This window comes from Gymnodraco acuticeps, unplaced genomic scaffold, assembly GCF_902827175.1.
Source record: "Gymnodraco acuticeps unplaced genomic scaffold, fGymAcu1.1, whole genome shotgun sequence".
Lineage (NCBI taxonomy): Eukaryota > Metazoa > Chordata > Actinopteri > Perciformes > Bathydraconidae > Gymnodraco > Gymnodraco acuticeps.
This window is the reverse complement of record NW_022990226.1, coordinates 59266-131354: the sequence shown is the minus strand read 5'-3', so window position 1 is coordinate 131354 and position 72089 is coordinate 59266. Positions and strand designations below refer to the sequence as shown.

Genomic DNA, 72089 nt, shown 5'->3' with positions numbered 1-72089 from the left:
AAAACATATTTGTTTCTCCGAATCGAAGGGGAAAAATACAAAAGCATTGCACACAATTTAAACCAATCAATGTTGTGTAATTAACAAGGATAATCTGGTGTTTTTTAGTCGATGAGTAGTGCAGATATCACTGTAAAACCAATCGACAGTAAGGGGAATACTTACTTCCGGGTGTACAATTCTCCGTTATCCAATGAGAATGGACGCTCACATTGCCTTTAAGGGCAGCCGACACAAACGAATGCCGTGCTTCCATGAGCGTCTATAGAAGCATATGGACATCCCGGAAAGCTGAAAATGGACGCTAAGGGGCCCCCCCCTTACGTTGAAAATGGACGCTAAGGCCCCCCCCTTGCGTTGGAAAAAGCCGACAGGGGACTTGACATAACGTCAACATAGGCCGACCTGGGAGTGAGGATGTGTTGCATATACACATGTGAAACGCTCTCACACACACATGTGAAACGCTCTCACACACACATGTGAAACGCTCTCACACACACATGTGAAACGCTCTCACATACACATGTGAAACGCTCTCACATACACATGTGAAACGCTCTCACATACACATGTGAAACGATCTCATATACACATGTGAAACGCTCTCACACACACATGTGAAACGCTCTCATATACACATGTGAAACGCTCTCATATACACATGTGAAACGCTCTCATATACACATGTGAAACGCTCTCACACACACATGTGAAACGCTCTCACACACACATGTGAAACGCTCTCACACACACATGTGAAACGCTCTCACATACACATGTGAAACGCTCTCATATACACATGTGAAACGCTCTCATATACACATGTGAAACGCTCTCACACACACATGTGAAACGCTCTCATATACACATGTGAAACGCTCTCACACACACATGTGAAACGCTCTCACACACACATGTGAAACGCTCTCATATACACATGTGAAACGCTCTCACACACACATCTGAAACGCTCTCATATACACATGTGAAACGCTCTCACACACACATGTGAAACGCTTTCACACACACATGTGAAACGCTCTCATATACACATGTGAAACGCTCTCACACACATGTGAAACGCTCTCATATACACATGTGAAACGCTCTCATATACACATGTGAAACGCTCTCATATACACATGTGAAACGCTCTCACACACACATGTGAAACGCTCTCACACACACATGTGAAACGCTCTCACACACACATGTGAAACGCTCTCATATACACATGTGAAACGCTCTCATATACACATGTGAAACGCTCTCATATACACATGTGAAACGCTCTCATATACACATGTGAAACGCTCTCACACACACATGTGAAACGCTCTCACACACACATGTGAAACGCTCTCATATACACATGTGAAACGCTCTCACACACACATGTGAAACGCTCTCACACACACATGTGAAACGCTCTCATATACACATGTGAAACGCTCTCACACACACATGTGAAACGCTCTCATATACACATGTGAAACGCTCTCATATACACATGTGAAACGCTGAGTTCAGTATTGAATCAATTTGCTTTTCAGTTAAAAAAGGAAGGCCTTCCTGTCACATGAAGGAAACAGGAAGACTTCACTTTATGAATAGCATGACATTGCTAACATTTCAAAGAGCCCTTCTTAAACCAAAATGAATTTTCATCTGTTCCTCGTTCTCGTTGTGTTTCAAGTACAAACTTTATTTTTTGCGGTGGAAGGAAATGAAGAGGATGTTTTACGTTTTTTTACTAGTGCTTTGCAATGCATTGAGTCACTGCAAACAGAAGAATCCAACAACTTTGATCAGGAGAGGCTGTATAGAATGCTTGATGACCACACAAGGACTCTATCTGCATATCTTAATGTTTCGAGGTATGGTGAGGATAATACGGATGTCAGTAACCTTCTAGGATCCTTGTATAGATGTTTTCGCAACTTACTGCATGCACAGGAGACCAGACGGAGAACCACTGATGTGACAATCAATCGAATACCCCCAACGTCATTGCGGGGCCATGCAGGTCGACCCCAATACAGGATAACCGCTGAACAAATTTCCCACTGTGTTTCAATTGGTATGACATGGTCAAGAATTGCATCATGCTTTGGAATTAGTCGGAGAACCCTATTCAGACACAGGCAAACTCTGGGAGTTGAGCCATTAAGCTATGCAGTATTGTCAAATCAAGACCTGGATAGCATTGTGACAAACATACTACAGAACACTCCAAATGCAGGGGAAGCATATGTACTTGGAAGCCTGAGATCACGTGGCCTAAGAATTCAGCGCTGGCGGGTCAGACAAAGCCTGCATCAAGTGGATCCCATTGGGCGGTCTTTTAGACGTCGACATGCTATAAGACGAAGGGTCTACAGTGTTCAGGTCCCCAATCAATTGTGGTAAGTTGACTTGTAAACTGCTCAAATGTGCAGGTTTTAAGTACATGCTTACTTTAATGTATTGTATTTCTCCCAACAGGCATTTTGACGGCAACCACAAGCTGGTTAGGTGGCGGATGGTCTTTCATGGCTGTGTTGATGGCTTTAGCAGGACTATTGTGTACTTACGGTGCTTGTCTAAAAACATGGCTTCAAGTGTCTTGTCATTGTTTTTAGAAGCAGTAGAGAACTTTGGTTTGCCTTTAAGGGTCAGATGTGATCACGGTATGGAAAATATACGTGTTGCCTGTTTTATGTTGGAAAGAAGAGGATTAAACAGTCGTAGTGTTATTACAGGTGTTTCAGTACACAACCAAAGAATTGAGAGACTATGGGCAGAACTAAATAGAGTTGCATCAAGACACTATGCAAACATTTTTACCTTCATGGAGGACCAAGGTATACTGGATTCATTAAATGAACTTCATCTTTTTTGTCTACATTACGTCTATTTACCAAGACTCGAAAGGGCAGTAACAGAATTTGTCAACCAGTGGAACAACCATGGCCTTTCCACACAAGGGGGGCAGACACCTCTTCAGTTGTGGCATTCAGGTGTCATACACAATGTAGGAATTCATCCAGTTATAAATGACATTTTTGATGTCGACAACTTTTACGGTACTGATGAAGAGGGGCCATTACCTGAACTGCAAACAAATAACAACGTAATAATTCCAGACATCGATGTTACCTTAAATGAGACAATCATGAACAATATACAAGTTAATCCACTAGAAAATGATGGTAACCATGGCATTGATGTTTTCTGTTCACTTTTGCAATATTTTCAGTGAAGTCATTTTGTAGATATCTTGTTTTGAAACAATAAATTAACATAAATAAACATTTGTTCAAAACTATGAAAAGGAGTTCATATAATTTCTTTCTTTTTTTCCAAGTCATTTTGCAAGAAAAGTAAGTACTGAATTATTAATGTTTGGAAGGTTTTTATTTTTAAACATACCCACACATACACCAACTGTCTCCTGAGTGTTTCTTTTTATAGAAGCAAAACTTTATAACTTTCATCACTTTTAGGACAATTAACTCTCCTCATCCCATCCATTTGTTAAGGGACTTTCAATAATGTTACTACAGTAGTAATGTTTTTTCCCCTCAACAACACTAAACCAATTGCAGAGAAAACAAACAATCAAACCAACACCTTTCCTAACACAATCACCTGAATTCAAAATCAGCAACCTCTGATTTATTCATGACCTGCCAAACCCATATGTGTTCCCTAAAGCAAAATCAAACTTGTCTTTAAAGACTCCGTATGACTCATGTAGTGCCAATCTGATGCAGTTGACACATGTGTTGGCAATAGGAAACAATGGGGTTGAGGCAAAGTCATCCTCTCCATTGTGAATGAATTCGACCGAAGGTGTAGGGGAAAAGCCGATGGGTGGCACCACAGTTGCTCCTGTTGTGAAGGCCAATATTTTCTGTACTTTGGTTGGCCCTTCTTCTTCTATAAAACAAAGAAAACACTATTTAGGGACCAATTAATCTGCATATTAAACAATTTTAAAGTAATAATACTCAAATGTAAATACAGACAATATTTTACTTGTTGTATAAACTGATAGTTACCTTCTGCATCCTGGAGATAGTCTCTCCAGTAGGTTACAACCCTCTCTTCTGCAGTTCTCTTGTTGCTCCCTTCTGGAGAGAGTTGAATGATGAAGAGATTGTCCATCTGGTCAGCACTGAGAAGATGTTCCTCGTAGCAGAACAACGGCTTAAAGCTGTCAGGATGTTTTCTGACTGCATCAAGTACACCAAGTGTCTTCATGCCTTCACAGAATCTGTGCACATTGCATGGGAAACATTTTAGTAATTTTGCAGAATTTAAATAAGGTTTCTTTTTAACTTATTATTTGACAATGTGTGTCCTTAAAAGTTTTAGCGAATTTAATCCTACACCATGTTGGTCAATTATTCAAATCCCCTATTCTGAATAACCTGACTAAATAATCAACACTGAATACCTTTGAAATGGACCTTGGACCCTGTGGACAACCTGAAACATCACTATGTCCTTAACCAGCAGCTCCCTGTCACTGTCTGAATGCACTGGCCTTAGACATCCTGCATTTGCCAGGTAGTCAAGTAGAGGTGCCATCGACTCCTCAAGCTCCTCAGCTGTTGTACTTTCAGATACCTAGCATCACAAGGAGTATCACGGTGGCTTGTTATGGAGGCTACTTATTATTATTCTTATATTCTTATAATTTATTTGTAAAAAAAATAGACAGAGGTCTGCAAGATTACATGATGCTGTCGGATCCCTAAACAGCTCATAGCTATGCACAGTTTTTCTTTCACATTGTTTATAAATGTGATAGAAAATATAATTGGCTGATTACACTTGTCTGTTAAATTATGGAATTCCAACAACACATTGAAAGTGAACATTCAGCAAAAGACTAGAGAGGACCCAAACTCTTTAACTTGCAACTGACCTTTCTGACTTTCTTAAGGAGTTCTGGATCAGCAATTTCCTCAAGAGCTGGATTGGCTGAACCCTTAACAAGTAGTGAGAAGATGGTTGGTGATAGGAAGTTTGGTAGAGGACCGCCATGCACCAAACTTACTGCAATTGCTCTTCCAGCTAAGTAGTACCGGTCCTCTCGTAGAGCTGCAAAACAATAATTAAAAAGAAAAATGTATATTGATAAATAAGTAAAGAATCCCTGCTACATAAAATCTTGGATTTTATTGTTATTTTAACTAAATTGTCAATCAATTTGAAAGTTGAATGTAAAGTCACCATACAATATAATACTATGCACAAAAATGTTCCTTTATTAATAAAAAAAAAAACAAGTGATTACCAGTACTGTCAAGAGCCAGGCTTTTGCAGTTTTCCTTCCCCTCAAACATTGGAGATCTTGCGATGGTCTCCATCAGTAGCCGTAAGTACTCCCTCCTCGGCCCTCCTAAATCAATTCCTTCTTCCTGTCTCCCCATGTCATCAGAAAACTTGACATAAATGATCGAAGTGGGGTCATAGGATAGCCTTTGAAATCCCCGTGCGGCTCCCTCCCAGACAGCTGACCGATTAATATTAAATGTGCACTGTCGATTCGAATTAATTTTGCTTGAGAGTTCCAGCAGTATTTCTTTAGTAGGGACCTTTTCTGCACTATGAAGACAAAAAAATGATTAAAAACATGGTTATATCACAATAACCCACATTCTGCTAATGTAAGCACCTACAAATAATTAAATATGAATTGTTAACATCAACATTTTGATCACACCATGCATATAAATTCTCATGATCTCTCACTCAGATGCAGTGTATATGCTACTTACATTTGACACTCCATGCTGGCAATTAGTGTTGTCACGATACCAACATTTTGGTTTCGATACCATACCAAGTCAAGAATTGCGATTCCGATTCTTTTTCGATACTTTTCTTAAAAAAAGGGAAACAGTCTTAAATGTAATTATTGTGCTTTATTTCACACCAGAACCATAACACAAACTTTTAAACAATGAGAACAATAAACAAAATGAATGACAAGAATTCGTATTAAATAAAAATTAAGCATCATCTCAAACAACTTTTTTGTTTTATAAAATATAATTTTTTATATATATTATATTAACATGTAATAGTACAGTAATATAAATAATTATTGACAGAATGTATATTGCAGATGTTAGCCACATTGGTAAGTTAGCTAAAAATATAGCCATATTAGACAGTTATCATTGCCATTAATTGCCTCGTCAAACTATGAAAACGTTCGTTTGTCACAAAATAAATTACACTTGTTTGACTTAGATTTGAGGGCATGGGCTTGAGCATGATGTAATTATGTTATCTATCACATTCGCTAACCTGTCTGTCTTTAAATTCTTTAAACAGCTCTGGATTCCGGTCGGCGGGTGCTTAGCCAAGTTTGATGTGTTGGCTCCCTTGGTTTGCAGGGATCTAAAACATGTCTCACAGACAGGCCTCGTGGTGTCCGTAGGCTTGCCCTCACTGTCAGAGATATAGCTCAAATACTTCCACATTTCGCTTCTGGCGTCTTTTTTGTCAACAAGCCGAGGCGCAGCGGCAGTTGCACTCCCACTTGCAGCCATGCTTCTCGTTTTCTCACATGCTCTGGCAGCTGGCGCGTGGCTGCGTGCACGAGAGAGGGGAGGGACTTAGAGCGTGCTTGAGAGGGGAGGGACTGCAGGCACGGCTGCAGTGCAGGGAGTGGAAGCAGAGCGCTGAACACACACGGCTCTTATTAAAACGGCGCTTTCTCACCGGAGTACTTTTCCCCGTCATTCTTAAAGTACCGATACTAATGAAACGGAGGAATCGTACCGTTTTTAACGGCAGGGTATCGCGGTACCTTTCAAGTATCGGTACACCGTGCACAGTGGCGGCGGGTCATTAGGGGCAGGTGGGGCACAGCCCCACCTAGTGTCAGAAGAAAGTATTACAAATAATGATTACAAAAAAATACTAAAAAATAAATAAAAAAACATATAAAATATATTTTAAGGTCATGTTTAATAATCTGATTCATCTGTACATTTCTGTTTTAGTCTGTGTTCTTCTAATTAGTGTCTAGAGTGCCATTTTGAGCTGTTTAGAGCCATGTGGGACAAAACCCGATCCTGCCCCTCCCTCTCACAGTCTAAGTGAACGGTGATTGTAAAAACTACACTGCGCATGCTCAGAGTATTTTTCTATTTAATGTGTGTGGCAAAAAAATAATGACCGTAGGGGCATAGTGCTGCCATCCCCACCATACGTCATCTCACATAATTCAGAATTGATTGGCTGTAAGTACTCACGTGTGCAGTGCTGCGAAACGTCACGTGTAGTTTGAAGAGGAGACGAGAGAGCAGCATATAGCTAACATCACCAGCGATTAAAAGAAGTAAAAAACTGAAAGAAAATGAATGAAGTTGACCATTTACTGGAGCACACATTTGAGACACTTAGTCTCGGAGAGAAACTGGAGGTAAAGCGCCTCGGTGCCCACCATCCACCGGATTTCCAAATGGTCCAGACTGCGGGCAAAGTTAAACGTGGGTTTAACGCTGAGTGGTTTGCTAAAAAGAAATGGCTAACGGCGAGCATCCAGAAGAATTCCCTCTTTTGCTTTCCTTGCCTGCTTTTTGGTGAAGATCAAGGTACTTGGTCGAGGACAGGTTACAAGGACTTAAAGCATCTTTCGGAGAGGACAATGAAGCATGAGAGCAGCAACAGTCATTTGGAAAATGCCGTAAAATTGGGATTACTTGGAAGGGTGAATGTTGCAGCTCAGATTGACAGCGCCTACAGACGCGGTATTGATTCTCATAATAGGAAGGTGGAAGAAAACAGGTACGTGCTTGGTCGGATCATCACCTGTATTAAACTGTGTGGGAAATGTGAGACAGCACTGCGGGGCCACAACGAGTCGGCGGACTCTCTGAATCCAGGGATATTCAGGTCAATTTTCGAGACAATGTGTGAGGGCGATTCCAGGCTTCAACGGCACTACGAAGCTCAGCTTGTTTTCAAAGGGACATCAAGCACCATACAGAATGAACTCTTGGACTGCATGTATGATGTGTACAGGGAGGAAACAGCCAAGCAAGTGGACAACACATCATTTGTTGCCGTTCAGGCCGACGAGACAACCGATGTCTCCTGTAAATCGCAAATGGTGATTGTGCTGCGATACATTATGCCTGACCTCACAGTTACAGAGCGTTTTTTGGAGTTTGTGGAAGTAAAGGACAAAACTGGTGTAGGTCTCTCTAACAGCATCAAGGCTGTTCTGGAACCCCTGAAGCTGAAAGAAAAGCTAATCGCTCAGACCTATGACGGGGCGGCCGTCATGAGCGGTAACGTGCGCGGGGTACAGACGGTGATGAAGGAGACGTACCCAAACGCTCAGTTTGTTCACTGCTACGCCCACCAACTGAACCTGACCCTGCAGCAACTGTGTTCAGCAAGGATGAGCATCCTGAAGGTGTTTTTTGCAGATCTAACTGCTTTTTCCACTTTTTTCTCCGGTGCTCCAAAACGTGTTGCAGCTCTTGCAGAGGCAACACAGAGACGCATCCCACGGCCACCGGCTGTGAGATGGAACTTTAAAAGCAGAACTGTGAACGCGGTTTGGGAGACCCGAGATGCACTACTTCAGTGTATGAAGCATATACGCGCACAACCAGGATGGGATGCGGTCACCATAAGTGAGGCATACGGCCTGTCAAAGAAACTGCGGGACCAAGCATTTATGCAGCTCCTGGAGTTTTTTTCGTTGCTTATGCCAGAAGTGGATGTTTTATACAACACTCTGCAAAAACGAAGCATCGATGCACCTGGGATCAACAGCGCGCTCTGCCGTTTCAAGGAAAATGTTCAGAAAATGAGGCAGAAAACTGATGCATTGGCCGCCACTGCTCATGATGGAACAGACGAGCCAGGCCGACGAGTCAGCAGCACAGCGCCGGTGATGAAGGAGGCTTGTGACACAGTCATCTCACAGGTGGAACAGAGGTTCTCACAGAGTGACCATTTGATCGCTGCAAAGCTTGTTGACAGCTCATTCTTCCCACAGCACGTCCTGTCATTTCCTACACCTGAGCTTGACTGCGCCGTGAAACTGTGGCCTGCGTTGGGAAACAAGGAGAAGTTGAAGTCTGAGCTGACCACGCTCTACCGCCACAGTGAGCTTCACACTGGAAACACTGCCCTGTCTCTGTTGAAATCCATTCACGAGAACAACTTGGAGGAAACGTTTGCTGAGACTGTTATTTTGGTCAAAATAATAGTGACAACTCCGATGACGACATCTGAGTCAGAGAGGAACTTTTCCACCCTCAAAAGGATAAAGACTTTCACTCGCAACACCATGGGACAGCCGCGACTTAACGCATTGGCCATGCTTTCAATTGAAAGCCAGTTGATCCAGCAACTACAGGACTTCATCCCCAAAGTGATAGACACATTCTGTCAGAGGAAGGACCGCCGTGCCGCTTTTCTTTTCAAGTGAGCCTTCAGCTTTGGTAAGTTCATTTATGTCATATATTTTGTTGATCTTCTGTGTTTTGCCTCTGCTGGATCGATTGATATTGTGACCTCGATGATGAGTGTCTGTGTTTTCCTTATATTTACAGTCTATGGTTCTTTAATGCTAAAGCATTACGGTTGTTGTTATTGTTAAGAATGACTTTGTGATGGTGACCTTTACTCCATGTATTAAGGTGCTTTACTATGACATCCCCACGCTGTGTACGTAAATGTATGCGCTCACAGTGTTGCTCCTGTGGTCTTCAGTATGTAATTTGACACTCCCACCTCTCTCTCTCCTCCCCCCCTCTCTCTGTCCCCCCTCTCTCTCTCCTCCCTCTCTCTGTCCCCCCCTCTCTCTCTCTCTCTCTCTCCCCCGACCTCTTTCTGCCCCCCCAGTTTTGCACACCTAGAAACGCCACTGACCGTGCAACACTACTGGCAATAATGGCCTTGTTAAATTCCTCATCATCAGAGGACTCTTGAGACAGAGTAGAGACAAGGTTTAAATATGACGAGTAGTAGTCATAGCCACTGTAGTTTGACTGCTGGTGCCAGGGCTGCCATCCACTCCCTGACTCTCTCTACGCCTCTTTCTGCCACTGGTAGCTGGATCGTTGGTATCAGCGTCATCACTTCCAGTGCCAGGAATACCTTCACCATTATTGCTGCTTGGATAAGGGTCAGTAAAAGCGGCCCTGGTGGTGACACAGCTTCTTGTTACAGCAGGGATTACGGAGTGATCTTCATCGCTGTCCTTATCAGTGGATCCATCAGCGGTAGAAAGGTATTTTTCTTCCTCAGAGTCAGGCTTTGAAAGAGAAAGAAAACCAAAGATACCTAATTGATCAATTGTTTAATGGATTGAAATAAGAATACTTTGTTTAAACTCTTCTCAATTTCAATTGCAGTATTTGTATTTGAATATAAACTTTAGATTTCCATAAGCAGGTATTATGGAAAATATAATTATATTTAAAGGGCCCATGTCATGCTTTTCTGGTTATTACCCGTCCCCTTGTGTGTTATGAAGGTTTTTCTGCATGTAAACGGTGTGCAGAGTCACAAACCCTTAAAGTACACGCTGTAGGGAGTAAAACTCTAACACAGAGAAGACCTGTCTGTGCTGCCCCAGAACGCCTCGTTAGAGATTTCTGTTTTTCTTCCTGGTACTAAGTGACGTAACGACGACCCAAATGGACCCATTGGTCCAAATGGACCAATCCGTGGAGCTCCTCACAAAAACACACTCTTTTAGTGGCGAAAATGTGCTATATGAGAAACCAATGTGAGTTTGGAAAATTGCACAATGTAAATCTATTCTAGTAGACCTCAACAATGGAATTATGATCAGTATAAATGGCCATGACATGGGACCTTTAATATATAAGGTATTAATATAATTATAATGTTATCTATTGGGTACTAAAAAAAACAAAAATGCAAACTTACTAAAAGGGTCCTTGATGGTCTGAGATAGAGGGCTTTGGTTTTAAAAATCTTGTGGATAAGCATCCCATTCAGCTCCTGACCCTCTTGGATGTTAGGGATCACCAACTTATTGCCACAAGACATCACAAGCTGGAGGCTACAAAAAAGATAGGACATATTACAAATACAAAAAATACTTTCCTGCTATACCGGCTTAAAAATACGATGTATACTGGTGTTTAGTGTGTATGTGTTTCCCCTAAATAAATGTGATTATTTTATTAATTTACAAATCAAGAAGGAAGAAAATAGGTTTACCTGACATCTTCTGGTATGCGCTCACCAAAGCCATGTCTGATGTGCTCCATTACAGTTTTGTGGTCCCAGGCCTTTTGAAACTCGAATGCACTCAGAATGTGCCCATGTTGGTGTAGCCGTAATTTCGGTTTTTGTTTTACGACAACATCCACGGATGGATTAGGAAGTAGAACAACATCCTTATTAAAATGGCCATGCGGCTGTGCCTTAGTTCTGAAATAAGAGTGAACAATGCATTATCAGCATACAACTATACTACATGAAGGCAACAGATAAATCATACTGCCATAATAAATACCCAGATTACAGTAGACCAGAGTACTTAAAGAGCCTGTGACACGAGTTTCCCCCATTATCCAAACCCATCAATTTGAGTAAATATTGTCCCCTTGAAAACCGTTACTGAACTGATTTTGGATATTTGTACTTTGATAACCATTAATCTGCCCTTCAATGTTGACCATTTCCTGGATCTTCTCGGGGATTTGTCAAGTCCCGCCAAATTACGTGTGACGTCATTGCGGGCACAGCGCTCCAGCTGCACCGTTCAGGATCCCAGCATCTGCATGTAAACGCACGATGGCGCACACAGTAGCAAGCTCAGACAGCGATGACAGTTTAATTTTGAACGTGTCTGAGAGCTCATATGAGGCTGAAGGATCGGTTTATGTTGTATCTGTTAGAAGTTTAGGAATTAGGTGCGTCAATATGGGCGATCATACGGTCATGTAGCCAGTGGTGGAATGGGACTAAAAATCATCCCGGGACTCTCGACCGGCCCACTTCGGTACCGCTAGTAAATTGTCAACGGGGGGAGTGGGGGATGTCAGGGGCGGCGGGTGCTGTAGATAGTAAATGTAAATATGTAAATATTTGTGTCACTGCATCCTCGTAAAATACAAATATAATGCAATGTCTGTGTCTTTGACATTAGCGCTGCTAGCCACCTGTGCCCTGTACTACGAAGCCAGTTCAACAGACCCTGGATATGTTTGAGTAACAAACAAACTAACAACAACAAACTAACAAACGAGATCTCGCTAAGCGGTCCTACGACGCTGGTTATCAACTCGGTAAATCAAGCCAGGGTTTCTCTCAGGGGCGGGGCCAGGGGGGAGCTAGGGGGTGGATTGCCAAAGTACCCCCTAAGCACCCCCAAGAAATATGTGTTTTTTTTTTTTCCCCGAAAATTATTATTATTATTTTTATTAAATTAAATTAGAAATATTATTGATTACATCAATGCATATGTGAAACAAACACATTTTTGACCAAAAACATAAAGCCAACACAGGTGATATGATTAGGCCAATGGTCAGCACCCATTCGATTTTTGACCTACCCATAGGCTAAATTACTTTGTGACACTTGAGTGACTTCCTGTTAGCTAGAGCGCCAAATGATTTGCTAACAGCAAAGTGAAAAATTGATCGTTTTTTAGTCCTTAAACGACCACGTGTGGACACTCAATCAAAACCACCTGAAAGCGAGAGGGATTCTGCACATAATAGGCCTCGTGAGTACAAGTAGCTTACTTCTGGGTCTCTGTGTTTCATTCAAGCCCTGCTCTGTGTGTGTGTGTGGTACGAGCCATTTTGTGTGCGTGCGTGCGCGAGCGAGCGAGAGAGCTCGCCTCGCGCACCAGTGGGTATCTACCGGAGATCGTTGTGGTTAGCATCTGGTGCTAGCTAGCCAAGCTAATGGATATAAGGAGCTTTTTCAACAACAAGGTGGAGGGAGAACTCTCTCCTGTCAGACGGAGAGTCTCAGGTAACCTCAACTCAGGTGAAGTAAAGGACTCTCTCAGTGTTTAGATTGTTAACTTTAGTCTAGTTATCTCAGTGGGTCTCAAACGGTTTGTTTTAAAAGGGGAGTGATTTGTAAAATATCTATAAAGAAATAGAAAATCTGTTGACAGTTCTGTTTCGTATGGGTGTTGAGATGTATCCATAGATCTCTTAATGTTGCTCTCAAAGTGCACCAGATTGATGCTTTTAACTTAAATATGTAACAACAAATCTTCCCGGGGGAGCTAGCCCCCGGACCCCCCTAGAGGAGGTGAGGACCCTCCTAGAGGAGGTGAGGTCCGCTCCCCACTTGTAAAAATAGCACTTTACCCCTGCCTATATGCCGTGAGCTGATTACCGAGCCTTCATTGTTACAGTCGCGGGTACACTGTGTATGTGTGCGTGGGGAGTGTTGCAGTAGAAAGTTCAACTGTAGCGCTGGTGCATTAATGGGAAACCCTAAATGTTTGAGCACCCTCTATGAAACGTCAAGCTACCCCACAGCACCCCCTAGAGAAAATCTCTGGCGCCGCCACTGGTTTCTCTCACCAGCTGAGAGCGCGTTCACGTCTAAGACAAGAGTGGATCTGACTTTAATTACATTTGACTCGAGTGTTTCGTCAACATAATGTGTTGCTAAAAATAATACTTCTGCATACAGTATGTGACACTGTAAGTGTTGCACGGCCAGACACGGCAGATAAGGAAATATATGATATATTATTATATGATCGATGATCTGATTGATGATGTAATATGAATGATAAGTGCGACACGTCGGCGTCTTCTCTGCATACGGCAGTTTAAACTGTATTTCCTTTATCCTGTAATATGACTTGAGAGATTTAAACTCCGCACACTGAGTTGATCTCTTTTCTATAGACGCCGGAGGCGGGCAGCGTCAGGTAAAAAAAGTTATTTAGCCTTCCCAAACCTGAGCCTCACGCGCCGCCTATGGGGGATGTCAGAGCCCTAGAGAGATAAGGGCTCTGGGGGATGTGCTAGTGATTTATCCGACCGGCCCACTTCGGTACCGGCCCATCGGGATTCGTCCCGATGGCCAGTCCGCCAATGCACCCAGCCCAGCCCACGTAAACTGTCAACGGGGGGAGCCTCGCTGCGGGGAAACGGTGGACCTAGTGTCCCGATCGGAGTGGGAATAATAATCTGTGCATTTTATCCATTAATTTCCCCAACATTGTGGTGAAAAAAACACACGTTTAATCCATGTTGGTGTACTACAACTACAAAAAGCATCGGTTTGTTTTCTCATCAGGAAATGCAGACCGGCTCAAACAAACGATTTTTAATCATCATCCTCACGATCATTTAATGTATCATATGTTCGCCGAATTGACATGAAAGCACTAATAAATGTAGTTTCATCCACTTGAGTTTACAACTACAAAAATAATCGATTTGTTTTTATATCACATCCTACGGGAGGAAATTCAGCAGCTCTCACTACCGATTTGTAATCCTAATTTAATCATCATCTTCACCACGATCATTTATGTTTATGTTCGCCGAATTGACATGAAAGCACTGACAAATATGAATATTCTGTAGTCAACTTCATTAAAATGTTATTAACGTGCCTAAACTCAGTAATTCACCATTTATACGCATGACAACACACTTTGTCCGTGTTTGGCTCTCTTGCCGCACAGTGAAGCGTTCCCGGTATTTCTGAATAATGTCCCGTACGGCCCCTCATAGCTGCGGGCCGGGACTTCACAAATGTCAGTAGCCATAAGCAGACAGTGTTGCCAACTCCATAGTAAGGAAAGTAGCTATAGGCTGTCTGGAAAGTCGCCAGAAGTCGCTAAATGACGTCATCGCCTAATTTGCATATCATGTAATGGCGGCTGTAGGAGAGAGCATGGTAGAGGGGAGTACAAAAAACGTTCCCAACCCTTCAAGGATCAAATTCTGGACTTCTCCAGGAAAGCATCATGATGTTTAGCTTGTCACAGAGATGTTTAGCTTGTCACAGAGAGGCACACACACAGTGGACGAGGTGATTGAGTGACTGAGGCTGTGTGAGTCAAAGCAAAACAAAGGCAGTTATTTATTATAGTTTGAAAGTGAGTGAAGAAACATTTACATTTAAATCCCGCTCAAAACCAGGACGGCTAGGCAGTTGGCGCATGCGCAATTCATTTGCAGTCTCGACGCGGGGGAGTGTGGTTGTCTCCTCTCTGCTCTGACTGCAGCAGCAGCTCTGCTGCGGCCAGGCAACTGTCAGTCTGAGCGCCTGTGAGTACTATGGGAGGGAGGCGGGGCTCACGGCAGCACCCGCGGCTCGTTAACTGCAGAACAATGTGAGTCTCCAAACACCAGAAAAGTCGCTAATAACACCATTATAAATCGCTAGATTAGTCGTTAGTCGCTTTTGACACAAATAAGTCGCCGGAGGGTTTGGAAATCCGCCAAGTTTAACGAGAAAATCGCCAAGTTGGCAACACTGTAAGCAGAGCCATATAATAGAAAATAATGTAAAAATAGTGTTCTATTATATGGCTCTGGCCATAAGGAGCCGTACACATGCCGCAGTTTTTGCGTGGCTGTGTCTTTAGTTGAAAGCCCAGTGGCGATCTGTTCATCTGTCATACTGATCATACAGTCAATAGAGAGGCGAAGTCCCTCCCCTTCCGAAAGCCTCCATGGGACCCCGGAAGCGGAAAATTATACATTGAAGTCAATGGAGAGAGAAAGGTTATCTTTTGATCCCGTTTGAATTGTGCCACGAATGACACATATGATGTTTGTCAATTTAAAAGAACATTTTGCAAGTCAAAAAAATAAAAATGTGTCGTAAAACTGTGAAGTTACACATTTTTTCGTGTGAAACATACATATACATATTTCATCCTCCTGACAATATGGATTATGGACTCCTACCTCAACTCATCAATGAGGCAACATCACTTAGAGAAGGAGAGTAATGAAAGCGGGGATAAAATGAACCACAATGACTTTTACCTTCTCAACGGCTGGGAAAGGAAACACCTCGCTTTTGGAAGTGCAAGCATTCATGCATTATTAACTGCAAACCCGACGTGAAAGTACTTACCCCCGTCAGGCAAACTAGACCGAAGAAGTATGATCGTCTTGGTCTTATTGTTAGCGGGAGACATCCATCTGAATCCGGGCCCGGTGCAGACAAGAAGCCAGTCCTGCAGGCTCGAGGAGCTAGCATCTCAATTAGCATCAGAACTAGCATCTCTTCCGCTGCAACAACAACTACGCGACGACAACAGAGACCGTGGAGACAGCGGAGACCAAGGAATAAACGGAGACTTCGAGATTCCCCCGGGGATGCCTCGGCAGACAGACACGCATGAGGCAGTGACGAGAGGAAGAGAACCGAGATCCGAGGGAACAAATATCCGCCATGTTGTTAGCCACCCTGCTAGCATATCAACGGCTAAAGCTACAACGGAGCCTCCCTCCCACCACCACCACCACCACCACCACCACCCCACCACGACAAGCCGGTTGCTGTAACGGACAAAGACAAATATCTGCAAGCTGACGACATTGTGCATTTAAGCAACAAAAATGGACTACATATTTTTCATCTGAACACTAACAGCCTGAGACACAAACTGGCTGAACTCAGGCAGCTATTCATGAACGGTAAGGCAAGCATATTATGCTTTTCTGAGACCAAATTGGACAATTCCATTACAGATTCAGAGATTGAAATTGAAGATTATCTTGTAGTGAGAAGGGACAGGAATGTGAATGGAGGTGGTGTCTGCATGTACATACATAAAGACACCAATTTCAAAAACCGTACTGACCTGCATCATGAAAATATTGAATCTGTGTGGGTTGAAATTCTTTTTGACAATGCTAAATCTGTAATAGTCGGGACAATCTATAGACCACCGGAACAGAGTGACTTTTATGATACATTAGATGGGTGTTTGGCTGATGTGGGGGATGTAGAGACAATTATTATTGGAGACTGGAACACGGATATGCAACGTAAAGACACATCCGTCTTCAAGTCCTTCAGTAGGATTTGTGATCTGCACGGCTTCAGCCAGCTAATCACCCAACCCACCCGGGTATGTGAAACAACACAAACTACCATTGATCTCATTCTGACCTCTGACAAGTCCAGGATCTCCAGTAAAGGGGTTATAGCATGCGGGTTAAGTGATCATTATATGATATTCTGTACCCGCAAAAAGCTAAAACAAAGGGCCGGCTGTCACAAAACAGTCATATCTAGAGACCTCAAAAACTACTCTAGCGAGGCCTTTAACCTAGAACTGGAGAGCCTGGACTGGTCAGATGAGCTCAGTGGTACACAAGTTGAAGAAACATGGCTTGGTTTCAAAAACAAATTCTCTGCAATACTCAATGATTTGGCCCCCCTAAGAACAACCAGGGTAAAAAATCGCGCTGAGCCGTGGATGCACTCCGGCATACTGACCGCCATGAAAACCAGAGACAAAAAATGCTCTGAGTTTCATAAAAGTCAGTCAATGCTTTCCAAAAGCACGAGCAGTGAACTCCAGGCCCACGTGACTGAACTCAAAATTGAAAGAAACAGACTAAGAAATGACGTAAGCTCCATGATCAAAACTGCCAAAAAGAATTTCATCAATGTCAAAACTGAGGAAAACAAAAATAAACCCTGTGAACTTTGGAAATTACTCAATAACCAGCTTGGCTGCAGTAAAAAACTCAAACGAGATTTTCTAACTTAAACATAAAGACAGATAACAGGCTCATCACAGACAAACTGGATGTGGCCAAGTACTTGAACATTTTTTTCACAAACATAGCCACAACTCTTGTAAATAAATTACCCTCCCACTCAGGGCTTTTTGGAGTAGATCACATCATGACCTACTACAAAAACCTAGGGGTACGCAAAGATGATTTCAGTCTAGCAAGGGTAACAACAGCAGAGGTACTCATTAAACTGAGTGCCCTCCAACCTAACAAGGCCACTGGCCACGACAATATCCCCTCCAAATTCCTCAGAGACACAGCAACCGCCATCTCACCAGTCATAGCTCACATAATTAACCTCTCCATAAAACAGGGAAAAGTACCCAAAGACTTCAAAATTGCAAGAGTAACCCCCCTGCACAAAAAGGGCAGCAAATTGGACCCAGGCAACTACCGCCCTGTTTCTATACTTACCTCCATCTCGAAAGTCATGGAAAAAATAGTATATGAACAGGTCGAAAAGTACCTCGCGGAAAAGAAACTAATCTATGAATTTCAATCTGGCTTTAGAATATCCCACTCCACTGACACATGCCTTCTTTATTTGAGCGACCACATCAAACAAGAGGTGGACGAGGGCAAGTACTGCGGCATGGTGATGCTGGACCTACAAAAGGCTTTCGACACTGTCAATCACCCCATTCTGATTGACAAGCTAAAAGCAATTGGTTTTGATAAACTATCAGTGAGCTGGATGCAATCCTACCTGGAGGGGAGAGAACAGATGGTGGAGGTAAACGGTACTCTGTCCCCCCCCCCTCCCAGTGAGCTGTGGTGTTCCACAAGGAAGCATATTAGGTCCGTTACTGTTCCTAATTTATGTAAATGACATGTCATCAGCATGTGACTGCAACTTGTTCCTGTTCGCGGACGACTCAGCCCTGCTGGTCTCTGACAGGAACAGGTTGCAGGTTGAAAAAAAACCCTCAGCTCCGAGCTCGGCAGAATCTGCACCTGGCTCGCCGATAATAAATTATCATTACACCTGGGTAAAACAGAGTCCATTCACTTCGGTTCGAAACATAATCTCAGCAAATCCGACGACTTCTCAGTTGCAGTGGGTGACATTATTGTCACAAGTAAGAAGGAAATTACATACCTAGGATCTATTCTTGAGGCAAACCTCTCCTGTGACAAAATGGCATCCAATGTATAAAAAAAGTCAATCAAAGAACTAGATTCCTATACCGGATCTCCTCTCTGGTAAACAAAAACACCCTGAAAACTCTGGCAGGAGCACTCATTCAAGGGTACTATGACTATGCTTGCACGTCATGGTACCATAGCACCTCCAAGGCGCTAAAAATAAAACTTCAAACATCGCAAAATAAACTGGTCAGACTACTGCTTGACCTTTCATCTAGAACCCACCTCACCTCTGCCCACTTTGACAACCTAGGATGGCTTAGAGTAGATGACAGAGTACAGCTACTTGCAATGGGCCTGGTCTACAAGATCCACTACACCTCTATGGTACCCATGTACATGTCAAAATTCTTCCCAAAGGTCAAGGAATACCATGATCATAACACCAGAGGGAGCTCCACAAATCATGTGAAACCCAGATTTAGCACAAAAAAGGGGGAATACACGTTTCGCAATTATGCCACATCAAGGTGGAACGCTCTTCCCACAACTGTAAAGGAAAGTAAAACTATACTTACCTTCAAAACCTCTCTTAAAGAGCACCTTCGGGGGAGAGCATTGCAAAACTGGCCCCGGTAATGGTACAAATCTCAACCTGTCGTTCAATGGACAGCTTTCCCCCCCCCCCCCCCCCCATCTATGTATATACTCGCATTTTAGACTCTGTTACTAACTGTATATCTGTAGACTTGGTATGTCTTAAATGTCCGGTTAGGATGTATTAGAAAGAAATCTAAAATGAAAATATTAAACAAGCAATCTGTAAAAAAAACACCTGTATGTAAATTGTAAATAAGCCATCTGTATGTCAAATATGTCTTATATGTCTTAAATGACATGATGAATTGGAAATGGGGGACCCTGATGTAAACAAGACGAAAGTCTTTCTCTGGTCTGCATCCCCTTAACAATTGTATGTTTTGAGCTGTACTGTACTGTACCCAATATACAAGCTGTTAATAAACTTTTCAATCAATCAATCAATCAAACCGCTCAGTGAACTACAGGTCTCTCGTCTCGCACAATACGCGTCACCAACATAAAGATGGCCGTCACGTTAGCACATTTCACCACATTCTTTCAGAATGAGAATAAAAGTATTTTACAAGTTGAAAATCACTACAAGTCTGGGCACGTTGAGAGCTGTACCTATATGAAAGGGGAGTTAGTCGGTTCTGTAAGAGCCAGCATGCGGGACCGGCTTTACAAGGTTTCGGTGAGTAATATGAGTGCAATGTGTAACGTTAATGTCAGCTAGCTAACATTAGCTAACAAGGTAATCACTCGACCTTGAGAGCCTTGAAAGGCGCCTATATAAAATAAATGAATTATTATTATTATTAAGGTACACTAACGTGTTTTGTTTTAGCAACTAGTTTTCTCCTTAAGAACTTCGTGGTCTCTGTGTATGCTGTGGATAACATTAGTGTTCACAAGAACAAGGTACACTCCCGTGTTTTGTTTTAGTTGCTCTTCAGATTGAAGCGGACAGTTTTATATCGACTATACTGTATGTGTGATCTCCTTTGTGTCATTTGAGTTTATTTGCTGTGTGTAGATTCAAGGATTTTGGTTATCTTGTCAATTTGTTTGGTTATCTAGGCACAGCTGTGTGTGACTCCCTCTGGTACACTGGTGTGTGTGTTCCTAATGTAGAGAGCATTGATTAATTAATAAACTACACACTGAGTCTAGATCCTGATCAAATCCTTTTTTTTTGTTGATCAAATGTTTTTCAAAATGTATTCATACACATTTAAAAAAATTAGGGCTGTCAGTCGATTAAAATATTTAATCGCGATTAATCGCATGATTGTCCATAGTTAATCTCGATTAATCGGAAATTCATCGCACATTTTGTATCTGTTCTAAATGTACCTTAGAGGAATATTTGTCACGTTTTTAATACTCTTATCAACATATGAGTGGACAAATATGCTTTATGCAAATGTTTATTATCATTTGAACAATGACAAATATTCTCATGAATATTAAACACAACAACCTCATAGGTAATACAGAAAAATCAAACAATAACAACAATCAGACAAATATATGGAAAAATAAACCCTCCCACCCCCAGATCCTGACCATCCTTGTATTGCTCATTCAATCTATTATAGCATGCTAACAAATGGTACTTACTTTATTTTTACAGATCTGCATGGGAGACGATGGCGCGATGCAGAGCGCTGTCTGTGATTGTGCACGGGGGATGTACAAATGCAGCCACGCTGCAGCATTGGCAATATTTGCCATGTGGCAGATCAGCTCCACAGATGTTGAGTGCCAGGGGAGGAAGCCTGGCACTTCCAAAGTAGTCCAGCCGGTGTCTCAACTCTATCAACAGCAAGAGGAGACATACAACCCACTGGCCAGAGACATCGCCACTCAGGATGTAGACTGGTTCAGGTCTGCACTGAGGGGCACACAGTGTGGCATGACATGGCTTTTATCACCTGAGCCAGAGCCGCAGCCTCAACATCAGGCCATTGTCACCGTGCCGGAGCTGGTGAAGGAGCATGGGGGTCGGGGGCTTGAGGCAATTCTTGCCTCAATGCGACTGACGAGACCAGCAAGCTGCCATCCAGACAGCCACCGTAGGACAGCGGACAAATCCCCAGTGGCAGTTACACAGACAGGGCAGGTTGACAGCCAGCAATTTTGATGCTGTGCTGAGGTCGGGACTTTCATCCACTCCATGCGCGTCCCTCATGAAGAGGGTGCTTGGGGGTTACAATTTAGACGGAGTCATGGCTGTCAACTGGGGAGTTGTAAATGAGGCCGAAGGGGTGAAGGCTTTTGTGCAGGCCTATCGGGTGACAGTGATCGACGCTGGTCTCTTTGTGAGTGAGTCGGGTGTTTTGGGAGCATCACCCGATGGACTTGTGCAGCCATCTGCCCTGCTGGAGGTGAAGTGTCCACACAGCCAGAGGAACATGACCATCGCGGAGGCAGTCCAGTTACCATCCTTCTGTCTCTGTGAGGAGGGTGGGTCATATATTCTCAAGGAGAATCACCCATACTGGCACCAGGTCCAAGGGCAGCTGCACATCACAGACCGGAGTCTCTGCTACTTTGTTGTGTGGACCACGAAGGAGGCGATCATCATCCCCATCCCCAAAGACCCTGCATGGCATGGAAATCTCCTCCTCCTGGAAAAATTATACACCCAGCATATGCTCCCTGTTTTGGCCAGTAGAGAGGAGGACATTTAAATAAACATACTCTTAACACCCTCGGACTCTGCGTTGTGTTTGGTATGTGTGATGGGGTGTTATGCAGGGGGGAGGAAAACAGGACACAGCAGATTGGGATTGTGGTGGAGATGCTGAGCAGTTATTTAATTGTTGCATGTAATTATTATTATACTGCGTGCTTCTTAGTTATTCCATCTTTTGCTGTAACATGGATCTGTATGTAACTCTATATTTACTTGTTATCTACCACACTTCCTTCTACATCATACACCATCATTATACATGATGGTGTATATAGGATATATATATTTGTATACATATCTGTAAATTGTATAATTTTATTTAAACGTCTTTTTGATCTCTCTGTCTATAAACACAAACTGAGTAAGATTGACAATAAAGTTGACTTTGAAAAATATATATATTCTTTATGAAAATAGTTGACTGTTGTCAAATGAATCGTTGGACTGAACTACAACTACGCCTTTAAATCTCTACGGACTGTTTTTCAGTGGGATGGCAAGTTCCTATCTTTAAACATTTATTAGTTTTTTCTCAGAACAGATTTGATTTTCTGAAGTTAATTTAACTTTGCCGACCATGTAAGGTCATTATTAAAAGGTACAATCAATTTGTTTAGGGTTGACTAAAATAATGAAAAACATTCATTTGGATAATTTACTGACAGAATAAGAAACTCAATGATGCTCTACTTACCTGTTCCCTTTTTATAAAGTGAAACAGTTGAAACGATAGATTTTAGTAAACTTAAAAACAACCTTCTCCAAAAGCTATCAAGGAATATACCGAATACTTGTTTTAGAACTTTATTACATATTTTTATATAAATAGTTTGAATGATCCATAATTGACAGAAGCTTGTGTTTACACTGACCTGTTACTCATATATTAATGTCTTTGTAACTTCAGTAAACCACTACCTCACTAATTTATTTCATTCATCACGGTTCAGTAAACTAAGTGATACATGAACCAGTTTAATCATTATAATAACGTAGGATTGCAACTCTTTGAAACTGTAGGTGGCTCTTAAAAGAGCCGTTGTGTTTGGGTGTGCTGGTCTCAGGTCAGTCTAAGCCCTCTCTCCGCGGATGAGGCGGGCCAGCTGGATGTCCTTGGGCATGATGGTGACCCTCTTTGCTTGGTTCATCTTACTGGGGGGCAGCTACATGGATGTCGGTGCAGTCCACAATCATTGCGCAGTTGAAGGCAGAATGAATTTATTATTGACTCCGAATGAAGCACAACTTCATGTCATACAATACAATGACTTTATTTGTAATTGTGTAAAAAAATATGAGCATTGATTAGCAAGCAGGACCTGCAGGAACAGAGAATGGTGATGTATGGAGCTGGGAACAGAGAAGAATAAAGAAAACAGATCAACTTTATTATCGGATATTAAAAATTCAATTTCAAAACAAGTTGCCGCTCCTACAGTTTTCTAGTATGTAAAGATGATTTCACATGACCTATGCAACATATCACACTCAATACATGTGTGTCTCTGGGGGGTGAATTGTGCCTTTGATGTATATAAATAATATACCATAACCAAATACTATTACGTACAGTGGAAATCAGGTTGCCAGAGCAGGTCAGTGTGCATGTTCCTCAACGTCTCAGCAGTTACAGGTGAGGTAAAGAAAATAAAAGAGAAAAAGATCAGTAACAACACTTTAAAGTAACAACACTTTGAATAATTATCTCTTCTAACAATTTTCTCTCAATAAGCACACAACGACTGTCTTTCCAACAAACAGATTGTCATCACAATGAAACACGTCCAGAAGAATGTCATGCAAAGCTCCCTGCCTTCCTTCGACTCTCCCTGAACTGCTTCCTTAGCACCCGGTGGAGGGCGCAGTAGGCTACTCTTCAAAAGTTTCACGAAATACTTACCATCATGTTTGGTTACTGTTTAACATTTTGGTTTACTTCATGTAATAAAATAATAACTTCATGGTAAGGCTACTAAAAATGACAAGGCTAAGTAATGTAATGCTAACTAACGTGCTCGCTACTCGTCGCTACTAGCTAGGTAGCTAACTTGACTATGTTCCATGCACAACATGTATATTACCTATGATATTACCTGATATGTCTGATCCAGCGACTCCTGGTCCTTTCATCAGACGGGAAGCGATAGAACGAGCAAGTGGTATGATCACTTTGTGATTACAACCTGGTACAAAGCACACAGGCATCTTGTAAAAGTGAACCAACCACTTGGAGCATTATCGCCTGTGACATCACTTACGCGACCCAGAATGGGATTTGGGATTTGTAGTCTTTGTAGTAGCGTATTTTTCATAGTCTTATATTTCAGCAGTTTTACGACAAAATGTGACTTTTTTGACATGGAAATGATTGTTTAAGATTGACAAACATCATATGTGTAGTTCGTGGCACAATTCAAACGGGATCAAAAGATACGTGTTCTCTCTCCATTGAATTCAATGTAAATGTTTCGCTTCCGGGGTCCCATGGTCCGGAAGTAGATGGGCGTGACTTCGCCTCTCCATAACTGTGTTGTTATTAGCATCTGGTTAGCTAGCTATGCTAAGCTTTTTCTCCAACCAGTGAGGTAAAGGCACATCTTTATATGATCATTATAGTTATAAAAAAATAAGAGAATAAAGTAAACGGGTATAAAATACTATATGACAGTAAAAAAAAGTTGTTATTAATAAACAAGAATACAGTTTGAAAGGGGAGTGATTTGTAAAATATCCATAAAGAAAAAGAAAATCTGCTTCCAGTTCTGTTTCATATGGGTGTTGAGAGATGTATCAATAGATCTACTAATGTTGCTCTCAAAGTGCACCAGATTTATGCTTTTAACTTCAATATTTAAAAAAAAATCTTCCCGGGGGAACATGCCCCCGGATCCCCCTAGAGGAGGTTAGGTCCCGGTTATATAACAACAATCTCACTTACCACTATAGCCGTTCAGATAGCTACATTATAATGTTACCCGCTTGTGAGTTATCCATCTAGTTCTGCCTTAAAGGTCCCATGACATGCCCATTTCTACTGATCATAATTCCATTGTTGAGGTCTACTAGAATAGATTTACATTGTTCAATGTTCCAAACTCACATTGGTTTCTCATACAGCATCTCTGTATAGTATGTGTATTCACTCTCTGTCCTACACGGCTTGTTGGAGCTCCTACCCCCCCTCCCTATGAGCCCACTGTGCTCTGATTGGTCAGCTCACCCACTCTGTTCTGATGAGTCCACCACCGTTACAGCGGAACATCAGTGATTATGTGTTACAATGGCGTTTGTTAGCAACCAGAAAATGACACCAGTAATGACAAACAGATGAGAATGCTGCGTGGGGTCTGGGTGCCGTGTTGGCGGGACGTTGCAGGGCTCGCTGCTCCGCCCTTTGAGGCTCGAGGAGCGGACAGTGTGAGCTGGATTACTGGTGTCGTTTCCTGGTTGCTGCGTGGGGTCTGCGAGACAGCGAGACACAGCATAACTCAGCCTGAGCACACACACACACTCACAGCCTGAGAGCGGAGATCCGCGGAGCCGCGGCTGAGAAAAGATAAGGCTGAGTGAGTGTGTGTGTGTGTGTGTGTGTGTGTGTGTGTGTGTGTGTGTGTGTGTGTGTGTGTGTGTGTGTGTGTGGTGTGTGTGTGTGTGTGTGTGTGTGTGTGTGTGTGTGTGTGTGTGTGTGTGTGTGTGTGTGTGTGTTGTGTGTGTGTGTGTGTGTGAGGGACTAAACAGAGACATAACCTCACATTACAGTGTATAGTGCAGAACTACAATTATCTACCAGCAAAATGGCCAAAAGATATTCTGCTCAGAGCCTTGGAGCTAATAATGGATGAGAGTGTGTGGAATGCATTAGAAGAACACGGTGAAGTGGAACAGGAAGACATTTCTGAAGATGAGGATAATGTGGAGGTAAACTCAGAATTTGACAGCGAATTGGAAGATGAACTTGACTCAGAGCCAGCTGCTGGAAGACCCCCACAGCCAGCCGCAAGAAGACCCCCGCAGCCAGCCGCAAGAAGACCTCCACAGCCAGTCACAGTAGGAGAAGAGGTGAAGACATACATGTCAAAGAACGGCAAGATTGAATGGTGTTCATCCCCAATAAGTGAGTCCACTCGCTTGTCTGCAAATATAATAAGGATGGTACCCGGGCCGACACGAATGGCAGTGACGCATGTTCATGACATCAAGTTATCATTCGAGCTTTTGATGCCAGACTCAATACAAAACATCATATTGGACATGACCAATCTTGAGGGGAGACGGGTTTTTGGGAAGGAATGGAAAGAGTTGGATATTACGCATGTGCATGCATACTTTGGCATCCGTATTCTTGCAGGTGTGTATAGGTCAAGAGGGGAGCCCACTGAGAGTCTGTGTGATGCTGAAACAGGGAGAGCCATTTTCAGGGCAACAATGTCTCTTGAGACTTTTCATATTTTTTCAAGGATCATCAGGTTTGATGACAGGGAGACCAGACCTGATACGACGGAGGGACAAGTTGGCAGCAATCCGTACAGTGTGGGACAAGTGGGTGCAGCGGCTTCCATCCCTCTACAACCCTGGGCCAAATGTTACTGTGGATGAACGGCTTGTGGGTTTAGAGGCCGCTGCCCTTTCAGGCAGTATATTCCCTCCAAGCCAGCAAGGTATGGAATAAAAATCTGGGCTGCCTGCGATGCTGTATCATCCTATGCATGGTATATGCACATGTATACAGGGAAGCCAGAGGGAAGAGTGCCTGAGAAAAAACAGGGGGCAAGAGTGGTGCTTGACATGGTGCAGGGCCTCAGTGGCCACAATGTCACCTGCGATCATTTGTTCACATCGCACAGCCTGGGACAAGAACTTCTCAGAAGAAAAGTCACAATGATTGGAACAGTACGAAAAAACAAGACAGAGCTTCCCCCTCATCTTCTAACGGTGAAGAAAAGGCCAGTTCATTCCTCCGACTTTGTGTTCACAGACAACACTGCCCTGGTATCCTACATACCAAAAAAGGGCAGAAATGTCACTCATTACGTTACACAGAGATGCAAAGATCAGTGGCCGTGAGGACCGTAAGCCAGATATAATAATTGATTACAATGCCACCAAAGGAGGAGTAGATAACTTGGACAAGCTGCTGTCCTGCTTCAGGTGCCAAAGAAGGACCTTGAGGTGGCCACTTGTGATATTCTACAACATCCTGGATGTCTCTGCTTACAATGCCTTTGCACTTTGGATGGCAATAAACCCAGAATGGAACCACAAGAAGCTCCAAAGAAGACGCATTTGTCTGGAGGAGCTTGGCAAGGCACTGGTGACACCTCACATGCAGCGAAGACAACACATGCTGAGGAACCCAGCCTCTGTTGCTATATTGAGAAAGATGGTGGCAACTCCTGCTGCTACACCTGCACGGCCAACACAACCACAACCTGCAGTGCCTAAAGTAAGTGGTGTGTGTGTGTGTGTGTTTTTTTCCAGTGTTAGGAGATGAGGTGAAAACTATTTCTGAACTAATACATATTTTACTGTTCTAGATTGCACCCTGTGTCGGCAAAAGGAAGTGCTGTGAGGTCTGTAGACCCTCAAAGGACTCCAAGACACAGACTACATGCAGCAACTGCAACAAGTACATCTGTGCTATACACACGAAGAAGTTCTGTACAGCATGTGTTTCCTAAACGGACTTGCCCATTGACTCACATGATGTTCTGCAGCGTCACTTCATCAATATATTTTTCGGATATACTGTATTTTATGAATAGTGACTGTTAATTGCTTTTATTTGGTTTGTGTTTATATCTGTTCTATGTAATTTATATGGATGTTTCATCATCTCTATATATTTCACAGCCACACACTTTTGGCTGAGTGGTTCTTGTGTTTCAATTGCTGTGAAATTGCTTTATTTCCATCAGGGCTTTGATTATTATATGACAGATTCAAAATAATAAACATTAATGAAAAAATGTTTCATTTACATTTGTCCTAGAGAAGCATGAGCAAAATGTAAACCTAGTTTGTATTACAGTGTATTTTCATAAATTACATTGTATCACAAAAAACGATGGACACTTCCATTGTTAAATTTGTCCTAGCAAAGACTATTTTCAAAAACTAATCATATATTTGATTTATATTGTTGGGGAATGAGTTAAAGACAATATTATATAAGGAATTGTGCATGTTGAATTTAGTTCTGTATTTTTTTAAAACCCTGAAATATGTCCCGGGTCAATATGTCCCGGGTCAATTTGACCCGAACATTATCAAAGGGTGCGACATGGGAACATAACACAAGGGTTAAGAATATTGAAGACTTATTTTTCTTCTTCTTATATTGAAGACTTGTTTTCACAGCAGTCATTTGACCTCCCATTAGGAAAAGCCCAGGTGAAACAAAAGAGTTTAATTATGTCTCAGTTCCATCAAGTAGTAGGCTACCCAATCACAGTGAGCTAGAATCATGGTAGCTAACAAGCTCACCCTAATGTTCTTTCTAAACTTTTTTAAACAATAAATTGCTCCTGAATTTCAGCCATGTTTCTGTCGATGGCATCGGTAGTTCAATGTTTTCAAAAATGGAATATCCCTTTACGGTGAGGCTACATTGGTTTATAACAAACAAACATTGTCTGCAAAACGATTGACATTCCTATTAGCTTACTTTGTGTTTAGTGCTAATTAGCACTAATTAGCATGCTAACACTAAGATAGTGGACATGCGTTGTCATTCTGGGCATGTTAGCATTTAGCTCCACTTTTAGCCTCACAGCCCTACATGTCTGTAGTCTTTTTATTTAATTTGAGTCATTTGTGTTACCTTGGATACAATGTAGTGCAGCGGAGGACACTATGTGCAGAACGTTTTTAACTGAAATGAGAACAAAGAGACTTTTCTTTTGTAACGGAGATGTTTATTTAGACAACTGAATGCATGCCAGAAAAAACCTTTGTTACAGCAGCGGTAACTTCAGCTCTCTCACTTTTCTAACTCTGAGGGAGGGACCTGAATCAGGGACACAACCAACTTTCGACTTTTAGTAGAGGACACTATCTTGACTAATTTATTGCATTGACACATTACTCCTGTCTTAGGGGACAGGGGAGACAGGAGGTACGATAGTTGAGTAGTTAAAGGAGTTTGGATCTTAACCAGCTTTGGCCAGAGTATTGTAGGTTGTTTTATCACTGTTTTGGCAAAAGGACAAAAGTAATTCACACCTTGCTTTAAGGGAACTTTACCTCTCACACAAAACACGTAAAGAGACGATAAAAAAGATGCACTTACTGTAGGTAGCATTCACATGCAGTATAACGTGTCTTCTCCTTCAGACTAGGTTTAACATTTTTCTCCACTATTTCTTACAGAGATTCACAGCTAAAGTTTTTCAGTTTGGGGAATTATCTTACACATAATGGATACCGGATGAACAAAGACATGTTGAATGGATTTAGGAGAAATTAAAATAAAATGAAATAATCTGCTATGAAAGTCAAGAGACAAAATTGTGCTTATCGTTGGTGGGATGTCAAATATGTAGTAATGACACAAACCCCTGTACTCATATCAACCCTTTTATCCCCAAAAAGGGATTCCTTGACACAATTTCAGCCAGTTGGTCCATCAAAGCTTCCTTAGTTCCCTCTGCCATTGTTTCTCCCAATATATTGATGAGCCAAAAATACCATAATATCAAAAATAAATGCAACCCTTTCACAAAACAATGAGCAATAAATAATAATCAAGTGGTGTTCTTGTACTGTATATGTACTGTATATACACAGAGTTAAGTTTGTTGTATATATGTACACAAAACAACTGGCAGTCTATTTCAGACTGGGTTTTTATCATAGCCTACAACTGGAATCCGTGCCCAGATTCTTTAAATCCCATAAAAAGCAACAACATCATAACTTACACCGAATCCTGGAGAGCAGTAGGGATAATGCACAATGAGACTAATATGGTGCTTGTAACGTTTTGCCCCCAAAATAGTATCACTGGTCTGGAAAGGAAAGACAATATAAAAGAAACACTTTTTAGGGAGGGTGTAAAAAAAAAAAAGCCTCTAGAATTCCATAAAATAACTAGCTTATTAAAACATTGATTGACGACAACATGCACAATGCTTTCCCAGCCTCGGTGGAGAAATTATGAAGCACTTTCTCTACACCGCAGCATGACTTTGCAGTTTTTGCTTGTATTAATGCTTGTATTTGTTTTTAAACAACATAAGGGGCCACTGGTGCAACCCTTTCCCTTTTCTCCTTTAAGGGTGCATGTCTTCACTCCAAAGACTAGATGGAAGGCTCTTTCTCCTCAAACAGTTTTTCAAAAAAAGAGTTTTTAATCCATTCCATGAACACTCATCTTGCAGGTCACATGCTCAGGCAGTGAGGACAGTGGATCATTTCTGCTTCCATAAAAGTCTGTGTATCTATAAATGTCTCCACAACTGTCCTCTCAGCATAGTAAGTCCCTCTGCGTATGAACAAACACCTCACTAAACATTTTTGTCCCAGTCTTATTTTAGTAGCTTATGTACAGGAGGTTGAAGTGTCTGCCAGGCAGTATCCCAGGCAACCAGCCATATCTTCACACATTTACAGTATGCATTCCAGTTTTCAGTCCTCTGTTAGTCTTTGTCCATTTCATTTGTGTCTTTGAATTGGAGTGTGTCGTTGTGACATGATGGCAGCTCTTGTATTTCTACTTTTCTAAGAGTGTGAGCTGCTATTTTCTTATTGGTTTTGCTGTCATGGCGAGGTCACTGAATCATACATTGGACACACAATCTATAGAATGTGTGTGTGTGTGTGTGTGTTATGTGTGGATGCATGGGTTTGTGCTTGTGTGTGTATATCTGGTTGCATGTGTGCATCTCTGTGCTCTTTTTCCTCAGACGCTACGTGGGGGTCTTTGAAGCTCGTGGGTCCTCCTGTTGCGTCCCTTCTTATTTTCCTGCATCCTTCTCCACTTGGCCGTTTGATGGCTGCCCGCCCGAGACCCCCCCGAAGCCGGGGTCCCCTTCTGTCCATTTTGCGCCCTCGAATTGTTCTTTGGTGCCTGGCCAATCAACGTACCCAGATTTGGTTGAGTTTTCTGGGTAGGCTGACCTTGTGTTGGCACGTCGACAGTTGGATCGTCACCCTTAGGCCATGGCCCCCTCTGTGAGGGATTGGCTTGCTGCTTCTGGGCATTTGGCGCCAAAGCTTTAGGCCGTGCCGCCGGGTTAGAGGCGCCTGTGCTGTCGGTTTTACCCTGAGTGTTGCCGTTGGGCGTCTTCACCCTCTTCTGTTTGCGCTCTTTCTTCCAGACTCGATCACAAAACTCCTCCACGCTGTTGAGGTCTGGGTGGTCCAAGAGAGACAGGAAATCTCGATACCACAGCCTGTGCTTGGGAGAGTGACCTCCCCCGCCTCCCGCGCTGGAAAGTCCGGGCAGCATGTCACCCAGTTTCTGAGCGGGGATGACCTGGAGGTTGAGGCGCAGCAGGGGCTGGATGAAGCCGTGTTCCACAGCCTGGCAGTGGTAGATACCTGAGTCCAACTGGGTCAGGCTGCGTATTAGCAAACCCTGGTCTGTATGGAGAACCCGGTCATCGAGCTTGATCTGGAAAAAGAGAGAATAAGCCAGAGGAATGAATTAATAGGGAGAAATTAGAACAAACAGACAACAGCAAAGCACAAAAGTCCTTGATCTGAGTGTGAGTAAACAGGGGTCATAAAAATAAATAAAATATTAGATTTTGATAAAAGATAAAATGATTGCCGAACCCAGAGGTGAAAGAAGTACTCAGATCTTGTACTTAATTTAGTAAAAATTTGCATTCAAAATATAATCTAAATCTACTTAAAGTACCAAGTAGTATTCATTCTGCTGATTGGTCCATTTCAGAATAATATATATGATATGTTTTATAATGATTGATCATGAAAGTGTTCTCAAAGCTGGTAAAGGTGCAGCTAGTCTGAATGACTTTGTATACTGCATACTTGTATACTTGTGAATTTACTCCAGGTGGAACTAAAGTCTGATTTAACACTTGATTATATTTCACATCATTCATCCAAATCTGCAAAGTAACTAAAGGTATTACATACATGTAGTGGAGTGAAAGTACACAATTCACCTCTGAATTGTAGTGGGGTATAAACACAAAATGGTACGTAACTTCAGTACTTGAGTACATCTACTTAGTTACTTGACACCACTGGCCAAAGCCATGGAAGGAAAGTGTTTTTCTAATGAAATAATAACCTGTGGTCTGTGTCTGATAAGCCTAAAATAATCATGGATCTATTACTCAAACTGGACTTCCTGGATTTAAATTCAACCCTGCACCCAATAACCCACGGAACGAATGCCCGTTAAACAAAAACAGCCACAGCAGAAACTCAGGCCAAATTAAATGGATAAAGCATGGGGTCAAAAGTAAATCTAAACATCCACACCCCTAGGTTATCACCTTTTCTAGGTCACTAAGTTTAAAGGTCAAAGAGTTCAGAGATCTTTACAAGATAACACAGGGAACTGATTTTTGCAGAGATGATGTTTTGTTTGCAGCAATTGAATTATCCCACTAATTCAATTAAGTTAGAGTTCAAATGTGTGACTTTTGCAATCATCCAGCTGCATTTGAATCAGCGATAACGTGAACACACCTCGTGCTTGCGCTCGTCGTTGGGCTTCTGCAGCTGCCAGTAGATGAGCGCTCTCTGAGACTTGGGGCTGCACTCCAGGAACATGCTGCTGTTCTCCACACCGTACACACTCCTGTCCTCCATGCCGCCTAAGCCGGCTGTGTCTTCTGCTCAAACAAACACACACAGGTTAGGGGAAAGTGTGTAGCAAGAAGAGGAGAGAGCATACTAATGTGTGTTTGTGTGGAGTCATTACCATGATGCTGGAGATCCGAGCACTGCGAGAGAGGGTCTCCGTTTCTGATGTCCTGTCGTCTGGTTCGCCTGGGGGAAACCACAGAGAAAGTTAATGGCTGTAGAGCAGGGGTGTCAAACAGAAGGGGTGACTTTGCAAAGTGTAAAAATTACAGAGAAGACATTAACTGCATTTTGTATGTAATGTATACATTTTCTACATTTACAAGGCGGGGGGATAACTTAATCCTCTTCCTTAATGGTTTCCACTTCGTGGTGGTGGTCAGGATAAAATATTTTTTAGATATTGAAAAGTTGTTTTGATCATGAAGTAAAATTATATAAAACTATATTGTTTAGTTCCAGATACCGGTGACTACATTTGTCTGCCTTTGTAGATACACTGTGATCTGTAAGTTGTAATGCACATGTGTAAATGATAACGTGGGGCAATACATTTTGTAATTGCACTTATTTTTTTCTAGATATGTCAGGTTGTTCGTAATAGTTTGTAAAAAGATAGTTCATTAAATGTGAACATTTGTTATTATTTGTTATTATTTGTTGGTTATTATACTAGGATTTTACTGGTCAGGCCCACTTGAGATTAAATCTGGCAGTATGTGGCCCTGAACTAAATGAGTTGGGCCCCCCTGCTGTAGAGGGTGTACTGGTAATTTAAGCAACACATGTTCAACAGAATAGACCAGAAATTCACGTTCTGTTCTCTGTACTGTTTAATTTCAACCACTAGGGGGCAATGTTACACAATACTTTTTCAGCTTCACTGGAGACTGGGTATTCGTTGAACCTTTACCCCACTGTTAAATCACACGAGTGGAAAAAAGTAAAGCCTGGCAGAATTTTACGAAACATAAACCTTCCGAGCAATGAAACAGCGTGCCTCATTGCGTTCCGATGAGCCGTTATTATGAAACACATAACACATTGTTTCGCCCTTGAAAAGCCTCGTAAAAGCAGACCCACTCTCTGTCCCCTCGATATTAAAGTCCACCGTGTCATTCGGCTTTTTTTTAACTGCTTGACAGCGAGGAGTTTTCATAGCCTGGCTTTGCAGAGTAACTGCGAATGTTTCTGTTCCTAATTGTCATGGTCATGTTTAAAATCTCTGACAGGCCCTGTAAAAATCAAAGTGAGTTGAGGTGGGGTAAGCCAAAGGTGAGGGGAAGGGATGGAAAGAAGAAAATAAAGCAGAGGAAGATGTAACAAAGAAACAGATGCAGAACGGTCAGCACGTGTTTGAATTCACATCAAATATGCCCACTAACATCCTTCTGTGTCCCATCCATACAGTAGATGCTCCTCTCACACATGTCCCTCCTCTATACGTTTCCTGGGATAACAATCCTGTCTTTTCCGTCTGGTTCTCATTCTGCGAGGGAAAATATTTGCAGCGTGGAGGAGAGGAGCCGATCCTGGCCTTAACCACGGGGTGTGCCACCTCTTCTGTAACCCTGCCAAGCTGGAGTATACCCACTGGCCTACTTCTGCTGGTGTGAGAAGTTCTGGATGAATGCAGGGGTGCAGTGTGTGTGGGTATGTGTGTGCATGTGTGTGTGTGTGTGTGTGTGTGTGTGTGTGTGTGTGTGTGTGTGTGTGTGTGTGTGTGTGTGTGTGTGTGTGTGTGTGAAGGCTGTGGTGGTCAGCCTAATCCCACTGGCTACGGCAAAGAGTAATTTGAGGGTGTGTGTGTTCATACCTCCTGGCTTCAGGGTGAAGCGGTCAGACAGCTCCTGTTGGCTATAATTTAGTGTGTGTGTCAGCTTGGGTGGATGTATATTCGTCAGTGTGTGTGTGTGTGTGCGTACATCTCGGCTGTAGGGCGAGGGATCACAGCTCAGAACAACTGTTACTGGCAGAAGTTACAACCCAGGATGTTGGATTGTACCTCTTGGAATGCACACTGAGTATTTAATCACTGTATTTTGTGCCCGTGTATTATTCCGACTGCAGATTACTTCCATGTTTAGATGTTTTGGCACTTACCGTGTACTTTTTTTTTTTTGGATTCACATCACTTGCAAATAGGCCGGTGTCGGTCGCGGTCTACAGAAACAAGGTTGTATACTGATATGCCCTTGAGCAACGCATTTAAAGCCATTTACAACAGCGGACTGCAGGTGCACTGATAACTCCCAGGTGCATGACGGAATTATTACAAAGGCAGGATGTGGCTGAAAAGCATGCAGGCTCAGCAAACCCCTCGGAGGACAAATAGAGGTCAAAGATGTGCGTGCGTGCTCCTACCTCTTGGCGGTCGGAAAGTATCTGGAGCACTCGCTGCCGTCCCAGGCGCAGTAAGGGTCTCTGGCCAGGCAGCACTCGGCACAAGCTTTCCCATACACCTCGCAACGGTGTAAAGACATCTGTGATACACCCAGGCCAGAGCCGAGGTACAGCTGTTGCTGTGGGAGAGAAAGACAGAGCGAGGATGTAAAAATTAAGTATTCCTGTGAGGCTCAGTTAGAAAATATTTGTAAAAATAAGTAGGCTGTGGGTTTGGCCTTCAGTAGGCACATTTATTCTCATATCTCAATGTTTGCCTAAAGGCCCAGAAGCTCTAACTTCTAGCCCTGTCAACAGCTTCTGGATAAATTATTATGTGCTGGAAAAAAGTCTTTACCTGCTTGGTCGACAGCTCCATGGCAGTAATGGGAGTCGGCTCCTGCTCAAAACAAACATAGCACAGCTGCTTTAGTACCACATCTATGGACACGGTGTGTATTTCTATACTGTAAGGCATCAGCGTCATAAACTGCTGTTAACACTTCATATTTATGGTCTTACCCTAAAGACAGTCATCTCCTCCAGAACCACCTCTTCCAGGTCGTGCCAGCTCTCTCTAGGGATTGTCACCACCTTCAGCACTGTGCCCATGTCTGAAAAAGATATACCATTAATATTATTATAATCATTTGTCAAAAATCTACATTTAAACCGGCCTTCACATGAACAGCGGTAAAATCACTGCTTGAAGTGGGAGAAAAAAGTGCTATTACATTGCATAACAAGCAAAGTCTCTCTCAGTGTGCTCCAAGTTTCATAATACTGCCATTTATTGAAAATAGCAATACAATATCTATAAGTGGAGCTGAACCCCTTCACAACTTAAATCAAATAGTGTAGTATGAAAATAATAGAACTACTAGAGTAGATCACTTTGAGCACGTTGTGAAAAATGCAAATTAAAGCGGTCATCATAGGACAAACTGTGAAATGGTGTACCTGTCCCGATGAACATGACGTCGTACTGTCCGTCCTCGGCCTCCACTCTGTCCACCACCAGCTGGGAGAACTGGTAGTCCACGTCTGTCCGCACCATGATGGGACGCCCGCCAATCGGGTGCACCGGGTTGTACATGGCCGGGTGTCCCCTGGCGAAGGTGATGACATCATCAGGGAGGTCCTTGGTGGAGTCGAATCCTCCAAATGTCTTGCTGGGGCACTGAGGGTATGACCAGAAGGTTAGTTTCAATGATGACACTGAAGAAATCACTTTATTTGAGGACTATTGTTAATGTGGAGACTCACAGTGCCAGGGCGGGGGTAAGGCACCCTCCCTTGGAAAGGCACCCACTGGTAGTTGGGTCCATCTCTGTGTGCGTAGGAACCCAGGAAAACCCTCCTGATGTCGGCCATGTTGTACATGCACACTGCTGAGCCCTTAAAGATGTTACTGTGGAGAAAGGGAGAGAAACGTAGAAGGGATGAGACCAAAACAAAGAGTTAAAGGATGAAGAGAGGGAGAGGGCGGTGAAAGATGACAGAGACATAAATGATCGGTCACAAGACAGGGATTAGGAGCTTGTGAAATACTGAAGAAAGACAACAAAATGACCCTTCATCGCACAAAGACAGAGCAGAGCAGGGTTGTCATTACCTAAGTATACGAACGACAGATTGGAACTTCTCCCTGATTGCTTCTAGCCTCTTGAGAACAGACAGGAATTTGGGCACACCACCAACAAAGCAGGAGACCTGGTTCACAGCATACTTGAAATCCCCTCCGATATTTAGCTCTCGCTTCAGCCAGATGATCGGATTTTACTTTCACTTGCCAGACAAGGTCCAAAACAGGCAAGGTCAATCATTCACGGAAAAAGGACGGAGTTTGGGGGATTTTATTTCATTTTAAACGATGTCCCGGGTCCTCCAGAAGACAGCAATCTGAGCCGTGATTCATCAAAGTGTTGGGAGTTTTACTGGAATATTCCAAGAGATATTTCGTAAAAGACTCATTTGAATATTCCTGGAGCTGTTTTTTTGCGCACCATGAAGTCCATTAACCTCTGACCACATGTAATCCAGATTGGTTTCACATTTTTAAAGACTTGTCATTTTTTGCTTGTAGGTTACAAAAATTAAGTTCATTAATCAGCTTTTTGTCACTTTTTACACATGGCAGATTTTAATTTGGACCGCCAGTCTCTTGCATGAGCGAGAAACCAAATTCTTCAATAAGATTCGGGACGTCCTTTGTCTTTCTGACTGCAATGGGAAGTTGTATCAGACTAATTAGGGATGTGGCTGGCATACACGCAGCCCACAGTACTCACCAAAGCACGGAAGATGAATGGATTAGCATTTGAAAATGTTAATTACAGCGAAATTCAATTAACTCCAGGGGCAAAATAAAAACCACTCCAATACCCATGCTTTTAGAAGAAGGGCGAACATGTGTTTGTGCAGATACACACAGTTTGAGACAGAGGAAATTCAGTTAACCCCACAAGAATGCACACACACACACACACACACACACACACACACACACACACACACACACACACACACACACACACACACACACACACACACACACACACACACACACACACACACACACACAAACAAACAGCGGCACAATCAAACATTGATCTGTCAGTGGCAGCTTCTTTGTGCCTCATTAAGCAGTGATATTAAAAGCCGGTCCCTCGGAATCTCTGCCCTATTCATCTCTGAAAAGCGGCCACTTAGAAAACTAATTAAACCACTCCAATTCCTCAATGCCCTATAATTGAATTTTAAAGCGTGTGTGTGTGTGTGTGTTTATGTGTGTGTGTGTGTGAGTACAGGCACACATTTGGGTGAGAAGGGTGTGCACCCACCAGAGACCTTTTGCCTCTAATACATTTCTGAGAAGCCATACGGGGCTGGTGAAGCAAGGCGCCCGTCGGTATGCGTCTTATCATTAGCAGTGATTGATGGTGAAGTGTTTGTCCTCTTTTCAAAGCAGTTTGGAGACACTACCGGACACAAAATCCCCCCCTCCTCCTTCCCAAATGCAAATTCATCATCATCATGATAAGTGCTGCCATCTGTGCCATTTCAACTCACTTATCTGCGTCGCCCCATGCCTTCACCTCTCCGTATGCTTCAATAGAGCCCCACCCGGCCTTGGAGAAAAACCCTATTGAATGCTGGGGCGAGAGACGTGCGTTCCTGCTGAGTGAATATCATGTTTCTCTCGCTCCCTCCTGCTCTATAATCTGATTTCCCTACAAGCCTCTGCCAAGGTTTCAGTGAAACAGGGGGACAGGTAGGGAGGACCAGGGGGAATCGGCTTAAAGCAATATCCATTCTGAGATGTGGGGAGGGGAACCATGTGAGGGGCAAGCTACCATAAGACACCTGTAAGTGGATTACGAGACGGGGAGCGCTGTCTGGGAATTTGACGCAGGCACGCCTGGCCGCTCGCATTCTGCCATGTCATTTGGATGGTTAGGAAATTACAGATAAAAGGACGGAATAAAAGATTTGAAAAGGAATAATCCCTGAAAGGAAATATGAAGCGTGTGTACTTTCCGAATACCCTGGAAATAACCTGTCAAGAACGGTTGCCCGTTGAATTTGTATCAGCTCCTTGTGATCTCCTAGCAACTAATCAACAAAACAAATATGATACTACCAGCGTCTTTCAAGCTGTTTGAGAATGCGAGTCTTTGCACGCACATTTTAAAGTCAGAAAAAAAAAGATCTGTACCTGGATGTGGTGAATACGGCGTAGATAACCGGATTCTTCGGGTCCTTGGAGCTCATTAGAAACACGTCCTCTGAAAATACAAAGCAAGAATGAGTGAAGGTGATGTTTATTAGCAGCATTTAAAAGAGAGTGTGTCAAGCTTACTTTTTACAAAGAAAGAATACACACTTACGTAGCTCATCAAAGTGTGTATCGATGCCGTTGACCCCCGGCACTGAACACATTAGCCGGGCTTTAAGGAAAGTGGTCCACTTGTTAACAAGACTCCTGTGGCCCCCCATGTCATTCTGTAGGGCACAAATACAAAGAACTAAATACATTTTTGCTAAATCTGATACACCCATGTAGTGATTTTCTCTTCAACCATGCAGTTATGTTAAAATGTTTAATATATTTCCATTGTTTTCGGATTCAACTGTGATTAGGGTTTTGTATGTGTGTGTTGTTACCTTACACAGTTGTCCTATCCTGGCGATGGTAGCTTTGCCCGTGTGCTCTCCGTCCATGGCGTTCTCTTTGAAAAACAGGAAGACCTTGTCGTCTTCAGGGTTGTCACTCTCTGGGATCAAGTGAACACCTACAAACCTGGGGTCTGGAGGGGAAAAGGGGAAATGAATAATGCCCAGAAACAACACTGCAGGCAGTCAAAAGTGCATACATGTGTTCATTCACACTTGAAGCATACAAAAACGTACACAAACTAATGTTTTACGATCCAACCTCCGCCCCGATGACAATCCCTTCACCCCTATTTTACACCTCCGAAACCAAATCCCCCGTGATATTCTCCAGTCACGGCTCAGTAATAACAGCCATTCACTTTACACCCTGGTGTTACAGTATCTGACTTTACCCCAAGTGAGCGCTCCAAGCCCAAATCCCACATAACCCCTTTCTCTGGGCCACATCCTCGAAAACACACATGGCTCTGATTGTCCCCGGTAACACTTGAATAAATGTATCTCGACTTTAAGCACGAGAGGAAATCAAAGCTAAAGTGGCCAGCCGAGGCCTTAGGGCCGGGACATCTTCTGACAGAGGGAAGGGGAGAAAGTGGCCGCAGTCACTGAGGCGTCGTCATGCGTAAAACGAGCCTGTGTCTGAAAGCTCGGGGGGTTAGCTGTTAAGAAACAAGCAGTGCCATGTTTCGCCTGCATGGCCGTTTAGGATATAAAGTAACTGTGAAAAAGACGAGTGTGGCCAAAGTGGGAAGCAGATTTATAAGCGCTGTGCGGGTGCGAGACCTCTGTATGAATCATGCGTACCACCACACAAGCCTCATTGCTGTTTTGTGAATATGTGCTATTAAATCTACACATTCATAAATCCAATCTTACGTGCCCTCGCATACAAAAACAGGCTGAACCATTGAGGTCATAACATTTATTACATTTCATTCCCAACAAAAGGCCACTATATTCAGTCGCGCTTCAATCCAACCTGAATGTTGAATGAGAGAGCATTAAAGGGTGAAGAGATGTGTAAATAAATTGCCTGAATAAAGACTAACAAAGCCAAAGCTACTGTTTAACCCTGAATCCTTTCCAGATTTAGCTGCTGTTGAGGATTAATTCCCAATTTGATTTCTAGTTACATTTGAGTACCATGTAACCATGTTGATAAAGGCTTAATAGAATATCCCCAACCCGGTAATCCATGCAATTACAATCCCCCCTTTGTGGGGAAGGAGTTTTGCCGAGTCGAATGGATACAATCCCCCGAGTATTTGTTTGAACACGGTGAAAGATCGATGGGGATTAACGCTCTAACAATGGCTTCTCCTTTTTAAATCGCTCTTTATGAATATGTCACAGCAATCAGCACTGCAAAGAACGGTGTTTGTGATTTTTTAGATGGTGCTGGGGGAGGGGGGTGGGGGTTGAAGGGAACGGAGTGGAATTCGACTCCACTACAGGAAAACAGCTGAGAGCGGATTAGTTCTGTGGGAAAGAGGCGGAAAAAAAGGATGGCACAGCTTGAGGGGAAAGTTCAAACTGACCTTTTGTGGCTCCCTAAGTCCTTTGCGGTGCCGAAAGATAGACTGAACGGTCAATAACCCTCACTGCCGCGCTAATCTTACCAGCACAGGCAAATCCAGTGACTCTGTGAATGGGCTCTGATATCAGATTTCTGCACAAGAATGGAAATGGCTGGAGACGTGATCATTTAATGCTCCAATGTCCATTGAAAGGCTCAATGGACTTCTTTATCCAAAACTGACCAATGACAAGGGTTTACTTCAACCATGTATCGAAACATTGAGGTTTATTTGGACAGCAATGTGTCCAATTTTACTTACATTTTTGTTGGAGTATGTGAGTTTCCAAAATGTGTTTTATCCATCTTTTTGTCTGACCAGTATAAGCTTCATCTGTAAGCTTATAGATAGAAATAGCCTCTTAAAACCCAGGAAATGCAGCATATTTGAGTAGTTTTCTCGGGACTCGGAGTATAACTGAGTTAGTTGTGACCATTTCACTTGCTAATAAAAAACATTTTTACCATTCAGCCATCTTGAATCATGCTGCTCTGTTCTGATTGGATGTTGATCTCCAAGAGTACGGAAAATAGCGAAGTCCCTTCCCATGAAATCTGCAGATGTGCCAGAGTACAGCTCTCCATCTGCCAGTGAAGAAAATGCAGTTATGAATAAAGGTCTGATGTGAACATGTACTTCCTGGAACTAATCAAGGCTGGAACCCAACTCACCGATCAAAAGCGAGGCTGACAGCATTTTGGGGTCATAGGGGCTTTTCCCGCGGCCATTCTCGAAATGCGAGGACAGTCGAAAGAGGTTATCCTGTGGAGGAAAGGGTCAAAGTTCAAAATGAGGCCATTGAAAGTCGCATTGACCCTAGTTAAGAAGGTACATTTATAGCCTGTGTTTCAAATTACAGCAAAATCTCATTTAAGAACACTCCGTTTGGGATTGGGTTTTTGCTGTTATTTTACACCACAGTTGTGCAACCACAAAGAATGATGAGGAATAAAGTAGGATCACACAGCAGTGTCTTTGAATAGTCACAAAAGAAAGACCCAACATCTCATGTTTCTTCAAATCATTAACTGACAACAGTTCTATAAACTCAAGTGAACTCATGCCGGGTCTTCTATACTCTAAACCTGCATGGTGCAGGCAGTCTTTCCCCTCACTATTGTGGGGCTGCAGAACCCCTGCCGGTACATTGATTAACCCGGAGGCCTTTATCAAGATGACTGATTAAACTTTTATAGGGGAGAGGTTGTTTAATTTCCACAAGCTGAAATCGAACCATGAAGTGACCACTTTTTCTTTCCACTTCTACACAAAAGAAAACATTGACGAGAAGATAATCAATGAAGGGAATGGCTACTGCTGTGCTTGACAGAAAATTGCGTGTGTCTGTTTGTGTGTTCAGCCAGTGCGGTTGCTTGCTTACATTCTTTTAAGGGAAAATACTTTCTGTCATTACACTGAAAAAACTGAACCGTTGACTAATGAAGTGTATTATGTCAAAACATTTCACATAACTGTATTAAGTAGTCAAAAGCAATAATATTAGGTAGAACCTAATATTCTTTATTTAAACCTACTATTATTGCTTTCAACTAACCTAAAACAGATATGTGAAATCTGTTGATACAATACATTTAATTAAAATCAACGTTTCAGTTATTTCAGTGTAGTGTAGTGTAGCTTTTCTGTCACATTTCACGACAGATGAACCCTAACGCCCAATTGAGAACTAAATGACATAAGCATTGATATAACTGATTACATTTGAAACACCAATAGCATATGGTGAAACCACATTAATGCACCCATTGGATTACCTCAGCCCTCTTGCCCATTTCCAGAAAAGAACAGATGGGGTGGAAAGCTCCTGTGCCGCAGATGTACAGGTGGGTCTGGTTGAAGGGCTGGAGGACCCGGATGAAGTTAGAACACTCCTTCTGGAAAAGAAAGGAGACGTGGCAGATCAAAACCCCAAATTTCATGAAGTGAAATATACATCTGGCAAAGAAATTGAAATACATGATGAGACTGTTATACCAGTCTCTGTTTATGTAGAAATTCAACCAGTATTATATATTTATGGCGTCACAAAGCATGTGAAACTAAGAGATTATAAGCATTAACTTCCAAAAAGCCTCCTAGTTTGAATTAAGTTTGATCCTTTATGAAAATAGCATTGACACTTTTAATAGAGAAAGGCGTGATTGGCTTGTAAATGGAGAGTAATAGGAAGCAGAGAATAATGGAGAGAAGAGAAAAGCTCTGTTGAAACTCCCTTTACAGCGGGGAATTTCCAGTTGGATTTGAAATGAGAACCTGAGTCTCCTTCAAGGAAATCCCACCTGTATCTCCAATCAGGCAAAATGTAGCTCAGATCTTTAATGATCCATATGTTTGAATTTACCTAGGGGGTTTGGGTTGGCTCTCCAGCACATGTTGATAGTCCCAGTGGTGTGAGACTGTTTATTAGAGTGCTAATCAACGGGATTGGTTAATGTAGGAAGGTTATTAGCAGCCTCGAGGAGTTGATTTGGGCACATGTGTTTAGGAGATTAGTCTGGGGTTTTCCTTATTATATACATGCTGAATGTCCACCTAACACATAAGAAGACGTTGGTTCTGGGATTTGGAAATGCAGCACACATCACATGGAGACAGATAAATTACCTTAACACATGCACGCTTCAGGCTACTAAACCTCACCAACATTTCATTTTCGCTGATGTCTCTCTTATGAGACATAAATGGATCTGAAGCTGCACTGAGATCAGGTTGGAGTGAAAATTATTTCAAACACCAAATTCACTTGAATCACACACTGCACCGCTTCCTTGGTAACTGGCTTGAAGAAAGACTTTGATCATTTAGTCAAATTCATAGTCACTGCATAGCTAGCAGCCTGTTAGCTTACCCGTGCATATGATGAAATGACAGGGAAACAACACAAGAAAGAATCCCACACAAAAACCCACAGTAAAAACACAATCAGTTTTGTTCACTATTCCTATAGGAAAGTTATAGGGGCTATAGACAGACTGTTATACATTTGGTCAAAGCTACTGTAAGCTAGCAGTTTTTCCCATGTCTATATAGCGAGCTATGCTAACAGGTTGCCAGAAATAGTACAGCCTCAAATTTAACCTAAAGACTTGAGAGTGGTGTTAATCTTAGTGTCCAACTTTCAAATAAGCATATTTTCCAAAATGTCTTTATCTCTCAAAACTGTTTGTTGAATATGAAATTTGATTTTAATGTAAAGTCTAAATATGAACATGTTGTAATACAAAACTGTAGCATGCTAGTGGTTTACAACTGACCAGGGTTTATTCGAGCATTCAACACCTTTAGATCATTAACCCACTACCCCTCGCAACATTTCCACAATTTATCCACAGGACCTTTGCCAAGTTCTCAGAGGAAGACTAAACTTTTCTTGTGGCTGACCTCAACTGTGTACGTCTCTGCGACTGTGTGACTTAATGACTTTACCCTCTGCAAGTTCTACGGTGGAACAGAGGGAGCACATGTGCCCCCACATCCTTCTCACGACCCTATTATATGCATTTCACCAACTCATATGATAACCCTCCCCCCCACCCAATGTCAGCTCTGTTTAGGATTTTACATGGCTGTCTGCAACTTTGCCTCATTAGCTATGTGGTAGGTTGCGCATAAACACTGACGTACGTAAGTTATGCAAGTCACTCAAACATGCCGCTCTGTCCTGCCCCCCAGGTGAAAAATGGTTTCCCTGATCACAAACCATGTCATTATGTGAAAACCCAACCCAGTCTCACGGCATTTCGTGTTCACCAACACGATTTTTAATCTATTGATTCGTGTTCACCAACACGATTTGCCACTTTTTATCGTGTTGCACAGCACGATTTTAAAAGCAATGTATTTCTACTGCCTGCAGCACGTCTTTTTCTCCGGTCGGGTCGAGGAAGACCGGAAGCTGTGTGGTTCATAAAAACATGTTCTTACTCAATATCAAGCCACAGTTATTGCTTTTATTTGAAATCGTATAATTTCGGACTTTTGTTGCCGTCTGTGAGGAAAATAAATGGGGCTCAGAGCCTCAGAATACGGAAATCTGTATTTTTTAATATTTTTTTCCTTCTAATTCGATATTCTTTTCAAAATAACACACTGTTATTTACTCACCAATAACACACAATTATCCTTGCTTTTATTTATTGGTTTAATTCCATAATCTCGGGCTTTTTTGGCGTCCGTCAGGAACTGAATTTCAAAATAAAATAACCGGAAACAGACGTAGGCCTATAAGGGACATTTCGAGCATCATTGCGATTGTTAACATTTCTGAGTTTAGGATGGCCGAAGACACTACACTACCCATAATCCCCAGCTATCGTTTAGGACTACAGTCCCGTAAGGTTACGCAGAGCGTCAAACAGCTGTGTGAAATGGAACGAAACCACGCCAGACTATCCAAAACTGGAATCGAACGCCCCCCCAGAACTACACATGCTGGCTATTGTGTTTCGCAAAATGTTCTATGGGACGTCTCTACTGAACGTTTTCGTTTTCCCCACAATTAGAAGTTGCCAGTATTAAACACATTGGTGTTATCAAATGTAAAACATATAATTAATAAATGGGTGGAAATCGCTTGTGTCCATAATGCGCAGTATTAATACCCACATGACAGCTCATTGTTACTTTATAATTCTACTCCACTACAATTCAGAGGTTAACCTGGTATTTTTACTCCACTGCATTTATTTGAGTTACTTTGCAGATTCTGATTAATTATGTGAAATATAAACAACCCTTAAATCAGACTTTAGTTACACCTGAGTAAAATTCAGGTAAGGTGATTGTCAAGTGCCAACAATCAGGAGAGATATTTGATAGTTGGTGCTTGAGAAGACTAAACATGTATCTGCAATTGACATGAATGGAAACGAGTAATAAAGTATATTCATTACTCATTATTCTCTACTAATAGTTAATTAAAGACTGTACATTATGGCTATTTTGCACATCCCTTTCAAGATTTTCAAAGGTGTATTGACATATCATATACACAACTACGGTGTAGTTATGCAATGAATGAAACACTTGGGTCACAGGTTCCTCAACAGTGCATTACAAGACATCTATCAATATGTGTGTACCTCCACCATTAAACTGTCATATTCTGCACATTTCTTATTCTATCTACATACATAAGAGTATAATTCATATGTATAATATCAGTTAAAATAAGTGCTTCAACATAGTTAACATTGCAGGAAAGCAATATATTAGACGTTAAGTACTTTGTCAGGCTTAATATTTATCTGTAGATAGATACCCCCAAAGTGTTTTTCTTATTTAAAAGAAGACCTTAATCTGTTATTTAATGTTTAAATAAAGGTTAATTCGTTTTTCTGTTTTGCACCTCCTCCTATTAATATCTGTGTACATTCTGCACTAAACTGTTTTATTGTAGAGATCACTTATAGTATCTTCTTGATTTTTTATATTCTATATTATACTTTCCCCCTATGAAAGTATGTACTCTTAATATTTTTTTAATCAAATAAAACACAATAATTCAATAACGTGCTTTAACCACTAGGCGGTGCACACAAGGTACACACAGCCATAATAACTTTGTATTATTAGTGTAGGACACTTATGTTTTCGTACAACATCTGAAGATGTGTAGTTTTATGCATGCTTTCACATAATTTTACAGCATATTGCTATACTATTTCAGACTCAGTATTTACATTCTTACATTCAAAGAAAATCAGTAATATCTTTAAAAACTACAGTCCTTTTATATCAGCTGTGCACCGTTATGGTGTAAATATAACCTATCTGTGAATTAGATCAAATGTAAAAGTCAGCCGAATTAGTGTTGATACTGCAAGGAGACGTATTGTGTGAAGAGAAATTGAAGATGTTGTTTAATTGTTGAATATATTTATGATCCACGTCAAGTATTCAGTTTTGGCGGCATTTTCTCAGTTTTTCCAAAGGTCTTCTCACCAGGGCTCTATAAATAAAGAACTACGGCAGATCTGTAATATACAATGCAGCCGAACCGTGTATTACAATGCCGTTATGTGATGACTTTCAAAGAGAAAAGCAAGAGCGCTCGGAATTAAGTATTATTTTATCCTTTTAAAATGTTTTCCGGATTTCATATCATATAAACACCAAATCCCAGCATGCATTGCGGCTAAAACATCCAATAAACGAGCTTAAAACCATAGCTGAGGATCTTGGGTAATCGCTCGAAATGCCTACGTCTGTTTCCGGTTATTTTTATTTTGATATTCAGTTCCTGACGGACGCCAAAAAAGCCCAAGATTATGGAATTAAACCAATAAATAAAAGCAAGGATAATTGTGTATTATTGGTGAGTAAATAACAGTGTGTTATTTTGAAAAGAATAACAAATTAGAAGGAAAAAAATATTAAAAAAATACAGATTTCAGTATTCTGAGGCTCTGAGCCCCATTTATTTTCCTCACAGACGGCAACAAAAGTCCGAAATTATACGATTTCAAATAAAAGCAATAACTGTGGCTTGATATTGAGTAAGAACATGTTTTTATGAACCACACAGCTTCCGGTCTTCCACGACCCGACCGGAGAAAAAGACGTGCTGCAGGCAGTAGAAATACATTGCTTTTAAAATCGTGCTGTGCAACACGAAAAAAAGGGGCAAATCGTGTTGGTGAACACGAATCAATAGATTACAAATCGTGTTGGTGAACACGAAATGCCGTGAGACTGGGTTGGAAAACCACAATACCCACAGAGGATACATGAGTCATAATTGGATGAAACCAATGACTCTTTCTTGACAGTGTATTGATGCTGATTTTCCATGGGAGAGAAGGGTGGACACATTTGTGTGTGGTTTGTATTTATTTGGATAAGTTAATTCGATTTTGAGATTAGGTCCCAAAGTTAATATTGTAAATGCATTTGTATTTGTCCTTTAATATGTGTAATAGCTGGAAATGATTTTGGAAATGACATCAGGCACTTCTACAAATATGTGATCCACACTCCAGGATGTGAACACTTTATTAGTTGAATCAAATGCAACAACCTGGGCCATGTTACACACTCATCCTGCCAGAGAGAATGATACAGCCATCAGGCATTTTAGAGGGGGGCAGCTGTTACATTTGTTAAGCGGCTATAAATTGTGGTTAGAAGAAATGCATCACTTTGGGGAGCTCTGAATGCTTTAGTAATGTCCTAATCAAGGCCTCTCCATTCTGCACTACTTCTCTGCTCTCACCGCCTCATTTTCAAGGGTAAACATTTTCACAGCACGCAAATACCTCATCATTGTGCTTTGTGTGATTTTGTGCTTCCACAGAGTGAGCGAAGGTGTAGCGTTGCTTGTGTAGCTGTGTGTTTGGGCGAGAATCCCACAAAGCTGGCGGCGAGTTGGACCCGAGAAAAACCTCTGTGATTTGAAATGAGTATGTAATTCTGGATTATCCAAAAATCCCTGCAGCCGCTGCACTCCGGACTCATCCAGCCATGAAATTAAGATCAGATACAAGCACACAGAGAGCCTATCCAAACAGCAACACAGAGATAACACACACTAACACCATCTCGCACGCAAACAATGCTGGTGGCATATAGTATGTGTTCAGCAAACTCCTGCACATGTGAGCTAACGCGCTGCGCCAGATAATGGGAAGTCAAACATTACACTCCCACATAAATATGCTCACATGCGCACAATCCGAGGCACAAACATAAACATACTCCCGACATTAAAGTGTTTGTCCCGGCAGCTTATAACCTCTGAGGTAATGCGTCATTGTCCTAGAGGGACACATGTACACCTCACTGTGACCGAACATCTGTCGTACAGTGTGTTTTGTTAAAGGTGCCAGTGGGGGACGGCCTATAGAGAGTACAGAGTACTGAGGAGAGATGGATAATGGGTACTGGCTAATTTCTGATGCTCCAAACTTCTCTTATAGTGAATTTCTGCGACAATGCGTTTAAGAGTAAATCGAAGAATGGATGCAGGACAGACGTATAATTTGTCTAACAATGATGGCAATAATTATAGAGAAGAGTTCAAACAATGATGCCATCATGAATGTGGACTTACCCCAAGGTCTTTTCCTGCCCACTTGCATTCATCCCTCTTCGAGGGGGTGGCAGGCCACGCAATCTGTGCAAACAAGAAGAGACAAAGTTATACTGGGCTGGAGGTGCAGAGCACAGATTTACATGTTGGTCCATGAAACATGAAGGCAGTGAGTCAATGCAGTGAATCAGGGGGAAGGACACATTTGGATCATTCCAGGGGAATGAGAAATTGGCCTGATGTATATTGACAGCTCCTAGTTAACTCACTTCCTTATTTCCCTCTGCATTCCTGGTCATACTATATGTATTGTGTGTACTTATGCATCATATCATGATGCATAAGGGGATTGCTTTTTAAACAGTATAATGATAGGGTGCATGAAAGTAGAGATGGAAAGGGGTTAAGGTGACTCGTAAACAAAACATGTTCTGTGTTTATGTGAAATTGGATAACATACATGTGTAGGAACACGTAGGATTATTACCCTCCAAACTTGCTGTGTTGATTTAGACATGTAATATTGTCTAAATATGAGTTCTGGTTCAAATTATGGTATTAAAACTCCTTTCTACTTTTCAAATCTTGAGCATGTGGTTGTACTTTTTCTAAAGACCATTGAGTTAACAGGCTTTTGCGTCGTTGTTTTGGAAAAGATAGGACTTTTGAAATAAATAAAGGCTTGTGCTGTTGGAAGAAATCTATCTGTGGCCCTCTGTGTCACATGAATTATAAACACACATGGCCAGAGTGTAAATGTGGAAGGGAATAATTATATACTAAGAATGCGATTGAGCAAACATTCTTTTTGTTGGCCCTTCAGATGTAGATAGACAAAGGCAATGTATGCACATGCGCGTTCATGCATTTGTATTTTATACAATACACACACATTCCTCATTCTATTCCTAGACTGTATCTCCTCTCTGGATCAGCTGAGTTCTCTGCAGCTCTGCACATTTTAGGGTAATTACATCAGATTTGCTTAATCACCTCTTTTTGGCCTTTATCTGATAATGATGCAAAGTTCAGAACAAAAGACGGGGAAAAAATGCACATCCGAGCCAAGGGCAAAAATAATTAAGTAACACTCTCTGTCTCTGCATTGACTCTGTGTTTTTCAGCACTTTCATTCCCCTGCTCAGCTCTCTGCAGCCTGCAGGCAAGTCGGTGTCTATGATGGCAACCCCAATCTGATAAAAAGACTGTTAACCTAGTCCAGGTGGAGTAATGGAATTATGGACAGCCCTGTCTGGACCGAGACAGACAGTGGGAGGGATAGAGGGAGGGGAGAGAAATGTGGTGTAATGGACTCCAGAGGGAGAAGAGAGGAGAGAAAAAAAGAGCTCAAATAACTCCTTGCTAACTGGACCAAAAGAACCTCATGCGTTGAACTCTCATACAAACCTATAAAATAAACCTAAAGTGTAAGGAGTTTCACCATTTTGTGGTCTCTGTTGATGTTAACGAGGTCGAATGAGAAGATGTGGTCCTCTGCTCCAACCAGTAGTCTCCCTCGCTCCTCGTCCAATAGGAACGCGTCGTAGCTCGAGCTGTTGGCCAAGCCATTGAAGGTGACGAGGTTACTGGACTCTAACATCTCTGCAGAGAAGGAGGAGAAAGAGTTAGTGCCGATCATGACTTGGGAGTAACTAGCAGAAGACGAAAATATTGATAAATGAACGGTTTGAAAATGAAATCAGTTCCACTTTTATACAGTTCACTACAGCAAGTTAATACATTATAAGTGTTGCCTACGGAAATACATCTGCAGCAAAAATGTGGACTATAATAGCATAACTATTCAAACTTAAAATATCAGTATATGTTGAGTACTTATTAGTCACAAAAAAAAATATTTGCAATAAAAATGATTAGATGGTCGAGTGTTGGAAAAGTGTGCTTGTCTTTGCCCAAAATACAAACATTATTCTGCCTCCCCAATCAAGATGCCCTGTTACTTTTTCATGTTTCCTTAATTGCTTTTCCACCCACGCATTTGCACACACAGACACACGTCAGTCAGGTATAGCGTGAGACATTTGAAGTGAACACAGCATGCTCCAATCAGGGACACGGTTCAGACTGCTCAGCCGTGTGATTGGTTGAATAATTCATATGGAGTCAGGGACAGGGGAGACACTGTTTGTAAGTATGTGTGGGTGTGTGTGGCATGTAGCTGTAAATGGGTTATTATGTAAATCAGCGTTCAAGAGTTTGTCACTACACATGGATTTCTGCGGAGTTCCTTTCAAGTGTACAACGTCGTAAAGTAGAGACTAACAATGTGCAGCCAAGATAAATGGAAACCAGCTTTTACATGTGGGTCAATGTCCAGACCTCAGACAGTCAAGTTAATTTATAACCACCAGAGATCAGTTCCCACTTGGATATTAATCAGTAATACATGAAACATATGGAATGTCCATCTACCTCTTTATTTTATTGTATTGATAATCAAGCTGAAATGCATCGTCGATTTTACTTTTTAAAATGACAGAAAACCATTTAGATGATTGGTTAATACCTTTAATAATTAACAAGTAAACAAGTAAGAGAAATTCACTTTTTACAATGAAAGATTCTGCTGTTTCTCTGTTTTATGGCACTGCAAATGTAATGTGATTATAAATCTAATATATGTATATCTGAGTGGGGTCCTGGCATTGATAACATCCCCTTTTTTTAACATGTTGCGACATTTTGTAGACTAAGCAAATTATTCATTAATAGAAAAATAAGCCAATAATGAAAGATTCATCTAAATAATGTTAGCCAAATTAAAATATGCATTTAAATTACCACAATTTATACAATTATGGAATGGAGACAATAACCACGAGAATCAGAAGCCAAGTACATATCTTTGATGAAAGAGGGGAACAATTGGTAAATTATAAAACACAAAACATTTATAATGTCCAGGTAGTACGATCTGACAAAGAGTATTAAAAAACTATATCTTATAAATTGGTATCAATTTGTGTGGTTTCTTTTCTCTTTCTTTCTTCCCTTTTCGATTGTCATGTAGTTCTTTTTATGTATCTCAGTTTTATTTTGTTATGTATGCCTTAATAATGTCTTAAAATGCAGACAAAATAAATAAACAAAATGAACCCCTTCAGCCTCCACTCGGTCCATTTCATACACACCATGTGCTTCATATTTTCACTCCAGGTACAGCCTTCCAATACATCAGCCTCACCATCACACTATCATCCATCATCATCAGTGTCACCATACAGCACGGACACACGCAGGCACACAATATGGAAACCAGCACACACACACAATACTGTAGTGTATATATAGCATAAACACACACATTCACACACACACACACACACGGTCCGGTCGAAGCATTGTGATCTCACTGCAGCGCTCTGATTGACGGGCTGCTATAGGAGCCATCTGCGCCCCCTCACACTGTGTAAGATCTTGGACATCTGTGTCTACATAAAAGAAGGGATTGATGGTCGGGGAGATGGAGGTAGTGGTGTGTTGCCCCCGTGTGTGTGTGTGTGTGTGTGTGTGTGTGTGTGTGTGTGTGTGTGTGTGTGTGTGTGTGTGTGTGTGTGTGTGTGTGTGTGTGTGTGTGTGTGTGTGTGTGTGTGTGTGTGTGTGTGTGTGTGTGTGTGTGTGTGTGTGTGTGTGTGTGTGTGTGTGTGTGTGTGTGTGTGTGTGTGTGGCTGTGGAGTAGCAGTGGGGTGGATGAGAGGGAGTGGTCGTCACCTAATAAAGACGGTTGCAGCTCATCTGCGTCATTTGGATTTCAGTTTGGAGGAAATGGAGTGGGTGGGCATGAATGGAGGTCTGTGGATGTGTGTGTGTGTGTGTGTGAGAGAATTTGTAGTGAACCGCAGATGGGTTGAGCGTATGTGTGTGGGTTTTACTGTAGGTATATTTTTCTACAGTGGCCATTCTATGGACATCAACGTCCTATAATCCTGAAATAACGATGACGAGACAATAAATACTGCAGATAAGAAGAAGTCTAAGCCATTTTGTTATCAGGTGGTAGCCAATCAGATAGTAGCCTGTTATTCTCAGTTTACCAATCAGATTTGAAATCGCAGGGTCAGGAAATCTGTTGAAGGAGAGAAGTAAGTAAATGTGATTTCCAGTCCACAGAACGCCAATGGAGGTCCTATTATGTTTCAAACGGTGAGTAAGGGAATAATAATGTGTGTGGCAGAAAGTCAAGGTGTAAAAATGGGAATTGAATGGAAAAATAAATAGTTTAAGGCTTACAGAAGATTAAGATTACAGAAAAGGGAAGTTAAGAATGAGGATATGGAGACATAAGGCCAAACGCTCAATAGTGAATGAAAAAATACGGGACATCTCCTCCTAACTTCCATCTACGTGACAGACAGTATCTTCTGAAAGTAAGAGGCAATGTATGGCAAACCGGTCCGTCACGAAAGGTTTCCCCCAGATGGGCCAAAGAAGGAAAAACACACACGCATATTTCAACACGTGGCGATGCCTGACAAAGACACGGTGGCCTCAGTCTGCACACACAAACACACACAGAGAGGCTTTATCTGAGCTGGGATCTGCTGCGGTTTGGAGAATTGGAGGAACTGGGTGTAAGCACCTAAGGACCTCTAACCTAAACACAGACACGCTCGTTTGGAAATGGAGCATGGGCAGATTCAGGGCGCGCAGCACGGCTCATACAAAATACAGTAACCAAGCAAAGACAAGAACTCTAGAATAACACACACGGGGAGGAGGAGCAGGTTCAACATGTCTTCACTGCGCTCGGCTTCTAAAATGCAAGTAGACCCCCCTCAACTGACATGCATATACAATATATAATATATCATATTGACCTAAATGTTTACAGCGCATCAATTCTCCCTGAACACACACATTCTTCCCAGACTAAGTTGTAATCCAATCGTTTTTTCTGCCTATGCAGCATGAACTAGTGGAACAGTGCGCACACTCAGCAGCTTCCACCTCCAACACACTCCCTGGCCCCGGACCCTTCAACACACACACATTAAAACACACCGTCTAACACACACTCATGCCACACGTGCCCCCCCCTCACCACACAGTCTGCATACACTCACCACTGGATACACATTTAAACATATACTAGAGCATGAATATGGATTCCACTCACTTCACACACACATGGCGACACACACACTGTTCAGTCCACTTTCATCGCACTTTCTCCTGTTACATGCATCCTCTGTCTGCTCTTTTTCACTCACACATTCTGTTTCCGACATATTGAAAAGCACACATTCAGGCACAGTGGGCCTGTGCAAACAGCCACTGACACACACACACACACACACACACACACACACACACACACACACACACACACACACACACACACACACACACACACACACACACACACACACACACACACACACACACACACACACACACACACACACACACACACATCTGCAAAGATATGGTGAAATTGAAGTCTGGGCAAATTAGTTATTTAATGTTACTATTAAAAGTGGGAATCTAATCCAAAATTAACTATACAGTATTATCATCATACCTAGTTCAAGATTCTTACATCAACAAACAAGCATTTTGCAATATGCTGAGTATTACATTTATAATGATTTATTCGCTTTTTTTCAACAGCAAATTATGCAATTTAACAACTTCCTGCCAATCCTGCTGATTTCACTTATGACATCAAAATAAAAAATAAATAATACCATCAAGTGAGTTGACTGTAAAAGCAATTGTTACCAGAAATTGCAATAATAATAGTTAAGATGATGAGTATGTGTATAATGACAACTTTGCAAAAGAAAGACATTTGAAATTCTATTCTGTACAAATGTACCCTCAACCCATAGTTAAAATATGGATGGAAGATGAAAGTTTAATCACAAGTTATTAATCTAGATGTATATATATATATATGTCTTATCTAGGTGGGGCTTGAATGCCTTCCATACAACACAAACACAAACACATATATATTCAAGAACCCCACTTCAAACGGGCAAATACAAGCAATTCATTCAAATTAATTATCATTTGTCCCTCTGTCACACTCCATTATGGAAAATAACATGGCTCTTGTCTTAAAAAGCCCCGGGAAAAAAAAAGGACTACATTTAAAATTGAAGTGCAATTGTCTGTGGAGTACTCTTCACTCCTCCATCCTCGGAACAGGCAGGCGCTTTACACGCCCACATGCCACGCAATAGCGGAATAATGAAACTGCGTGAAAGAAAGGCGACAGGGTATTAAATTATGTTTATCTGACTGTGCGTGTGCGCTGCTGAGTGAGTGTGTGTTTGAGTGACATTAAGTATAAAAGCCTGACAGAGGAAAACACTTGACTGAGATTCAACAGATGGATAATATTCCATTAAACTAATGCAGCACTGTTCAAGTGTTCCTCCTGTGCATACAGTACGGCACAACAAGAGGAGAGGGGGTTTTCGACAAGTGGGACATTTCACTTTTTGACTATTCATTTCGTTGACAAAGCTTTCTTTTTCTTCTGCTTTTGGCAAGAGGTTCCTGGCTTACACCCAAAAGGTGTGTTTCTATGGTCTGTCAGAGTGTGTAAGTCTGTTTTACTAAAAAGCTGACAGGCAGGGAAAAGAAAGACAGTTCGAAAAGAAAATGGCAGCTCAAAAGGAACTGAGAATTACACGTGTTTTTCTTTATAATACAAGGCTGGCTTCAGAAAAGCAAAGACACACAGTTCTGTAATATCTGCAGTGGTTTAGGTTTGGCATGTCAATCCTTCTGTCTGTCCCAACTCTGCCTCTGAAGGCTTTCTTTTTTCTCCGTGTGTGGTGCGGTGTGCGTTTTCCCGCTCTCACGATGGCCTCTGCCACAAAACACAGGTGTCGGGGAGAAAAAAGACGAGACGGTGGCCTCATGGAAATTTGCGGAGAGCTTTGCTTAACAAAGTGTTCAAATATTATCCTAAGCTCAAGGATATCCACACATGCCTCAAAAGTTCACCTCCCCGCTCGCTCCCTTTCTCTCTCTTTCTAAGTACGGAAGCAGGTGTGGGTTGGTTTCCATGGTGACGGTGAGTATAACACAACCTGGGTCGGTGGATTTCTCATTCAGGTTCAGCAGAGTGACAGGAAATGCGCTACCTCGCACATGGCGCCGTGAAGAGCTTCCACATGTGTTTTAATACAAAGGTGCGCATGAAAGTGTGTGTGTGGAGTAATTATTCATTAGAAAACACACTGAATATATTTTTGCTGTTGCAGCCATACTGTACTACTTTCCAGAAACGATTGGTTGGCTTTCTAGAAATTCAGCTCTGCAAAACACTGTTGAAATAGAAACTTATTATTTTTATTTTCAACCGAAATGACGCACAGCTATAATTCAAAGTCAAGTAGTGTATCTTATGGGACATTTAAATACCACACTGTCTAGTGAATATGACTGAGATCAAGTTCAACCATAGGATATGTATCATAGGGACTAACACGGAAAATATGACCACATCCCAAACCACAAAAATCTATATGAGTAGTCTAAATATGTGTTGAATTTCACCATACAGCATCATTCATCTTTCTCAACCAAAAATGCTAGACCTTCTCGTCACCGCATGACATCGAGGGAGGAAGAGAGAGAGAGAGTGAGGACGGATACTGAACACACACTAATCTGAGAGTGGACATGAGCAGCATAATAGAGACCAGAGTAATGGAAGCAAAGTAAGGCAGAAACACACAGATTAGGAAAAAAAAAAAAGGACACTAGACAAAAGCGGTTGAATATGGATCGGTTTCATTAGTGTGTGTCTCCTCCTGTCATTGGACGGCTGGACCACAGAGAGCGGTTTCCAGCCAGCGTTGTGGCCACAGACGGCTCGAGGCCTGGCCATGTGCACCGCAGAAAGCCCACTCACACACCACTAAATGCTCACTGTACAACCAGGCTGCTCAGACTCTCTGGTTCCTATTACTTTTAAGGAAAACACACACACACAGACACACTTGCAAATATAAACTTTTGAATGCAAATACAATCGTCGGCATTTTTGAACATGTACAAAATGTGCCATGTGTATCCACGCGGCCAATCACATTATCACTCCTCTGCAAATCTGTGCAGCGAGAGGGAGACGGTGCTAGTGTGAGTCAGTTTGATGGATGGACTTTGAGAGGAACCAGGCTGTGGTTAGCGTGGTCATGTCTGGAGCCACTGCCTGTTAGTGCAGCCTGTCAGCTGTACCGTGTAGCCCAATGTCAGCCCTGACATTTTATTAGAAATTAATGAGGCAGGGCTACAGATCCCGATGTGTCCGAGGCAAACTGTGACAGCAAACACGTTGATGTGACACAGACACAGATCAAATCCACAGGCACATTTCTGCTCTGCTCTCTATTAATAAAGGTGCAACAATATGAGGTTTTGGGAAATAAAAGTATGCAGCGTCTGCTTTTAACGTAATGTAATAGCAGTGGGAAATGATAATCCACAAAATCCCCAATCTTGAAAATTATAAAGTCAAGATTTATGATTGTAATCTTCCCAACGTCGTAATTATGTCTCATCCAAATGCTGGTATTTATGACATAAATAAAACATAAACATAACTGCAAATTTGGAGGGACTATTATATCTCGCTAACAGTGGCTATAAGTCTATACATCAGGGCACTGAAAAAACTGAAATGTTGACTCTAATTTGTGTATTAGGTTAGTAGAAAGCAATAATATTAGGTTGAACTTAGTATTTTGTATTTAAACTTAATGTCATTGATTTCAATTAGCATAATTATGTGAAATGTTGTGACCATTCACGTTAAAGTCAACGTATCAGTGAAAGAAGTATCACTCGTGTACAACACTTCATCACATACTCTAATTTAAAAAAAAGAATTGTTTCCACCGCCACTCCCCATTCTTCCTCTGCGTGTCCGTCTGTTGTCCATCAGTCCCCCAGTCTTTCTGCAGAGATGTCCCCCTCATTTGTAACTCGACCCTGTTGAGATTGAATGGTTCACCCTTTCTCCATATGACTGACAAAACTTAGCAGGTGGCGGGACCCATTCATACCCGCAGTTCAGTAATCTGCAACACGCTGTAACCCAAGCCTCCATCCCAAACACAGATGCAAAGACGCAGGGTATTTTTCCCGCATGCGTGTCCATACACTGCTTATGTACACACAGACGGAAATGTACACTGAACACGCACAATTGCTGTGTACGCTCATTAATCTCTTCGCGGACGCGCACGGCAATGACATTAACTCCTGGCCTTTATGAGCACACATCAGGATTGTTTTAAGTAAGGATTTCTGATTTAATTAAAAAGCACTGTAGCCTACTTAGGGAACATTTAAGGAACACTGGGGCCGTGCTTGACATTCCAACGCACACACCAATCTGGAAAGCAAACATGAAATCGGAAAGGTCATAAAACTCAGCAATTACACCAGAGTGTGTTGCAGCATGGGGTAATGAAACAAATCGCTCATGCCGCTTTCATGTATTCGTCTAAAATACCTATAATAAGACAAGCTAGATATGGTATCAAAACAACATCACACTCACTGCAATAGTACACATAGAAACTAAAATGTTGACTTTAATTCAATGTATTAAGTCAACATATTTCACATAACTGTATTAGGTATGTTGAAACCAATAATATTAAGTTGAAATAAAAAAAGTAGCTTCAACTTAACATTATTGCTTTCAACCAACCTAATACAGCTATGTTATTTTTTGTTGACATAATACATTTAATCAAAGTCAACCTTTGCAGTTTTATCAGTTTATGCTAGTATAAAATGGCAACAAAAACAATTGACAGACATTAAGGGACTTTATAAAAGTATTTTTGTTTTGCAAGTGCATTGGCGTCATTGCACAATTATCTGTGGGGCAATGAGTGTCAACACAAATTCTCTCTGTGACTCAATTATGCCATCTTTCAACTTGTGGTCAGGTATGTGAGTCAGTGCAAGGAAATGTAATATATTTGGATGTAACATAGGGGCATGATTGAAAAAGCAAGCCACAGCAAAACATTGGTTTATAGTATTGGAATGTGGCCGTGTGGGAGCAGCCATGAGGGGTAGTTCAGTGTGTGTGTGTGTGTGTGTGTGTGTGTGTGTGTGTGTGTGTGTGTGTGTGTGTGTGTGTGTGTGTGTGTGTGTGTGTGTGTATGTGCGTGTATGTCCAAATAGAGTTGAAAAGAAGGATAGTCAAAGATATGTATCAACCAAGCTGCAATCAAAGAGACAGGAAGAGGAGACCAGCATAAAAAAAATAAAAAAACACACAGCCTACTTGAAGATTGTACTTAGGGTCTGCGGTGTTGTGGTTCTTTGAGAAGCGAGGGGAGGGAGGAGGGGGTAGGAAGAGAAGAACGATGAGAAATAAAGAGAAAAGGGAGGCAGACAACTCCAAAGTTGGCGCGTTGGGAGAACACCTTATAATTATCTACATCCGCTCTGTGAGCCCCGGCCCGCAGAATGGACAGATACAACAAGGAGAGCAAGAGAGAGAATCTCATTCACATATCAAAGAAGGAATAGACACACTGATCAACCATACAAACACCCACAAACAGTTCATATTTTTATAGGCAGGCACGCCCACACACAAAACACACACGGACACACACACAGGCTTATTATGGGGCTGAGTCCAGACCGCGTTGAGTGCGGTTCCACACCAAGTGTCTATTTTGAAGGGTTCTAAGCCAATTCCAGATTCCCTGTCTCTTTCTCCGTCTCGCTCTGTCTTTCCTCCTCAGTTCCTCCCATGCAGCCAGCATGGGGCATGGCACTACGAGGTCAGGCAGTAGGCTCCATAATTACCCACGCCGAGGGTAATTATCAGGTTGTTTGACGAGGCCTTTTAAGTGTTAAAGTGCCGCCCGCTGGCTCCTTTTTACGGATCACCATCGGGTCAAGTTTAGAGCTGCAATATATGTTTATTTTCACTTTCAATTAATCAGCATGATTACTCTATTCATCGTTTTGTTTATTAAAAGGTTAAAAAAAGGTTAAATGGCAATCAAAATGTCTTAAAAAAATTTGATTAAAAAAAAATAAAAATTATTATTAACTTTGCAATTCTATATGAGAGCATCGTTTTATTAAATATTTGTAATTGTTGCTCTAAAAATGACTAAACCAATCCATTTATATATTCTAAATTGTTGCCATTTGTTTTCTGTCGATTCACTATTCAATTGTTTGAGCTCTTGTGGAGTTTTGCAGGTTCATGGATCTCCCCTCATAATGTGTGTATCTGGGTGCTGTATGTGCATCGCTTGACCTTTAGGGGTCAGTGTTCCTCCTGATGGCCTTTCTACAGCGTGGGAGGGGTTGGGAGATAGTTTGTGTTCAGGAATGTGATTGTGTGCAGCTATGCATTGATCCATGGGAGTGTGTCATTGTTTCATCCTTTTAATGTATGTGCTTGCTGTATTGCAGTAGTGCAGCAGCAGCATTGTTTATATTACATTTGCAACAATAAAGTGCTTTTATTCTTAAATAATTCAAATAGTTTGATAGTTGCGATTTTCCCGCCTCTTCTAGGTTATGATTAGTTTTAACTTGGACTTGAGTTTCAACTCATGTCTCCTTCTCCTTATGTTCCTAGGTCAAGGCAGTGGAAGTAAAAAGCTATTCTGGTCTCAAGGAGAAGAGAAAATCATTAACTCTTGTGATCATACTTCTGTCCCCGTGAAGCCAGATCCTTTTAGCTGAGAGAGATGGCTAACTGACCCCACCGGGAAATCATTTACTCTGCACTTGCTGCGCCAGCCGTCCCAGGAGAGGTAATTGTATCTACCTGCCTCCATTTCTCAGTCGTTCTACGTCTCAAACTGCTCACACTGCAGTCGTTCGTGTGTCCTTTCCAGCAGACGACTATCGGTCCCTGGAGGCGTGTCATCAGCGCTCGTTTGAGAATAATTTCACGGGACTCTGCTCGCATGCTCTGTGTTTATTTGACTGCCCAAAATCACAGACCCTCCTTGTTCTTGCGACTGTCCCACTCCGGGGCCTGAGTCTCTCTTCCGCTCTTGTGATCGTCCCGGCACACTCTTTTGCTCGGCGCTCGTTTGACTGTCCTTCCCAGGAGGATTCCTCCTTGTCGTTTATTTGACTTAATTACTATGCAGGCTTGGTGGAGGGAGAGTGGATGAGTGACACTTCACTTAACAACCAGCCTCCCTTCCTCCTGCGTCGTCTGCTGTATGTCTGCCAGCTTATCCTTCATTAAAAGCAAATCTCTCCTCCCCTCCACCGTCACCCCCATCCCTCTCTCTCACTCCCACCGCCTGCCGCACAGTGGGTGTTAACGGAGAATCGTCCCCCCTGACAGGCATCGAGAGAGCCATCAAACACCTGTGGGCCCGAGGACACTGCCGAGCGGAACCTCACAAAGACGCTGATGCCTTTACACCCCAATGATATGCATATACACAATGGTGGAAAACCAATAGCAGTTTGAAATCACAAATAATTACAGAAACAGCTATTTTACGGCACAATAAAATGTGTCAGCTCATGTGCACGGGCATACGCACAGAACCAGGTGTCTAATTATATGGGCACATGACAGACCTGACACATTTTTTGCCTCGCTAAAACACACGCAAACTCACCACTTACAGTCTAAAGGGAGGGTATCACAAGAGAGGGTGTTGAGTCCTCGCACCAAGATGTTGCATGAACACACACACACACACACACACACACACACACACACACACACACACACACACACACACACACACACACACACACACACACACACACACACACACACACACACACACACACACACACACCACACACACACACACACACACACACACACACACACACACACACACACACACACACACACACACACACACACACACACAAACTGTCCTGTACAATCCTGTACAAACAGGGCTTGTACAGGATGTACTTTTAGTCAAAATAATCGTACATCCACTAAAGTGCATCTGTCATGACTCTTTCCCTGCAGACCTGCCTTCTTGGTTTCAGGACACTCATCCATCACTCGTACAGTGAGGCAATGCAGACTTTGATGCTCGATGACATATCTCTTGTCTAGTATTGTTGTCAGCAACATGTTCGCTTGTCAGACTGAACACCAAGGAGGATCACAAAAAGGGGCAGAGGGGAACTATATTCACATTCTTTGAAAGCAGATGGCTGTGTAGAAGAAGAGATGACATTTTCCCATCATGCCTAGAGGCTCCGTGTGAACTGACATAATAGAGCCCAGGGGATGTATGACTTGAAGCAGGTAAGTTCAACTATGATTCTTTCCAGAGTCCATGTGGTGATTGCATGTCATCACCCTTTTAAAATGCTGTGCCAACAACATGCTGAAGAAGCTCATTAAATGCTGAAATACAAAAGTCACATGCAATACCGAGCATCGGCACACAGGCTTGGAAGTTTAAAGGGTGATGAAGGAAAATATACTCTACCCAAATTACAACTTGCGCTCTATCTAAAGAATAAAGCATGTCATATAGCAGGCCTCTAAACACAAGTTATAGCAAACGTCTGGGCTGAAGATAGAAAATGAATTAGAGTGACAAACATCACATTTATGACCGAATATTTTCCCAAGATTGAAATTATCTGAGTGACCGAGGCTTTGGGTGACAGTCAAACGCACAACGGGATGCTGCTAAACAACGGCAAATCAGCACGTTCGTACATTTTCAGAGGGCTTGTTTTACGAGAGAAACGGGACTAAAATAAAGAATGGAGGGACCACACTCGCAGCCATATACTTTCGGTCATGTTTTGGGACAAAGAACCACGATAGCCTCCCTCACTGAAATTAAAATGCACAAAAAAACCTTCCCAAAATATGTCAAAAATGTTGCCAGTTATTTCTAGCTGAGATGAAAAGTCTGCTATTACAAAGAGCCTGATTTAGTGTAGGGTGTGAGAGAGGAGACCAGACAGAGAGGGAGAGAGAGAGAGAGAGAGGAGGGAGGAGGAGGAGAGGAAGAACCGGCGCTCCGCAGTCTCCCCTCAAAATAACACACAAGCAGAGGGAATAACATGTTTGCTGTATACGTCAAAAGCTTACACGTGCACGTTATAAAAAGACACGAAACTCCCTCTTATTCTCCCCCAATATATTCTGCAGCACATTATTTAATGCACACGTAAAATCAACACCCCTGTATAGTTTTCCATTCAAACCAAACTCTACAACTGTTGGATCCATTTAGGATAGAGTAATGAAAAGTGTGGAAACCTGCACGGCCCCTTAAAGAAAGGCTCTGTGTCATGACCGAAGTTTTTGGGACAGAAGCCATTAAAACGGAGGCTCCACTGCCTGTTCGGAGCACTTAACAGGGCTGTACAGTGCTAGCAGAAAGGGGACAGCACAAGGGGAAAATTGGTACAGGGGCCAATATATACATTTGACTCCAGGCCTTCCTCAGCATATGGAACCAATCTGACTATTCGTAAGAAGAATAGTGGATTCTGAGGGACAGGCAGGGAAGGAAGGAGTGAGTAAATGGGAGAGAGAAGGGTAAGTTAGATGCTGTGCGCACTGAAAAAACTGAACCGTTGACTTTATTTACATGTATAATGTCCCCAATTAACACATAACTGTATTAGATTAGTTGAAAGCAATACTATTGAGTTGAACCTACATATTTTGTATTTAAACTTGCTTTCAACTAACCTAATACAGCTATGTGAAATCTGTTGACATAACACATTTAATTAAAGGCAACGTTTCAGTTTGTCAGTGTTCTGACCAAGAGTGAATGAAAGAGACACAGAAATAGATTCACAGAAATAGAAAAAAAGGAATACTCAACATGAGAAAGAATGCATGAAAAGAAAATCTTGAAAGAGCAGCCAGGGGCGAGAGAAACAGACTAAACAAGCTACGTTAAAAGCACCAGCAACCATGTATCCTGGAGACGGGGGGGGACGGGGGGGGGGGGGGACGGGGGCAGAGAATGGGCTTACCCTTGTATGACAGCCTTAGCCTGGGTACGTTGTGCTTGGGCTCTCCACCTCTTCCAGGCTGCACCGCCCCACACAGCAGCACTACAATCCCAAACAGGTAATCCATGGTGCTGGAGCACTGCTGGCTGGCCTCCAGACCAGGGGGCACTCACACCCCCGACCAGTGCCCAGAGATGAGTGTCTCCCTCTGGGGTACGCCGAAGCCTGGAGAGTCCCTCCAAGCGAGAACAGAAAGTGGAGCTTCCAGGGAAAAGGGGAAAAAATCCTGGTGGTGCTCCCCAGCTCAGAGAGCAGACTGTAAGGGGGACTGTTCTGTGGTGTGAAGTGGGTGGAGGGGTGCCGCTCACATGGCTCCCTGTGTGGAGGTCCAGGCTTAATAGTCCCTATCTGTTCCCCCCCCCCCAGGTGAAGGCTTCAGCTGGAGATGAAAGGTAAAGCAGATCCACAGCAGTCAAGCTGTCCTTTTTTCTGGAGTATTTCTTATTTTATCTCTCTCTCTGTCTTCTGGCTTCTTCTCTCTGAGCAGACACTCACAGCAACCCTCTAATCCTTGTGCGCGGCTCCACCAGACTGCGAGGGAGAGAGAGGACGAGCGAGAGAGCCACACCATCCACAAGAAGAGAGGGGAGGGAGAGCAGCTGAGGGAGAGAGAAGGGGAGTGCTGGTGAGAGAGAGAGAGGGGGGGGCAGGAGGACTGGAGAGCGCCGATGCAACCAGTACGGTGGAGAGGAAGTGTGCTGGATACTGAGGGTTTTATAGTGTCCTCCCTTCCGCAATGATTTCCTATTTAGTTAGTCATCAATTTTCCATTTCCTTTAATATCTCACAGCCAAGCCTTTCTTTGGAAAACCTCAAACCAAGGCTGGGTTTATTGCTGCTGTCAGATGATTTGCAGGTCACCTGTATGTCCTAAGGCTAAAGTCTGACAAAGATTGACTGAAGTGATGGCTCCTAATAAATCATATTTTTATTAAGCAGAATTAGAACTTAACGAGATGTGAATGTATTTTTTGTATCCAAATCCTGTATTTTATCTCAATAAAGTTACATTTTCTGGTTAACATTTAGTATGGTAAGAACTGGATGAAGTGTTAGTTCAGATTGAAAATGCACTCTTGACGTTGGAAACAATATGTGTCATCTTATCTCTTAACATTTTAAAGGTCTTGCAGGTATTTCAGAATCAACTCAACATAAAGTGTTTTGGATAGTTTGGTTAAACAGTTGCATTTTAAAGAACTTATGATCATTTAATTGCAGGATTTATTTTTGCTTTGTCAGACTTTTTTCACCATGTCATGATGTTCCAGATCTCAGGAAATTACTTGTTGAGTATGTTGTTGTTGTTGTTGTTGTTGTTGTTGTTGTTGTTGTTGTTGTACAACCAATATAAGCTGAATACATCTATTACAGTTACAGGAGTTCTAGTTTACATTTTGTATAGTAAGAACAGCAGAGAGTGTACATTGTTCAGATTGAAAGTGCTCTCTCGACGTTGCAAACAATTAATAGACAAAATAAAAAACACACACTCAGTCTTCCTTGTTTGGCCAATTGTCATGAAACTGTAGATTTGTTAAAACTTTTAATTAGGACATTGATGTTGGATTAAATGTTGTGACTGATTTGTTGGATTTTGTCAAAGAAACCAAACTGACATATTATTGGAAAACACTATTTAAGGGTAAAAGCACTGATTTGTTGTATGATATTTACAAGTAACGTATTTTTTGTAAGTAAACAGAACATATACAGATTTCACAGAGTAGTTAGATCACTAAAGATAAGAAAGGCCTGTGAATGATCCTCCACCTTATCTCTTTACATTTTAAATGTATTGCAGATCTTATTTATGAACTTATTTCCCCTCCGGCTTGAACCTTGGGTTTGAAGTGAGTGTGGGGGTTAGTAATAATGGGCCTGGATGACATGGATGAAGAAAAGCAGTCCTGGGAAAAGTTAGGAGGAATAAATCAAGACAAAACAAGAGGGTCTAATTTCTATAAAAGCCGTATCATGTACTCTAAGCCCTGCTTCAAAAAAGTAGATTATAAGGAAAAGTTAGAAAAGGCTTTTGAGTTCTGAATTTACATATTATACACAGAGTTACGAGGAGTACTGTACATCAATTACAGATCACAATTTTCCCACAGAGAGTTTAACCTTTGAGTGTGTGCTGGACTTATCCGGATGAAATCTGGCGGTTGAGGGGAACACATGCTGGTAGTTAACCTGTGTAGTCTGGGACAGATCCTGTATCTGGTTAAGTCATTCACATCAGCAGGGCAGGTCAACAACAACCCCCCCTCCCACCCCTCTTCTTAACCCCCACTAGCCCCCGCAGGTGTGTGTGTGTGTGTGTGTGTGTGTGTGTATGAGTGGGGACCTCCTGCTTCCTCTCAGAGGGTGACATATCAGCGGAGAGGCGATAAAAGCTTTGATAAACAGGAGTGCTGATGTGTCAACTCACACACCTAAAGACCCTTCAAGAAAACAACCTGAGAATCGGGCTGGATTAGCACAGTGAGTGTGTTTGTGAAATAAGAGTACCCTTTAAAGACTCCTACTGTGCTTTGGGAAAAGTAATTATTGTTGCTGCATTGTAAAATGGTCAGGGTTTTGTGTATGTTTGTGTTTTCTATCAAATAGCAGCAAGTAATTATGTATTGGGTTGTTTGTGTACTAAATCATTTCTGGAAAAGTTTGAAAGAAGTGCCGATTGTTTCCTCTAAAGAACTCCAATCTTGTTTTTAGACCATTGCTCCTTTAGGTAAAAAGAGAAGTGCTGAGATCTGGAAACACTCTATTGTTGCTAAAAAGTCTTAGCGAACGTTGCTAAAAGAGAAAATAAAGGCAAACGTTAACATAATCATCCAAACTGTCCTTTTTCATATCCATCACAGTTGTTTGACCTTTATACGTTTATACTGACCGTGGTTGTGGGCATCCAGTTATGTAAATGTCAATGAGTAAATGTATAGGGTGGGGGAGGAGGGGTGTTAGATAGATATAGAGTTGTAGTAAGTAGATAGAGCTCGCTATGATTGAGGTTTCGTTTATGCATAGGTAGATTATTTTAATTACATTTCCTATTTTTTTGTGGGTATTTTTTACATTTTGGATTTGCTTGGCGAGCTACTTATTGAGGGCTTGTGAGCTACCGGTAGCTTGCGGTCGACGTGTTGGAGTACCCTGGTCTAAGTATAGTGTTTTTTTGCTTTGTGAGTCTTTTCTTGCCACGTCATGATGTTCGTAGGGAAATGACTTGAGTATGTTGTTCTTACAACCTAAAGAAACTGAATACGTCTCTTAAAGTAACACCCACGTTTTAATACCTAGGAACTCGACAAGTCACTCTTTATCTGTTGTTCTGAATGAATCCGTGTGCCTACATGCATCCTCCATTGTGCAGTCACTTGCACAACCATGGCGCCCACGTCCTCGTCTCTCAGCGCCCCTTTAGTCTAAACAGCCTTTCCGTCTGTTTACCCAAAACAAAAAGACGTGCGGACAGATGCATGAAAAGTACTCTCTTCTCGCTCTTAGCATCGCTCCATCGACCCCAGCCTCTCTCCTCTGCCCCGATCAGCCACCTTCCTCCCATTTGTCTGCATTAGCCCAACTAATGGCAGCCCGGCTACCTGCATCGATCTTCACCGGGGGGGGGAGGGGAGTGAGATGTGCAGCAACACGCCTTTATGGCTTGCCCTTTAGGGAGTGCAGCAACAGTCCAACCTATCCTCGCCGATCTATTTGCAACCACGCAACAACCCCCCCCCCCCTAACAGCACCACAGCCGGAGTGACCCTGAGTAATGACGACTTAATAAATGGTGACACGCTGTTTGCGGTGGAATGAGATGCCCATTGACAAGGAGCTTCCAGAGGCTTTCAGCGCCTGCCGGTAAAAATAGAGGAGGACACGAGACACCGTGCTTATGAGGACACAGCGGATAGGGCGTCAAACAGGTCTGTGTGTGGCGGGTGTCAATGTGCTGTCACTGATACGGTGCTGTATCTTCATCCGGTGGTATGGGAAGCGCCGTTAATGTTTTGTGCAAAGAAAATGATTACGGTAACGTGACCCCAGATGTCTGTTTTACAGAGAACATCGGAAATGTCCCACCCTGTACACACACTGCCCTTCGACCTCTCCCGTTCTCAAGCACACGCCTACAAGTCTGCCCGCTCACATCCTAACTGACCCAATGTCCCAGAGGCCATTGCCACTGCTAGCATGGAATAAATAATTGCTGCTTCGATGAATGACTTATGAAGTTCAAGGTATTAACTGCCATCACTTCCTTTGTCCCCAGAGGAGTTCCTCTTCCTATTCCACACCAAATCCTGCTCCATGTTACAGGAGGTCACACACAAAGCCCTTACTCAGCGCATGACATGTTCAGGATGAGGAAAAGGTGGGAGATAGTCAGGAAATAAGGGCGGAGGGACAGAGGAAGAACAGTAGCAAGGAGTGTGTGATATGACAGAGCTGCATTTCCGTTTGAGAGAAGGTGAACTGCTATCCAAGGCCAGAGAAATGAAAAGGCAACATGGCTTGATTGTGTTTCACATAACTGTATTAGGTTAGCTGAAAGCAATAATATTAAGTATAAATAAAGACTAGTAGGTTCAACTTAATATTATTGCTTTCAGCTAACCTAATGAAGATATGTGAAATCTGTTGACATAATACATTTAATTAAAGTCAACTTTTCAGTTTCTTCAGTATGTATACTTTGAATGGGGCTGATCATATGACTCCATAAAAGATGCAGCAACAGATCAGAAATAAGGAAAGTGAAACTGTAAAACGTCCGCACATTGGGGAGTTTTACTGACAACGTTTACTGCAAAAGGGAGGATAAGATGAGGCACATGAGTTAAGGAGATAACTGTGCAACTCTGGACTTTTCATCACACACATTTGGTTGTAAAAAAGGAAAATCACCTAATATATCACCAGTTGCCCATGCGTTACGTCACAATTAAACATTTACCTGAATGTGAAGGCATGGGAAAGGAAGAAAAAAGAAGAAAAGGAAAACACATCTGCATTGTCCATCAGTATTGTAACTCTGTAATCCTGTCTGCCTAATAAAGGGCTGTACAATGAGCTATATATCACACTATATGAGGCCTGAAGGTAACTCAAATTGCATGTGAAAGTGTCTTTTCAGGGTTTCTAATAATTCTAACATAGAGACAAAGAGATAATTTAAACAGAAAGGACAGCTGGAGTTTGATGGGAACAAGGTCTGGCAGGTACATGACATACTTGGACCTATAAGTAAAGTCACAAAAAACATGAAATCTTCTCCCTATTTCATCATGTGTCCAGTCAAGTGCTGACACCTGTTTCTGCTCTTGCATGCTCTTTTAGCCTAGTATAACTCTTCAAACCAAGTGGTGGTTTCATTAAAAATCCATTCTAGAGCTCATTAACAATGCTTCCACTTCGAAAAACCCCGGCGGAGGGAAATGGGAGGTTTCCCTCCATTTCATCGCTTCTCAAAAGGTCATAGGTCAAACCCCGGGTTTACAATGGGGTCACGCAACCCCATCGTGTGCATGACGGAGCTTGGGTAATCTCTTTTAGCAAGTGCCTTTCCACACAGCTCCATGCGTGCACATCCAGTTTCCGCATCCACTCAAGTACAAGTACGGGAACGAGAGGATAAATAAACACAAGTGGAACCACATTGCACCATGGGAGAGTAGAACACTACGGAGCTGTAACATCTGTTGCAATAAGGGAGGGATGAAGGGGGAAGTAGTTGGGTGTATTTATTCATCGCTGATACATTTCCATCCATCTTCTGGTGACGGAAGTCTCCTGTGGAGCTCTGCTTCACACAGATGTGTCCGCTCCACTCATACGGTGACGGCGGATCAGGAACCGCTTACAGGAAGCGAGGAAATCGGATTGAAACGTAACACTGATTCATAAAATGTGATCTTCTGCCGCTGACGTTGGTGTGGGGGAGGAGGACGGAGGAGTTGTTTTGTATCAGCTGCTGTGCACTTTTTGAGCAACAACACTCCTGAGCTGTCTCCTCTCCTGAAGTCAATGATAGTGATATACTCTGAAAGAACTCTAACGTTGACTTGAAATAAATGTATTATCACATTATCAAAGAATTTTACATTACCATTAGGTTAGTTGAAAGCAATAATATCAAGTTGAACCTAATATTTGTATTTGAACTTAAAATTATTGATTTTAACTAACCTCATACAGTTATCTGAAATCTGTTGACATAATACATTAAATTAAAGTCAACATTTCAGTTTTTTCAGTGGAGACTACATTTAAACTAACAGGCTTTTTAATTCAGAGCAGCTGCAAATCAAGTCGGAGGTTTCAAATTATTTCTAAGCGACTTCCAACCCGGAGATGAAAGACTTCTCAACTATTTTGAGTCTAAAGGAAGCTCATCATGAGGCCCCACTGATGCGGAAAGGACCAATAGAAATGGTGAAGTGAGGGGGGCGTGGACTAATCCATGACCTGAAGGATTTCTTTAAATGGTATGTATATGTAAATGCAAAACACACCATTTTTGAATGGAGCCTTGTTGGGGGAGGCTTTAAATTTGAGGTTGGGCTGGCACAACAGTGATGAAGCTCATTATTCCCTTTATATGGCCCAAATAAGGAGCTTATAGGCCTTTCAGAAATGTGGTTTCCTTGCCCCTGCACCCATCTACACACAGTTAAAGAGAATACAGCTTCTGAGATCCCTCAAAAAGAATTAGCTTCTCTGCCGGGTCGCTGAAATTAAATTGTAACCTAATTGCGTGTTAAGGGTTTGCTAAGGTGGAGATGATGAGACTAAGACCCCATTTACATGGGAGCGCAAACGCAAACGGACCGAATTCGTTATCAAAAAAGTCTTCCGTTCACACGCATTCGGCTCATTTAACATGTCCGTTCACACGAGACCACTGGAAACGCTGTAGTACATATGCCGGGCCTGTAAGTGGCGTTGTACTTCTGCCACAAAATACACCAAAAGCTGCGAAGAAGACCCCCGAGCATGGTTGCCCTTCTGTTTATGCCCCGAGGTAGATTTAGCAACATGTAGTTCATGTAATCCAGAGCGTTCCTTCCGCAGATCTATCCACCTTGGGACCCGTTATCGTTTGCGGGGTCCCTTTCCGCGGTTCCGTTATGGCCTCGTGTGAACGAACGGGCTATACGCGAGAGAAAAGTAGCAGATACAACCCGTTTTGTTCTCGTGTAAACACCGCCTAAAAGCATTGGGTCAACACCTTGTTTATTTCATGAGTGTGGCTGGACAAACCAAGCATTTTTACTCTAAAGACATGGTCTTCTAGATTTCTGTTGGCCTCAAACTCTCATTGCAACTTGTTTTCTTGCGTTTCATAATAAAGATTGTAATAGTTTTCTGTAAAATTAAAGGGGACATATCATGCTATATTTGAACAATATATTGTAGGGCCATAACTATATAAAGTATATAAATATAGTTTTTTTTTCAAAATACCAAACAGATCCTGCATTTTAGCCATGCCTCATTTTGCTCTATTGGCTCTTTCCAGCCCTGTTTTTGCAGGGGGGTAATTCTGTGAGCTGCAGCTGACCACACCCCCCTGCAGGAGAGGGGAGCGTGCTCTGAGATCAGCTGCTAAGCTCCTCAAAAAACGCTATTGAAGCAGTTCCTGCCGTTGCTACGTTAGTTCAAACAGTAACAACGGACTATTTTTCTTAGTGGATGAATGTCAATTTAAATCAATACATACAACTATTTTTTAAATTAATAAAATCATTTTCTAAATCCATAAAAGCATTTCAATTAATATTGGGAGTCATATTGTTACTTTGTTGAGAATGTGGCCATGTAATAAGCGGGATAATGTGCGTCGCTGCACATTATCCCTTACATAGAGTCATGATTCATTTGTTTTAAAGCAGGAGGCGCAAACGCTTGCCTCGGGGAGGGAGAAAAAGAGCCACAGTGGAGAATAAACAGAAGGGCAA

At 42.1% G+C, this 72089-nt stretch overlaps 1 protein-coding gene across 2 annotated transcripts; it reads right to left on the bottom strand.

The window, feature by feature from the left end:
- Positions 1-29026: 29026 nt before the first annotated feature.
- Positions 29027-64771, bottom strand: sema3aa (sema domain, immunoglobulin domain (Ig), short basic domain, secreted, (semaphorin) 3Aa). 2 transcript variants are annotated; one of them, XM_034218884.1, is made up of 17 exons: positions 64087-64771; positions 50546-50706; positions 49126-49188; positions 42830-42946; positions 41726-41816; positions 41519-41638; positions 39466-39608; positions 39189-39303; positions 39017-39086; positions 36565-36709; positions 36259-36478; positions 35821-35912; positions 35657-35698; positions 35281-35438; positions 33035-33102; positions 32800-32945; positions 29027-31747 (listed from the first exon to the last, which is right to left on the bottom strand). In XM_034218884.1, exons 1-17 carry the CDS (start codon positions 64190-64192, stop codon positions 31034-31036), a joined length of 2571 nt encoding a protein of 856 aa, XP_034074775.1. In that variant the 5' UTR covers positions 64193-64771; the 3' UTR covers positions 29027-31033. The 2 variants fall into 2 exon arrangements, with proteins under 2 accessions (XP_034074775.1, XP_034074774.1); XM_034218883.1 differs by having other exon boundaries at positions 42830-42949; positions 64087-64192.
- Positions 64772-72089: the final 7318 nt, after the last annotated feature.

Coding starts and splice junctions, on each gene's coding strand:
- sema3aa (XM_034218883.1), bottom strand. CDS start 64,192: ATGGATTACCTGTTTGGGATTGTAGTGCTGCTGTGTGGGGCGGTGCAG. Junction 39,087..39,188: donor TACACACTTTGATGAGCTAC/GTAAGTGTGTAT, acceptor TTGTATTTTCAG/AGGACGTGTTTCTAATGAGC. Junction 32,946..33,034: donor CTCGGATCTCCAGCATCATG/GTAATGACTCCA, acceptor TTGTTTGAGCAG/AAGACACAGCCGGCTTAGGC.